The sequence below is a fragment of the Equus quagga genome, chromosome 12 (genome assembly GCF_021613505.1).
Source record: "Equus quagga isolate Etosha38 chromosome 12, UCLA_HA_Equagga_1.0, whole genome shotgun sequence".
Classification (NCBI taxonomy): domain Eukaryota; kingdom Metazoa; phylum Chordata; class Mammalia; order Perissodactyla; family Equidae; genus Equus; species Equus quagga.
In genome coordinates, this window is record NC_060278.1 from 74,307,920 (window position 1) to 74,380,008 (window position 72,089).

Consider the following 72,089-nt stretch of genomic DNA (forward strand, 5'->3'; position numbering starts at 1 on the left):
GGGCTCAATAAAAGACAAGCATTGCCATAGTCAAGGAACAGAATAGAAAAACCAAGTGGTGAGCTGAGCAGAAGGAAAGACTTTGTCACACTTTGAATGTGAAGTAGGTGGTAGATACAAGAGGTTTTAGTTACTTCTAGGAAAAGAGGACTAAAAGTGTCGCATGGGAGCTGAGAGATGCTCGGGTGGACACCTCCACTTATGATAGGAAGGTGAAATTCTTCTGCCAATCCTTTCTTGGGGGTGGAGTTCCCAGTGAGCTGAAGCCTGGGAAAGGTGGGGACATAGACACATCTGTATGACCAGGAGCTGTGGCAACTGGGTCACTGATCTGAGACTCAGTCTGCCACGTTACCAATACAGCTGCTGGTCATAGAACCTAACTTCAGACCAGGACCTGGAGGGCCAGAGGAAACAACCGTGAAACTGAAAACAGACAAGCAAAACAATTTATCGCAATCAAATAAAAAAGGGAAAATAGAACATTTAACTAAACCAACAGAAGGCAGAGAAAGAGAATAACAGCAATAAAGAAAAACCATAATTATCTCAAACCAAAAATAAGGTTATAGAAACAAACCCCACTAGACTCACAGGAAATGTAAATGTAAATAGATTAAACTTTCCTATTAAAAGTCACAGTTTGTAAAACTGAATTTGGGGCTTTGGGGAGAAAAAGGAGAAAATAAAATCTTAAAAAAAAAAACAAAACTGAATTTGAAGTAGGCTGCTTCCATAAGACAAAAAAATACACCTAAAACAACGCCACGCAGAAAGATTCAAAAATAAAAGCATAAAAACAAAAGAAATACTAAGTAAAAGAGCAATGTAAGAAAAGTAATATTTGGCAAAATAAAATCTAAGACAGTAGGATAAAAAAGGACACCATATAATTATGAAAAAAGAACCAGCCAATGGGAAGCTCTGCTGATCATGAACTTGTAGGCACTCAACAACATAACCTTCATGCTAATCAGAGTAAAACTCTCAGAATTACAAGGAGAAGTTAACAAATGCAGAAACATTGGAGATTTCAATAAAACCTTATCAAAAATGGATAAATTAAGCCTAAAAAACCAAGAATGCATATAAACTATTTAAACAACAAAATTTATAACATTGATCTAATACATATAACTGTTTATTCACTGGTTGGTAATGTGACTTCTGACAGACATCTATTTTCCTTGTTCTATGTGTCTTTGTTTCACATTTTACATATAATATTTCTGGATGAAAAGAAAAATGTATTGAAATATTAAAAATTTTAGCAGGAATTATAAACACTGAATTTATGATTATGATATGCTGGAATTTGCAAGAGAGAGATGATTTTTAAGATATGAAGAAATGAAAACTTAGGAAAAGCCATGCTAGATGAACATCGCCTGGGTTGGGAGGTGTGGTATAAGATGGGGTTTGGTTTAGAGGAGGTTGGGGTCACAGTACTGACCCAAGGGAACCACAAGGAGTACTTGGAATCAGCATTAGGAGACAGCCATGCCCTGCTAGTGTCCAGCCCTGAGAGCTAAACCAAGCCACCACCTTGAGCTAACACTGTTTCCCAGGTAGAAGAACCATAATAGCTGCTCATCTCCTACCTCAACAATTGTCAGCATAGCACCCATGGATGTCCTAGTAGTGGAATGCCACTTGTGCACTTTGGGACTTCGCCTAACCCTATTTGAACTGCCTGGTGTGGACAATCCGCAATGCCAATATTTTCTGACACTTGTAAGCACAGCCACACTACCATGTGACTTCAAGAAACAATGGAGTCCTTAACAGCCAGAGGAACTATAGTGGTGTAGAGGGCAATGCCCAGATCTGGTCACTTGGGTAGTGAAAGCTCCCCTATTACCAATGGAGTGAGAGAGAATTTACTATTGTCAGGATGCTACTGTTTACTGGATATAGTTTCCTTCTAAGGCTGAAGTTAAATGGAACAGATTAACAGGAAGAACATTTTTTTTTTCCAGAGAAAAAGTAGCTTTCACCATCAACTCTTTTAAGAGAACACTCTATCTAGGCAGATGTTATCAACTGAAACCTGTTTCCATGGGACACACAACTGATGTCTATTTATTCAATAAAACTTAATCTAAAAGAGAGAGATGTTCATGGGGGATTAGAGAAAGATATTCTGTTTCGTCTTTTATTCCCTCTCTCTCCATGTTTCCTCAAACCCCTCCATCCATCTCTCTCTTCACTCTGCATAGCCATATGTAACTACTGACATCCCACACTCAGATGGGAATGAGACCTTATCTACAGACCTCTTGGGACCCCTCCTCAGATCCGTGCCCAGCAGTCTACCTGTTATGGACTGAATGTTTGTGTCCACCCAGAAATCCTCTGTTGAAACTCTACCCCACAATGTGATGATATTAGGAGGTGTGGCCTTTGGGAGGTAATTAGGGTTGGATGAGGTCAGGAGGTAGAGCCCTCATGAATGGAATTAGTGCTTCTATGAAGTCACTAGAGAGCTTGCTTCCACTGCTCCACTCTCCACCATGTGAGGCTACAATGGGAAGAGTGCAGTCTGCAGCCCGGAAGAGGGCTCTCATCAGAACCTGACCCCGCTGGCATCCTGAGCTTGGATTTCTGAGAAATGAATTTCCATTGTTTATAAGCCACCTAGTTTCTGGGATTCTGTTATAGCAGCCTGTGCTGACTGACTCTACTCTACTGCCTGTTACTGCTCTCTTCCTTTTTCCCTGGTTACCTGCCCCTCAGCAATTTTAGTAAGGTGCACAACTCCCTTCTCTTCCTTCCCTTCCCTTCCCACCATATTTACTGAGGATGTTCTACCAGACACTGTGCTATGCACTGTGCACACAGTGGTGAACAAAATAGAAACTGTGCCTGCCATCGAGAGTCTTATACCCTGATGTGGAAGGTTATTTAACAATGAACACAATTGAGAATGTAAATACAAATTGGGAAATGTGCTTTGAAAGAAAATGATTTTGTTCTGTGAAAGAGAATAACATGGCAACACACGTTAGTGTGAGGGCCCAGGGAAGGAACTGCCATTGAGCTGATTCTGAAGGAGGATGAGCACAAAGGAGTGGGCAGGTAAGGAGAGGTATAGGAGCTGAGGAAATAGGTTCTCTCAGTTGGCAAGTTGGCAGCACAACTTTTCCCCAACGGGAAGGGAGAAGAATATATTTCTTTGGTTTATATACATGACAGAAAACTTAGTTTATTTTAAATTTTCCACTCCAAAACTTCAGATGTTTCTCAGAGTGGTTCTGGCATCTAAATTTCATAAGAGAAATCAAAGGCCAGCCTAACTTTTTTGTTTACACATCTTTTTTTCTCACTTTTGCATCGTTTCTGTCAAGTGCTTGTGCTATTCCTACATTGCTTCTTTACATTTAAGATTTTCACCAGTATGTGTTAGAACTGTATCTTTAACTACTGTTTTCCAGGTCGGATCTTTATTTTTTCAGTGTTTGGTTAGTTTGATTGGATATCAACTGTTGGTGGTGTGCTACTTTTTTCTTTTTTTAAGAAATGTTGATTATTTGCATCTTTACTCTCCATTTGCTACTATAAAATTATGTTATAGTCTCTCCAATCATTTTTAGCTTGGCTCCTTTCCCTCCAAATTCTGGCAGAAATTTCCAAGCCTTTAATTCAGGATCAATTCTCCTCTTTAAGGAATAGCTACCTTTTTCCCTCTGAGAATTGTTGGCGCCACATAGAGCAATTGATCTCCAGAGTCCTTTTCATTCTTTGTACTCACTCTGTCACCATCGTTGATTAGGCGGTGAATGGCATCTGTCCTAAGCCATGCTCAATACATTTTTCTATCTCTTGAGAATTTATAATTGGGATTTAGAGTGACTTTTGGGCTCTAACACAGTATAGGTAGTTTCTGACATCTGCTTCCAGACCCTTCTCAGATCTGACCGGGCACAGAGTCCACAAAAACCCCTGCATCTTATTAAGAAATTCCCTTTTTGTGTTTATGTTTGTACAATTGTGTTTTTGTTACTTGTGGTCAAAATAGTTTGCCTAAGTCCAGATATCAGGAGGAATTATTTTAATCTTCTAAATGGCTGCTCCCTCTAACCTACATGTAGAGGATTAGGAAATATTTAAAGAATTTAAAATTGGTGAAAGCCATTTTTCTGCGTGAACAGCAGAAATTTGAATGCAAGTTGCATATGAATACTTACACATTGCGGGTTTGAAAAAGAAAGATAAAGGATTTAAAAGGCATTATGAGACTTTTCTTCAGCTCTGTATAGCCTTTGATGTTCATGAGGCCTGTGAAATCCCTGTCAGGCAGACCTAGCAAAGGGGGAGGGGGCCTGGTGTTCCCTATGATGATGGTCACTTCTACTTGGTCCAGAAGACACTATTTTTTAATCAAAAGTTCAGGAATAAAATAAATGTTCTTTTTTATGTGTGGAGACAGAATCCACAGACTTGTAGGTCAAAGCATACTGATAGTAGAATGAAGTGAGATAGAATGGTCAAGGTAAGATCAGCACTTTCTTAGTCCAGTAATTGGTAGCTGTGAAGTGTATTTACTGAAGTTCAGGTGGTCACTAAGCTTAGAAAAAATATAATCATCAACCAATGATAAATTATTCTTGTGTGGCCAAAAGGCCAAGCAGAGATTTCTTTAGTGAATTGGGAGCCTTGAGATCCATCATTAGTCTCATATGGAAGGTAAAGTCTTGAAACAGAAGTAAAGCACAGCATTAAAAAAAAGGAGAAAATGAGATAACTCTATTTTGGGGGTTCATATGTTTGCATAGACTCAGAGAAGCAGTAAAAGACTTTATTTTTATTTAGTAACTTGTTAGTATTAAATAATAATAAAACTACTACTCATTAAAATTTGTGTGACACAGGTAATGGTTTTTAGAGGGAAAATAGTAGCCTCAAAGTCTTATGCTAGAAAAGAAGGAAGACTGAAAATTAATGAGCTAAGATTTCAACTTAAGAAAAAGCAACAACAACAACAACAAAATAAAACTAATCAAATCAAAATAAAGCAGTATAAACCTAAAAGGAGGTAAATAACAAAGGGCAGGAATTTATAAAAAGAAAATAAATGTACCATAGATAACATCAGTAGTGCCAACCCTTATTTCTTTAAAAAGATGATAAAAATTGACAACCCTCTAAAAGATATGTGAAGAATAAAGAGCACAAATAAACACTGTTAGGAATGCAAGTTTTGCATTCCTAAAGATGAAGATAATAAAATGATAATAGAGATTATTGTGGAGAAATGTGTGCCAATATATTGAAAAACTTAGTGAAATTGAAACAAAATTCCTAGAGATGTGATAACTTCAGAAAATGGAAAATTTGAGTCCCTCATTCTCATCCTACTTACATTTTAAAGAAAGTTATACCAAATATTGAAGGATAAATTCTAAATTTAAGAAAATTCTTTCAGAGACTGGGAAGAGAGGATACTTTGAAATTCATGTCTTGAAGCTAATGAAATTTTGATACCAAAGTCAGGGTAAGATAGCAGGATAAATGGAAATTATAATTCAATCACTCACAGACGTGAAGGCAAAATTCCCTCTCAAAAATCAACAACAGAAAGAATTCAGCACTGTAAAACAAAGCACAAAGCATACTACATCATGACCAAGTTGGATTTATTACTCATATATAAAGTTATTATCTGGTATAATTCTCCATATTATCACAATGCAAAGGAAAAACATAACAGCTTTATGATAATTGCAATAGATTAAGAAAAACATTTGATAAAATTTAACAACCATTCATGACAAAATCAAATAGAAAACCTCCTAACAAAATAAGAATAGAGGATAACCTCCTTCTTAACTGATAACAGATTTCTGTTTAAAAAAGAAACAAATACAAAATCTTTTAAATGATTATATTAGCCAGAGTTCTCCAGGAAAACAGAACAAATACAATGTTCGGATAGATATAGATATAGATTTAGATCTCAAGAGATTTACTTTAAGAAATTGGCTCACTCAATTTTGGAGGCTGGCAATTCCCAAATCTGCAGAGTGGCTAGCAGGCTGGAGATCTACAGAAGAGCCAATATTGCAGTTCAAGTCTGAAGGCTGTCTCCTGAAAGAATTACTTCTTGCTTAGGGGAAGTCAGTCTTTTTTCCTATTCAAGCTTTCAACTGACTGGTTGAGGCCCACCCACATTATGGAGGGCAATCTGCTTCACTCAGAGTCCAGTGATTTAAAACTTATCTTATCCAAAAATGCCTGCACCAAAACATCTAGGATAATGTTTGACCAAATATCTGGGCACTATAGTCCAGCCAAATTGAAACACAAAATTAACCAACATAATGATGAAACATTTAAAAGCATTTTCTTTAAAATCAGGAACATTCCAAAGATGCCTGCTACTAACATTTCTGTCCATCATGTGCCACAGATCCTGGCCATTGTAATAAGACAAGAAAAAGAAGTCAAAGGTAGAAAGATTAGAAAGGATGAAACCAAATTTTCATGATCTCCCCATGATGTATTGCATCATGTCTCAGAGAAAAATTTCTACTGGAAAATGATTAGATTTAATGAGAATTTAGTAAATTTTCTGGATACAAGGCTACTATGCAAAAAGTCAATTTGATTTCCATCGTTATCTATAAACACTTAGAAAAATGTAATTTAAAAAGATACCATATACAATAGCAATAAATGTATTCGGTACATAGGAAAAATATTTCACAAAAGGTATAGGAGATCTTTATGTATATAATTATAAAACTTTAATAAGTGACATCAAAGAATAATTAAATATACAGACATATTTCTTCCATGAATAGAAAAATTTGCTGTTTCATGGATGCCATTTTTTCACATTGATTTACAGATTCAATATAATGGAAATCAAATATCATTTTTTAAGTGAAATGTGATAAGCTCATTCTAAAATGTATATGGAAGAGCAAACGGCCCAAAGTAGCATAAATACAATTTGCACTGTAGATAGGTAAGTAGGTATATGTATATATCATAGTCTGGTACTGTCACATAAATAGACAAACATCTATCATAAGCACAGAACAGAGACCCAAAAACAGACTCATGAGTCTAAAAGCTGATATGGTTCAAACTGGCTCAGCAGATTAGTGGGGAAATGATTGACCATTCCTGTGAATCAGTAAGAAAAAGACACCTGAAGAAGCATTTCACAGGAGAATACAAATGGCACATAAACATGGAAAGACGCTCATTGTCATTAATAATTCGGAGAAGTGCAAATTAAAATCTGCAATTAAATATTATTTCATAGTCATTAGTCTGACAAAAACTTAAGTCCTACCAATACCATGTTTTGGGAAGGATGTGAAGCAAAGGAAGTTCCCTTGATTGCTGGCAGAAGTATAAATTGAAATTATGTTGGGGGGCTGGTCCTGTGGCCAAGTGGTTAAGTTCATGCTCTTAGCTTCAGCAGCCCAGGATTTCGCTGGTTCAGAACTGAGGCATGGACATGGCACCACTCATCAAGTCATGCTAAGGCGGTGCCCCACATAGCACAACCAGAAGGACCTACAACCAGAATATACAACTATGTACTAGGAGGCTTTGGGGAGGAGAAGGAGAAGGAGGAGGAGGAGGAGGAGGAGGAGGAAGAAGAAGGAGGAGGAGAAGGAGCAGGAGAAGAAGAAGAAGAAGAAGGAGAAGAAGAAAAAAGATCGGCAACAGATGTTAGCTCAGGTGTCAATCTTTAAAAAAGAGAAAAAAGAAATTATGTTGGAAAATAATTTCACATTATCTAGTAATGTGCATATCATATAACATTTCCAATCTATTCTATTCCTAAGTATGTGTCTTAAACTCCTATACTTATGGACCAGGGAACATGCACAAAAGTGTTCAGAGCAGCATTGACTGTAAGAGCACAATTCTGCAAATAACTTGCCTTAGTTTTCCATTGCTGCATAGCACGTGACCACAGACTACATGGCTTAAAACAACACCCACTTATTATCTCAGGGTTTCTGTAGGTCAGAAACCTGTGCTTGGCCTACCTGAATTCTCTGCCTAGGACCTCATAAGACTAGAGTCAAGGGGGTGGCTGGGCTCTGTTTGCTCCCTTCTAGAACTCAGGGTTCTCTTTCAAGCTTATGTGATTGTTGGCCAAATTCAGGTCCTTGCCCTATGGGACTAAGGACTGAATTTCTTGTTGGCTATTGGCTGGGGGCCATTCTCAGCACTAGAACTTGCCAGCAGTTCCTTGCTACGTGGCCCTCTCATGTTTTGCATCTCTCTGATTTCTTTTAAGGGCTCTCCTGAATAGATCAGGCCAACTGATAAATATCTCCCTAACTTAAAGTCAACTGATTAGGGAGTTTAATTACATCTGCAAAGTCCTGTCAGAGCAGCAACCAAATTACTGTTTGACTGAATAAATAGGAGAAAGTGTGTGTACACCAGGGGTTGGGAATCTTGGGGGGCTATCCTAGAAATCTGCCTGCTACACAGTCCAAATGTTCAACATCATTGTTGTCAGTGCCATCCAGTTGATTCCAACTCCTAGCAACCCTGTGTACAGCAGAGTGGAACCCTGCCTGGTGATTTTTGCGTCACCTTCTCCCTTTCCAATGCCATATCAGACAATGCTCTGCTGCCATTCATAGGGCTTTCATGGCTAATTTTTTTTGGAAGTGAGTGGCCAGTTCCTTCTTCCTAGTCTGTCTTAGTGTGGAAGCTCCACTGAAAACTGTCCACCATGGGTGACCCTGCTGGTATTTGAAATACCAGTGGCATAGCTTTCAGCATCACAGCAACATGCAGCCACCAACAGATGGGTGGTGTAGTTCCCTGACTGGGAAACAAACCTGGACTGCAGTGTTGAAAGCGCTGAATCTTAACCTTCTAGACTACCAGGGCTGGTGTCAACATCATTAGAGTAGATAATTATGTTTTTTATAATAGAGTCATCTGACAGGATAACATAGAGCAGTGAAATCAAATGAAGGTGAATTACACACATATGCTTGGATGAATATCAAAAATATGTTGATAGGAAAAATTAAATTATAGAAAATATCACAGTATGATTCCACTTATATAAATGCCCCAAATGTGCAAAATTACCCAAGATTTAAGTTTATACACACACGGTGGTGGTGGGGGGGGGAACTCTAAACATAATGAAGAAAATTATTAGCACAGATTTGGGAGAAGCTATTTCTGGAGTAGAAGGAGAAAGGAGGTGTAATTAGGAAGGGGAACACGGGAATTTAAAATTACTATTAATGTTCTATTTCTTTTTCTATTTTTTAAAATTAATGTTCTATTTCTTGCTACTTGTTAAGTATTATATATTTTCTTAAAACGCTACATACACATATCTGTACCTTTTTGTATGGTAGATTTCACGTTAAAATATTTTAAGATAAAATTAAAAACATTGAAAGAAAAGATTCTATTTACAAAAGCAATGAAAGTATGAAATTCATAATAAGAAATATGCAAGTTTAATATAAAAAATATGTTGAGTAGTATAAATCATGACTTGGATGAATAGAAATGTCTCTTTTTAAAAATAGGATCCAATATTACAAAGATGTCAAAGACACAGTTTAAAACACCAAATTTGCCAGCATTTTCTATTAAATTTATAGTGTATGTATGACTTCCAGCTTAATACAAACAGGGAAAAGATCAGTCTGAAGTCCTTTCATTATTTCCATGAAATGCCTCCTTTCATTTTCTAATCTTTCCTTGAAAAATGAAATTAACTTCAGTAATTTGATATTTTACTGCCCACCTGGAGCAAATGTGCAAACAGCTCAGTGCTCTCCATGGCGCTTTCCTATGGGTGCATACGTGGCACCACTTTCCGCTGTAACCAATGCATTTAAGGAGCGTGAAGAGGAACTGGCCCCCATCTTCTCTACTCTAATTTCCCAAATAATGTCTGTGAATATAGAGTCTTCGCAACCTGACTTCCTAATTAAGAAAGTGACATGTTTGGAAAGGATTTTAAATGACAGCGTTTGTCAAGCTGTTTGTTTAGTGAACTCTCTGGGTGTGCTGTTACACAAGAACTGTCTTAATTAAGGTTAATTGGTGCATAATTAAAGGCACTGCTGACTTAAAAGATTCCACTGGCGGTAAAGCAATGAGAACCCTTAATGTCTAGACAAGGACAAAGCAATCACAATAAGCCAAATTTCAAGACACACTCTATTTCCAACACAAGGGCCCTACCCCTGGTCTGACCTGTTTAGAAGGGCACATCTCACCAAGTGTTTGGGAACCCCTTGTGAGCTTTGGATAAAGAAAATCTGATTCCAGCCTCGTGGTATTTAGAAAAAAACAAAGAAAAGTAAATGCAATGGTGGGCTGGTTATTATTCTAAACTGTTAAAATTTAGCTCAGGTAAAAATCAATCAACTTCACTTTCTCTCTGTCCTTATTTTCTTCCCTTGCATAAAGGGAGAAGCGGGTTGGGTAGGCAGATGGGCATAGAGAATAGAGGCAGTATCGTTCTCAATATTGGAAAATGACTAGAAACAACGTGGTAGCCTGTTTCCCATGTCTACCACGGGCACCACTGGTGCATCACAGTGCAGCCCCCGACTTATGTTAGCTACAAGCCCGGGTTTCCCAAGAGGGAGGGCACCAGACACCAAAATGAACTCCAAGTGAGGTCATAAAATTGCTTTCCCTAGCGTCTTTAAAAACAAGATAAAAGCATGCAGCACTGGCTGGCGTTAGCAAGAACTTATTTGGAAGCTGGAGATTGACTAGAACTTCTGTAAGGAACCACCTATTTTTGTTCTTGTTGGCTATTTTCTTTTAATTTCCAATCCATTGTGGACCAATATTTTTGTAAAATACAATATAAGTGAGTTACTAAATAAATTTAAAAAGACAAAGTGCAAGTCCAAATATGTTAATATTAGATTCAACAGACACAAAATGATTCAGTTATTATAAAAGTTTGTAATATTCCTTTGCAATTTCTATACTCATCTCTTTGCAGAGCTCTAAGAAACAGCTTGGATTGGGGCCCCAAGGTACTGTGCCAGAGGCCCGTGGGGTCGCCTTGGCCCTTCAGGCTCCTGGAATGCTGCAGCTTTGCGTTCTGAGCATGCGCAGCCCACTCCCCACATCTGACCTCAGGCGGTCCGTCCCTTGCACATGTGATGAGGTCCTATCCTCACACCTGGCTCGGCCTTTGGGGCGAGGCTCAGCTGCATGGTGACTCTGAGGGGCTGGGGGCCAAAGAGTCCACGAGCATTGAGATTTGCGTGACGGATGGTGTGAGCCAGTGTCCTTATGGAGGAGTCTGGGAGGAGGGGCCTCCGGCACCCCAGGCACTCAGATGTTTCTTATCCCAGGATTCCCCGGCGCGGCCTGTAAAACTCTGGAGAAAACGCGAGATGGGGCTTCCTCTGGGAAGAGTGATGGCGCTGCAGGGGCGGCAGGATGATTCCGCCGCTCTGAGCCTTTCCTGAGGCTCAGGTCACGCCAGCCCATCCTCTCCCTGCCCCTCCATCAGGACTCGCACTTGCCCCTAAGTCACCAAGCGCACCCTGTGGTCTCCAACTGCGCCCTGTTTGAAGAAAGTAGCGCTAATCTGTGAACTCCACTTTGAATACAGCTGGCCCAGGTAATGTGTCAAAGTATTTCCTCCTTGGAAGTTTTGAGCAAATTTCCCATCAGTTTGCTCTTTCTCCAGTTGATTGTTGCTTAATAATTGTTTAAATATATCTTGTATCTTCATCATGGAGATTTGAAATGTCCGTAAATTCGTAAAAACTTTTTTCCGTTCAAATCCACGTACCCTTCAGACAAATTGAGATATTCTTTCAAGAATATGTTACGGCTTCAGAGATACAATTTACTGCTCACTAAAGAAAGAATAGTAGGTGCTAATAGGCACTTTGCTTGCTTTGTGTTCAGTTTGAATAGGTTGGATTTTGGGCAGAGAAACCTTTGATAAATTCAGTTTACTATTATTTTTCTCTACAAGCGATAGTGTTATGTTTAGATGAAGTAGTGAGCTGGGGATCGGTTTCTACTAAGTGGCTGGGCCGTGCCTGTTTGTGTTGTTCATCGAGAAATTGAGCTTCTATCCAGAACACTCATGGGAGGGCTTTCCTTATGTGATAATGGTCACTGAGCATGAGAAAACTTTTCCCCCCACTGCAGGGAGGGCTAAAAGATGCCATCTTTTTAGCTATAATTAGAGTGAGGAGCTTCACAGGCTCCCCCTGGGTCTGGCGGGTGAGTCACTGTACTTTCTAATCTTGCATCCTAATTTGTGAGACCGATCATAGACACGTGCTCTGGATTTAATTTATCACCTGAAATAGGTGGGGTATTACCAGCCTCCTTTCAAAAGAATTTTTTGTTATTCAGAACAGAGTTATATAGAGACTTTTGGTTAGCCCACATCAAAGTTAATTCTGTATACTATCATTTGGTAAGAATCAGCAATTTACAAGTTTTCAGGAAATTGAGAAGCAATGAAATACATAAACGTCAAATGCTCTGCTGAACATGACTGAATCTCCTTAATGGCTTTGAAGGCAGGTCAGGCTTTTCCAATTCCTCTGTGTAATCATTAAAAACAACACTTCTCACAGTGCTGGACAGTGAGTGTAGAAGGATGGATGCCTGGGCTCATTCTGTTTTCTTCTGTGACACACTCCAGCTGTTTATTGAGCAAAATTTTGATAACTTTGTTCATCATTGAACCATTAAAGCTAGAGTTGTAGAGTTAGGGACATGAGCTTTTGCATTATAACTGATCCACATATAAGACTTTCTGGTTAAAGCGTTTACTTGAAGGAACATTTTTTTAAGCCACTGTATTGTTAAATTTTTCTAAATGAAGATTTTAGAAGAACCACCCTAGTTTCTTCTTTTCTTCTTCTCTAATTATAAGGGAGTGCTCAACCTCATGGCTGCTGACATGCCTACAAAAAATTAATCGGAGCAGTATAAGAGTGGTCGACATACCAGGTGGTTTATATATGTAGAATCAGCAATTTCTAATTTATGTGACTCAAGAATTGTCAGAAAACAGCTTAGGTCCTTGGCCATTTAAAAATATATTTCCCTATATAATTATATATAATTACAGATGGTAATTGGTCTTTGGGTGGTGAACATACATAGAAACTGAAATATAATAGAGTATGCCTGAAATTTATAAAAAGTTATAAACCACTGTTACCCCAATAAAAAAGATAAATAAGACCTAAGTGTACAATATAATACTGTAAAAGTTCTAGAATAAAACAGAGGAAAAAATATTTTCCTAAGTGACATTACGATAAATAGAAAATGCATACATGAAGTGTCTCTTTAAGTGTGGAGAGAGGAAACTATTAGGTTGAACCATATGAAATTATCATTATTGTGGGTCAGGAATTGTCAAATATTGGCAGTTTCATGTGGTTCAACCTAACAGGTGATATGGCATCTGTTTTTAGACTATTTTTAATGTTTGAATCTAAAATGATTCTAAAAAGAGCAACTTGGATACTTTTGGTAGATGCTTGAGAGATTTTCCAGAGAGAGATTCATATTTTCTTAAGAGCAATTTGAAATTAAAATGGATCTGCTTATAAAAAAGAAAAACAAGACTTAGCTCTCATATCTTGTTAGTATAGGGAAGGAAATCTAGGGATAATCGATGAAGTGGTTTAATGAACTCTAGGTGTGGCATTTGAAAGCAACGTGATTCCTTTTCTCTGTATTCAAAATGACATTTGAGAAGATCCATTAAAGTGGGTGATCTTTTGGGGGAATTTTCCCCTTTATTATTGATTTCCAGATACAAAAATGTCTTTGTATAAATCTTTGTGTTGATTTAAAGATATACAAAGCTTTGTATAAATCTGTATTGATTTTTTTATGCACTGAAGTGGATAATCATGCTGAGTATTGTTGATTTCAAGATACACAAAACCTGATTCTGTGGGCAATTAATATCGCTCAAGGGTGATCCCGGTTTGAAGGAAGACCTACCTTTCTCTAGCCACATAAATGGGGTTCCAAGGAAACATTAAACTCCAGATGCTTTTACTTAATCTAACTCTCCATTGAGTTTGGATGTTTAGAAAGTAGCTTCCACTCAAAATCTTACCATTGTCAGCGATAAGTTGACTCTTTAAACATCTATATTCTGTACTGGAATGAAATGCTATATTTGTGTTCACAAAGTAGCCATGTGAATTTTTGGACAGTGGTAAAGCACGTGTCTCTGATTTTACATCTCTAGCACTAGTCAAGGTTTGGTAATATTAATTTTCAAAAGATAGGCATTTATATACTTTTTGAGTAACAAAACGTCATTTCATTCCAAGCTAATAAGCAAACTCTTAAGAATTATACATATATTGCTCTGTGCTTATAAAGTACTCATACTGACCCTGATATCAGTTCCCCTCCATTAAACCCAGCACATCAAGGGTTAAAGCCAAAAGCACGCATCCCCTTTCCCTGCTTACTCCTCAGCTTCCTGGCACCAGAATCCACCATCGACCATGGAGTCAGACAGCCAACAACATCCACCTGCAGATTCCCTTATCTTGCCATCCCCTTTCCTGCAAGCAGCCTCACAAGGGCAAGCACAGGCTGGTGGGAAAATGCCAACCAGCACGGCCACATGCTCCCCCTTCTCACATTCCTCAAAACCTTTAAAACCCCTTGCCTCCCATCTTTCGGGGAGATGAGACGAATTTGAGGGCTCACTCTCATCCCCTGGCTGACATCACCCAAAATAAAAATGCTTTGCTTGCCGTAAGTCTGGCATTCCAGTTTTATTTGGCCCCTCTTGTGTGGCAGGTAAAGAACCTGTGTTTGTGGCCGGTAACAGTACTACTTATCAATGTCCACCTCTCTTGTCACATTTTATTCTTAAGTTCTTCTTAAGTTCTTTATCTTTCATTAAACCAAACAAATTATTCCATACCACCAGTGTGCTATACACTGAGCAAAATGTTTTTGTATGTCTTAACTGATTTCATTGTCATTGACAACTCTATAAGTAGATATAATCCCCATTATCTATCTTCAGACATAAACGATCATTCACCTAATGACTGGCAGAAGTAGTTTGAAGCCAGGCCTTTTCTCTAACATAGTGTAAGAGTTGTCCTGAAATGAACACTGCAAGAATAGCTAAATGTTTTGAAATTTCTACATTACCATGTCTCATTTTGATAAAAGTCACCTGGGAATCTTGCTAAAATGCTTATTCTAATTCAGTATATTGAGGTGGAGCTGGAGGTTCCGCAGGTCTAACAAGCTCCCAGGTGATGCTGATGCTGCTGATCCATGGATCCTACTGGAGTGTTGAGGGTGTACCCTATTAAATGCATGGCCAGGTAGAGAGTTAATGCCTGCACTTTAAAATGGAGTAACTGCTTCGAGGAGAAGCAGGTGTCAGTAATCAACCACACCCTAACAGAGCTGCCAAGAAACATAGTACTATAGGTGATGGGGCTCCTGGAACTCACAAAATTATATAAGAGTTGGGAAAATTGGCCAATGGTATTTTAATTAGGAGGGGCTATGCAAGGCAGGAACAAAGAAATAAGAGATGTTCACAAATAGGACAGTCGGATGAAATAAGTAAGGGACAGGGGAAATTCTGGAATTCATGGGGAACCACTGAGCACCCTGTTATCAGTGACCTCTGGCAAGTGAGTCCTTAAAAGATGCTGTACCTGAGAATACATCCTTATTGGAGTACTCGTGACGCAGAACCATCAAAGCTAGTCTGCTCCTTTGTCTCTTCCTGGAGGGCAGAGGCTATGATTTGCTCACCTGGCTATGAATGATTGCGAGCAGGAAGATTTTAACTGAGATCTGGCACTCTGTAACTCAGGCTATCCATCAACCAGCCTTTGGTTAGTAGAGATTAGTTCATTTGTCATGTAGTAATTTAGGATTCAAAGTGTTATACTGGGAGCAGTGTATCTGCATCACTTGGGAACTTCTTAGAAATGCACATTCTTGGTTCCCTCGCCCCCAACCTACTGAATCAGAATCTACAGATTAGCAAGATCCCCAGGTGATTCCTATGTACATTCACGTTTGAGATGCATTGACGTAGAAGAAAGCAGGAGTCGGGGAGAAAGGTTCAGTTGGCTCCTAGGTTTTGAAGGGAACACAGAGAAGTTTGGGAAAGACAGACTTTTATTTATTGGCTGCAAATCCAAAGTTACTGTTTGGAGCAGAAAAGAGCTCTTGGATAACACTGTTAACTTGGACACATCAGGCAATTCACAGTAGGCTCAGTTTGCCTCTCAGGGCCACATGGCTACACAGTTACTTCCTTGGCAGCATCAATCACCACCCATTACCAGATCCAAAGCCAAGAGGATTTGTAGTTCAACAGCAGTCACCTCTGTCACTTGGGTAACCTTGCATCTTATTCCAGGGAAGGTACACATGGGGAGTTAACACTGTTTAAGGAAGAAAACCACTGAACTTTCTCCTTTCTCAGAATGTTTTCACTCCTTTGCAGAAAACTCCCTCTTAAGGACATAACACTCATTACTCTAAACTATAGTGTCAACAAGATCAAACCCAGCTGAGGAAGAAAGAGAAGCCAACTGCTTACTGATCCCTGCCCCCTTCTTCATTATAATACTAAGCTCAATGCTGCAACTGGTTTACAGGCTGTGTTAATTAGCATCTCCTGTGTTACAAACCGTCCCAGACATTTATTTAGCTCAAGATTCTGGCCTTCGTTGGCATGTGTTTGTGGTTACCTGCTGGCTTAGCTGTGGGCTGGCTGTTCCAGGTGATGTCTGTAGGCCGCTTCATCTCTCCTCTGTGTGGTGTCTCTTACTCCATATGTCCGTAGCAGCATTCCAAGAGAGCAAACAAGGTGCACAAAGTCCCTCAGTCCCAGACTGGAACCAGCACATAGTCACTTATGGTGATTGGCCAGAGCAAGTCACCTGACCAGCCCAGACTCAAGGGGTAGGGAACAGAGAGAAAGTGCTTTGATATCACACTACTATTGCTGTAAACACAGGGAGAGGAAGAACTGCACACATTGTTGCAATCAGTCTACCACACAGGCCAAGTGAAGGATCAGGAGACTTACACAGGCAGGGAGCGTGTTCCTTCATTCATCTTGGTTTCTCTAGCACCATCTTGGTGTTCTCAGCACCAGACGCATTTGGGCATTTAACAGATGTCTTAGAAACAGCTTAATTCATTTTGTTTTGCTCTCTAAATAGGCTTTGAAATCTCTGACCAGAATTGAAATTCTGTTAAAATGTGATGATTACCATATTCACAAAGATTACCTGATTACCCTGACTAGGAGAAACTTTTTTTCAATTGCATGTTTAACAATTTATAGACAGAGTCATGGTAAGAAAATGAGAAAACGTAACATTTGAATGACTTTGTTGGAAATAGGCCTTGCTTCAATTTATTATAATTTTTTTGCCTAAAGATATTTATTATAATATTATTTATAATGAAAAATATTGTGAGAACAATAAAAGTATAATTCTAACTTTAAAGGATGGTTATGGTATATCCACATGACAGAATATTAAACATCCATTATAAAAACATCAGTGGAAATATTTTATAATAAAGATATAATAAATATAAATATTCATTATATATTATATAATAGATTCAATATATATCATATGAATATATTTATATACTTATATTATCTCATAAAATACTTAAATATATTTATAAATACTATAAAATATAGATTTATATACTTATATATTATATATTTATAAATACTATAAAAATATATGTAATGCATTTACTGTTTATATTTATAAATATTTATTTATAAATTTAATATTCATATTATATATAAATGTATTTTATATTTATATATAATCAAATATATTTATATAATTAAAATATATTATATATTTATGTATAATATATAATTATAATGTATAATACATAAATATATAATTATATAATTATAAAAATATTTTAAAATATTTTATATATATTTATAAAAATATTTTATATATAAATATATAAATAAATATAAATGTATTCTATTTATAAATACTATAAAAATATGTTATGTAATATATTTATGCGATGTTATCTCATATAATGTAAACATAAATATATATAAATAAATATAAGACAGGGACTATGACTAAATGCAAGGTGTGGATGTATCTTGGCAGATGAACTATAGTTATTATATTTTTGCTTTTATATGTTTTCTATTTTCCAGATATCCTGTAATATAAATATATATTATGCTTAAAATAAAAAATTAACAGAAAGACAAAAGAAAAGAAGGAAGGAGGGATGGAAGGAAGACAATTCCTTATCTCTTCTGTAAGGATTCTTTCTGTAACATCACAGGTTGCTATATAAATCATTTAATTCACTCCCCAAGCTTCCAGTATTATCACAGTAAAGTTATCCAGAAAGTTCCATCCAAGGAACAAGCTAAGTGGTTCAACAACATTCACAGTCATGGCAATCCACTCTCCTGAACATATTCCTTGGGAAGCGCATATAGGTCTCAGCCATCAGAACAGCAGACATATGGGGACAAAGCCCTAATGTTGTGACTTTACTGGAAAAGCTGAAGGTATGGACAGTCTTGAAGAAGAAATTAAAAATCACACAGGAAATGTGTGGAAGGCTACAGGACCAGTGTGTCCTGAGTATCTTGGTGGAAGTAGAGGATGAGGGTGAGAAGGAGCATAGGATGCCAGCCTTATTTCAGGAAGCCATGTGATGAATGCAAAAGGATGCAGATAACCTAGGCTGGGAGGGAGAACGAAATATGCTCACTCAGGTCCACATGTCAACCAATAATGGAGGGGGGATTTGGTGATGACTATTGGTGAGGACAGAATCAGAAGGTGGTTTCAATTTGGAGTCATTGTTGTGATATAATTGCTCCTTGGGCTGACTTTCAATGGAGAAATGCCAGTTTTATCAGCAGCATTATTTTTAGTCTCAGAGATCTCCTTTTCCTTTCTCTTCTTTTTCTTCTCCCTTTTCCTCTTTTTCTTCCTCTAAGTTTTTCTTTTCTTCTTCCTCTTCCTCTTTCTCTTGCTTCCCCATGTCTCACCTCCCGAGTCACTGCCAGTCCCCAGCACAAAGAAGAATCTCCAAATTGATGGATGTGTAAACCCCCAGTCAGGGTTTTTATCATCCTTGAGCGTAGCTGCCCTCTTCTAATAGTCAACAGTCATTCCTCTTAACTTCCGCCTCAGTGTCCTCTTCTAAATCATTTTGAATCTCTCCACTTCAGACTTCTTTCCTCTCTGATTTATAAACATGGGATGTCAGAGACTTTCTCCAGGCTGGTTTATTTAAATATTAAAGCATTTCAGCAGTGTGCAACTCCCTTTAAATTTCAGCTTTCATGGCTTGTGCTTTTACTAAATTAATAGTCAGCACTTCCATAGCATTTGTGATTTTCAAAGCGGCCCACAAACATTAATTAATGCTAATGCTACCCTAAGAGGATGCTATAACTAGCTAACTGACTGAACTTTATCTCGAATTATTTTTAAATCGTTTACAACTTGGGAGGAAGTTGGAGAGAATGTGCAAGACTGTGTAGTGTTTGCTATCATTTGCTGCCTCCTAAAAGTAATGATGCAGCAAATTGAAGTGAATCATCCTCAAAAAGATATTAAGGTTTGATCCACCTGGAATTAATCTCTAAGAATTACCTGTTGCCTAAACTTCATCGACCACAAGAGTGCTTTGAATAAACATCTAAAGACAAAAATGGTTCATAATCTGGGCATCTTTTCTCTCTTTACTTACGTTAATTGCAATCCTAGGGTTCCAATCATTCTGCTGTCTTTGCTGCTTACCATTATTTGCAAAACAAAACAAAAAGATGAACAGAAGCAAAATATAGTTTGCTCTGCAGTCTGTCAATAAGCATTCATTTAATACCTGCTCTGTGTACATATACTGTTTAGTTCCAGGGGGAAGGGAGAAAAACAGTAAAAACAAAACAAAATAACGACACACTGTTCTTGTCTTAGAGTAGCCTTCAATTTAGTCATGAAATCAAGCTAACATGTAAAAGTGATAAATAGGCTTTGGGTCTACAAATGCAGTAGGAAAAAAGGAGAAATCCTTGTGGACTAGAGGAGTGAGTGGGGCTTCAAGGAAGAGTCAGACATGGAGTTGGCATTATTAGATGGTACGGTGGGTTTTGAACCACCTGGAAATGTTAAGGGAGCCACTGCAAGTTCTTGAGCAGTATGTGGGAAGGTGAAAGAAGTGTTTTTGCTGAGAGTCATAAGCAGGATGTTTTGGAGGTTGGACAGATGAGATATCAGCTTGAGGACTTGGTGGGAGGTAGGTAGGATAGGGTGATTCGAAAACAGCAGTGTGATTAGAAGTGAGCGTTGGACTCAGATGAATGTGGGTTCAAATCCTAGTCCTTTGTAGATGTGTGACCTTGAGAAAATTCCAAGGCTCTCAAGCTCCCATTTCCTCATTTGTAAAGGGGGATGGTGATTATTATCCCTAATATGTGGTGATGTGAAATTTAAATGAAGTAGCACATGAAAAGCACTATACTTGACCCGAGATAAAGGTGTGATAGAAACTTGTATTAGATGATAGGAATCATTTTTTTTTCTTTATTTATCAAATGAAGCATTTTTCCATCCCACCCTAGGTTTGCATTCTCCTTCATGGTGAAAATAAAAGTCCTAAGGCTGGGATTTCTGTGTCTTGGAGTAGGTGAGACTACTCTAAATAACAGCCCTGATAAAACAAAAAGAAATACACTATACTCAAGAGTATTTAAAAACAGAACCTTTTCAAATTTATTACCGAGCTGACAAGAAAGCAAAGAGTCTTTGAAAACTAAAAACTCAGTGAAGACGAGAATCAGAGGAGGCAGAGAGTGTTTCCAGAAAGCATGTGTTGAACCACTGTGACATGGACCCTGGGTTTTCATAGCCTCTTGGGTATGCAAGAGTTAGGAGAGAAAGCCTTCAGCCCATATCCCACCAGTTGGCAGTGTATTAGGATGTTCCCCTCTGCTCCCAAAATTGGCTGTCCCTTTGCTGTAAGGGTGAGCCGGTAGTCACTGCCCATTGCCTGCTTCCTAAGGGAACTGCAAGGAAATTTGCCTCTCTTGAACCTTGGCTCTGGGTGGAAGGGAAAAAAGTCTTTTTTGAGCATTTATAACCAGCTCACACATGAGTTTGCATCTTGAATTAATACGACTTGTGTGATCCAAAAAAGCCTCCCATTGAGAGTTTTATATAAAGTGCAATGAGACCCCCAGGTCTCAAAAATACAAATAGTCCCTAGTCTAGCCCTTCTCACATTCTTATATGCATGGGGGGGTTATGATTAAAAGGTGGATTCTGATTCAGTGCGGCTGGGGCTTCAGATTCCGTACGTCGCACAATTTCTCAGGAGAAGCAGATGCTATTGGTCCATGGATCACACTTCGAGTAAACTAAGAAACTCACCTTCAACTCAAGTCTCAAAGAAGTTCCATTGAAAACATCCTGAGGATATGAAATCACAGTCCATAAGTTTAAAAGACAAAGAAAGCAAAAGTCAGCAGGAGCAAGAGAGAGAATTATACCAGCAAAGACTTCAGATATTAGAATTATCCAACTCAGAATATGAAATGGTTTTTCAATGCGTTTTAATAATTTATACATGAGATTGAAAATAGGAGCCAGGAGAAAGTATATAAATATCTGATAAGGTTTAGTAAAACCAAATAGAACTTCTAGACATGAAAAAAAATGTACATATAATTATAAAGTTTTATAAGTTAATGGAAGGATTCAATAGCAGATTAAATTCAGCTGAAGAGAAAATGATTATTTTTAACTGCAGTATAGATTTAAAGAATATATTTAGAATAAAGCATAGAAAGATAATGGAGAAGAGAAAATAGTTGAAGAAATATTACCAGAGAATTCTGTTTTTACTAAAATAAGACAAAAATCTTCAGGTTCAGGGCGCCCAACAAATTTGAAACAGAATAATATAAAATAAATCCATGCCAAGAGAAGATTTTCAAAGTTATTTAGTAAATAAGACAAATTAAACCCTCCACCCCCAAAATGACAATTTAAGTAACTGCCAACTTCACAGCAATAACACTGGAAGCCAGAAGATAGTAAAACCACACTTTCAATGATCTGGGAGAAAAGAATAGTTGGCCTAGAATTTTCTATCCAAAACAATTTTTTATAATGAAAACAAAATAAAGCTCTTTGAAAAGTATAAAAGTTTATTGCCAATAGATTCTCACTAAAGGAAATTCTAGCTGGTGTATTTCAGACAGAAGGAAAATGATTCCAGATAGAAAATTTATGAATCAAGGGGGAATAATAATTAGGAATAACTTTTTACAAAGACATAAAACATGATAATAACAAAAAGAGAGGAGGTAATAGTTGAATGTATTCTGTTTAATGTCCTTGTATTGTCTGGATGATGTGCAAAGATATTGGTGAACTTTTGAGTTTGATAAGTTCTCATTTTCAATTTCTAGAGAACCTACAGAAGGAGGGAGGCAGAATGTATAACTTCTAAGCTAGTGAAAAACCAAAGAAAAAAATTAGTGTAAACAAAGTAAGAAAGATGAAGTAACATAGAAAGGTTGGCCTACATTTAAAAAAAAAACACAAAACAATATAAATAAAGCCAAACATAATAGTGGAAATAGATACAGACATAATAGTAATTATAGTGGATGAAAATTGATTAAATGTTTCAAAGATTGTCAGGTAAGAGAAAAAATAAAAAAGGAAACACCCAGCTGAGTGGTTCCTATAGTATAGTCCTTGGACCAGCAACATCATCATCACCCAGGAACTTGTCAGAGAGAGAGATTCTTCAACCCACCCCAGACCTACTGAATCAGAATCTGGTGGTGCGTCCCAAAGACCTGTGCTTTAACAATCCCTCCAGGTGATTCATGCTAAAGTTTGATAACCACTGCTCTAGCTGTATGTTATCTACAAAAGACATGACTAAAATGTGAATAGAACAGTCTGAAAGGCAGATAATAGATAAATATACAGCAGGGAAGTACTAACAACAACTAAAACAGTTTGTGTTGCTGTAGTAATATTGGATAAAGTAGACCTAAGATTAAAAAAAAAATTCTGACAGTTAAGTTTCCTCATTAGTTGGCTTGGCTTAGGTAACAGCTAATCCCCCAAATCTTAGTGCCTTCCAACAATAAGTATTCCTTACTTGCTGGCAGATACAGTTGGCAATTTTTATAAAACTACATTTATTCTGTTTCTAAATTCTGAGATGATTCCTTCGATTTCTGGTAACCACATTTCTCTTTTTTAAATTAGGGTAGTAGAAAATGATTTTTCGTTTGCTGTGGTTTGTTTTTTGCTTTTGTGTATCTTACTGGCAAGCCCCTGTCAGTCATTGTAGTTTAAAATTTATTTTCCTGGTCCATGAAGTACACCCAGCTTGCCCCGCCTCTGTTCCCCATGTTTTCTCATTCTTGGACCCGGGTTAGAAAAGTAGCCCCTATTATAAGTGTGTGTTCTATGGCAGAGGGAAAGATCAAGACAGATGGAGGAAGCACATGACGGTTTTTAAGGTTTCTACTCCTTTGTGGCAAACGTTACATCTGCCCATGTAGTGTTGGCCAAAACAGGTCACTTGATCCAGCCTCTAGAGGGGCAGAGATGCATACCTACCCTTCTCACAGAGACATTGTTATAGACCAGGGGTGGGAATATAGGAATGATAATACAATCTTTATACTCTGTCCTCTTGGTCACAAATATCCTCCCATCTCTTTTGTGCCTACAAACTACTCTCAAAGGCCATAAGAAAGAGGATACCCCAAAGTCCCGTCCAACCATGACATCAGGCTCAAAGCCCATGACCTTATGGTAGTCTTCACATTGGGACACCCAACTTATGATGATGGAATTGGGACAGGAAAGTCAAAATAATCACTCCCATTCAGAAAGGAGAAGGATGGGAGGCACAGAGCAGACACTGGCTCATAGCAGTTCTGAAATCTTGCTGAACAAATGTTCAAAGTCTCCCTTCCTTGAGGTAAGAAATGTCCCTTGAATATACCCCAGTTCTGCTCTCTGGGGGTAACTCCTTTATCCATTGTCCTGCAAGGCCCTTGACCCAGCACTCTGAAGATCCTTCCTCCTCCATTGTCCTCCCTGGTCATATTTGTAGCCAACACTATAGAGTATGCCCTCCTCAGGGGCTGAGCAACTTTCTCAACTTGCTACCCGCCCATGGACTACTGGGGGACAAGAGGTCATTTTAAGTCTCAGATAGTCAGTTTTTCACTTGTCTGTTTAATTTAGACTACTGTCTCTTTGGAGAGTATAATTCCCTCAAAAAAATTTTTTGTAACTATTTTAAGTCATGTCATCTCCATGTGATGGTGGGCGCACTCAGTTCTTTTCAAGAAGTACTTTTCTTCAGACTTAATTTCAGGTACCTTGAGTTTTTCAGACTTACTTGGCTTCATGGCCACCAACCACTCTTTCCAGAATTGTTTTCATACCTTTCCTGATATCTCTCAGATGGCATGAGTGTGCTCCAACACTGCCAAATCCTTCCCTCTCTGTGATGTTTGGGTCTTACGAGAAACCTCCTCTATGTGCTCCCACCTAGATTGATTGCTGATTTTTTTCTTCCCTTTTTTATTGTAAAATATACATAAAATTTACCATTTTAACCAATTTTGAGTGTACAATTCAGTACATTCACAATGTTGTGCAATTATCACCATGACTGCTGATTTTTAAACATCTTTTGTAGACCTGATATGGCATCTAGGGTAAAATTTAAGTTTCTCCATGATGCAGTGTCAGGCCCACCTTTCTAACATCAGCTTCTATTACACCTATAGTTCACACCCACTGAATTTACTCTCCATTGTAAGAATGTTCTGTGGAATCCTTCCTTCAGGCTTTAGCTTGTGTATCCCCGTTGGCCTGCAATGCTCCCAACCTCCCATTATCTGCTGTCTGCTGAAGCATTCCTTTTTCAGCCTCCTTATTTACCAAGAGAGAATTAATTTCTCTCTCTCTTGTCCTTTCACTGCACTTCACTATTTATTATAGCAGTAAACAGGCGTTGCTCTGTGTTGTGGGCGGACACACCATTTATTGCCTCTCCCAGAGTACTCTGAAAACTTGGAAATCAAGAATGCCCTCTAACTTATCCCTGCTCTTCCCAAGGAACCTATAAGCTTCCTGGAAAATAACAGGTTGTCTCCTCAATGAGATAGGCTCTTGAAAGATGTGTTTCTATACTGTGGGAGAGGAGGATAGCATTGCTGTCTGTAACTTCATCTTCTTTATGAAAGGAGTGGATCATGTTAAATGGAAAGGCACTTTTGTTTGGCTGAATAAAAGTGGGCATGGATCTGAGTTAAGGAGTGAGAAGTGGTCAAAACCAAAGTTGTCTACATCTTTGTTCAAATTGTGTTCTGTTGCAAAACAAGCATCGAATATATTTGTCAAAAGTGCAGATTCCAGGGCTCCACTCTATATCTGATTGCCAGTCTTTGATTGGCCCTAAGAATGGTCACTTTAAATATTTCATATGTACCCCAGGGCGTAAGAGCCACTATTATACTCAAGTGAAGAAGAAAATCTTTGAATTCCTAGGTTGCATAGGGGTCTGGAGTCAATGAGAAATGATAAAAGAAAGAGGAAGAGAAGAGCCAGGAATATAATTTGAAGCAGGATGAACGTGTGAACTGAAGTGGCTAGTGATCAATTACTGGCAGTGCAGAATGAACAATGATACCCAATGTTGCATATGAGTTGTTTCCATGGCTGCAATATAACCCCAAAACTTGTCAGTCTGAGTCCCAAATGAAATTGGCTGCACACAGACATGCATTATGGGTGCTTTTTGTTTTTATATTTGTTTTTTGAATTTTGCTGAGAATGGCTTCCACAAGTAGGCTGTGTGGGGGAGCATGTAAGTTAACAAGTGCTAAATATATACAGTGGTAACCCAATTTTCTTTGATACGTGTGGGAGCTCTGAGAGGGTACGTTAAGAATGCAAGCATCCCTGGACTCCTCCGATGTCTTGGGGGGAAACTGATAATCCACTGAGGATAGTCTGGGAACATGAGCAAACTTACCAAGCTCTGAAGAGTTAGGGACACCCCAGATGACATCTGGTTCCACAATTCTTGTGCCAATTCTGGTAACACAAAGCAAGTATTCAATACATGCTCTTTAATGTGTCTTTACCAAGTCTTGTTCTTCATTTTTGAAAAGAATATTAGATTTTAGATCTAGGCATGTGAACTCTCTGACAGCAATGAGAATTGTGCACACTTTCTGTGGATAACCAAGTTTGAGGACCTGATCTCACCCTTAAACTGTATACCTTATCTCATATTACTGAGGTTGTGTTTCTTGCAGCCATCTCAGAACCAACTGTGTCTTTACTGCTATCCATCTTCAGGTTATTCAAGGATTCAAGCACAAAGAAAGACTTATACTGTGTCCTAAATCTGTCAGCAGCAAGTGTTAAGCAATACAAAGTACCAGATAAACAACTTAGAGTAATAACTTGGATTTAAGATGCTGTTGGAAAAAGTTATGATGTAGTCAGGACGTATTCAGCCTGTTTGCTGAGTAAACTTTTTTTTTTTCTGTGTGGAAAGAAAATGAAGTCAGTCTTTCTCCTTCCTAGGATCCAGCCTGTAAACAGAAATATAAAAATAAATAGAATTTGAATTTCATATTTCAGATTTCCTACTTGAAGGGTCTCAAGTCCTTGGCAAAGCTGTGTGTTACTAGGTGACATCATAGGAAGAAAATACAAATAATAGAGGCACCAGTTACTGTTTAATATTTAGGATGAACTCATAGCCAATGTTGGCCTTGAGCATACAGCATATTGTATTGAGAACCAATCCAAATCCAGAATGTATACTTTACTATGGCCCAAAATTAGAACAAATCATAATCATGAAAATTCAGATATGGACAGATGTGACTTTGTGCTTATTTTACTTAATTTAAGTTAGATATTGTCTGGAGGGCTAGTAGATCTTGAAAATGTAGAAAAAACAGTATCCCACCAATTCCACATTCTCAACCATTATAAATCCAGTGAAATCTCAAAGTTTACCCCATGATATTTGGGAGTCCTAAAAAGCTTACAGTGTCTTCTGTTTCTGAGCTTGTGTTGTCATCTAAACCATTTACACCCCACGCCATGCGGACCCAAACGTAAAAGTCTCCTCTTGCTTTCCACAAGACACTGTAATAAAAAAGAAAACCGTACAAAAATCTACTTACACAAAGCATGTAAATAGTTTTACTCATGATTTGGGATCCTTGGAGAGGTTACAATTCATACTGCACATCATGAAAGCTGTGACTCATTACCTAACCTTTATTGGCTTTTCTTCCTTTCCTGTCTCATTGCAAACATCCCGTGCCTCCTAGGATCACCTTCCAAGAAAACAACTTGCTCCTAAATTCTGTGATGGGTTCTGCCTTTGGAGAACTCCAGCTTAAGACAATATTCTGTCTCATAGATAGATATCACAGGTCAAGTGGTTGTGAGAACTAAATGAGGTAATTTATGTGAAACACATGGAACAGTGTCTGGCACTTTGTAAGCCCTCAGTGAAATAGTTGGGACTCATGAAATCACTAAAGTAACTCGGTTCCTTCACTTTCCATTCTGTCAATCGCATGCAGGATTCAAATTTCAGCAAGACAATGTGATTGGATTAGAATATGTCACTTGTCCCTCTATGGGCAGGGTTATGGCCTATGACTGGTACACCTGTGAGGGTAACGTGGGGTAGGAACAGATTAGTGTCACTAAGGAAGGGTCAGCTGGGAAGACAAATGACGTCCCCACTGAACTTTGAAGCCCTATTCTATGTGTGAGGGAATGAAGGCTCAGAAAGGTTCTGGGATTTGCCAAAGTCACACAAGTGGTGGAGCAGACATTGTATCCATCTCCTTTGATTTTAGATCCGGAATTCCTTCTTCTACAATGTTATTGGAAACAAAGAGAACTGGTCATGATTTGGCACTATCTGCACATATAAGCCTGGAAATGCACTTAATGTACCTATCCCTGAATTGCTGGCATCAGTGAAATGGTTTCTTATTTGTGCTATTTTGCTTTAAATGAGTTGGAGAGAAAATAAGCTATTGATTTTCCAAATCTTCTGCAAGTTATTGGTGAAAAATAAGTACTAAGATTTCCAACTGGGCTCTAAAATGTTGACAATCAACAAACATTACAATGACACTTACCGCTAAAGAATTCCTTTGAGCATGGAGAATGAGTGTTGAAAGTTTACTTAAGTCTCTATGAAGGCAAATTGACTGGACTGGAATCAAAAAGGGAAAGAGATGCACTGTGAGGGCAAAGAAAGCTAATACAGCATTATAATGAAATGTGTTTAAATTCAAGCTGGGGGAAGAAAAGTCTGGCATCCAGCAATCAATCGTAGTCCACTTTGTTGTTATTATTTGGGATGGGAAACCACGGGCTACTTAAGACAGAGAAATAGTCCCAATGAGCGATGGGAATCAGACCAGCAGGCCCAATTATAATGTAAAGACATAGTTTGACAGTTATGTGCTATGGAAAAAGACTTTTGGGCCTCCATAAATCATCCCAAATATTGCCATTCTCGACAGCCCCACCAGCCAGGGGGTTATCTTTGAGTTCAACGATAGCATTTCTAATATGTAAAAGGCTTTAGCTTACTTGGGGAATAGGCACTATATATAAATCTAAAATAATGCAGTTCCTGAGAAATAATCCAACTTTTAGCACATAAAAACTTTCAGGATTCCCAGAACAAATGTCACTAGCTGAGGTGAAATTACATATTTCTGTAGCTCGCTTCAGTGTAGGAAAGTTTTTAAAATAAACTATGGGGTCATGACCCCATTTCACAACCTCCCCACAATAAATCCACCTTATCAATTCCCCAAATAACAACAGCTACTAAAACCCCTCAGAAACACAGATAAAGTGACCTTCTTTGGTAATCAGATGCTGGTGTTTTTAGGACATGTTTTACAGAACAATTTTCTGTGTTTTTGCAATAAAGAAAATTATTTTGACCTTTGTTCGCTCAGGTTTGTAAATAAAAAACCAACAACATAAAAAACCCAAACCTTCCTATTTCTAGCTGTGAACCAGACTTTGAAGGAACTTTTGGCTGTGGTTCTTACTTTGTACTGACTTGAGAGTGAATAGATTATTTTGATCCATGTTGAATCTGGGCAGTCAGGATTTCTATACACTCAGATGTCAGATAATTGTGCATGCCGGAAATGCAAAGGATAGCTAAAGCGTCTGTCTTGCTTTGGCGACCAGGAAGAGAACTACAAAAGCAGTGTAGTAACACCTTAGTTAACTCTCTTGTCAGAGGCATCGAGAGGTTTAGATTTAGATTTGGGGCTAAGCAAAAGTCAATCAGAAACTCCATTTTTCCCCCCAAATTTTTATATTAAAAAATGTTCCAAAATCTATTAATTTATATTGTGGTGACACACTAGACTCATTCCTTTTAATCTAGTGCAGGATTGTCAGGTAAAAGCATGTGGGTTTGGCTTAATTTATACTTACCTAAAATCATGCCTCGGAAGATTCAGAAAAATCTTAGCAATACGCAGCTCACACTTACATCGTACTTTCCATGTCCAAGTTACTTTTCTCAGTTTTCTATGAGTAGCTATATGTATATGTATATGTGTGTATGTATTAATACATTTAATCCTTATACCACCCTGGGAAGCAGGTACTATTAGTAACATCCCCAGTTTACAGATGAGGAAACTGAGGTACTGAGAAGCTAAGCAATCTGCCTAGGACGGCACTGCGTGGAAGAACCGAGGTGGGAACCAGAGTACTCTGGAGCCAGAGCGCATGCTCTTAGCCACTACGGGATATTGACCTGAGGTCAGGTTGGTCTGCTCTCATTCAGCTTTTTCTCCTAAGGGGAAAATACTTAAAACAGTCACTTCTGGATAATTGAAGTGCTGTGGTTTGCTGATGTGGGGCTGAATGGGCACAGATTAAATCCCCTTTTCTTCTGTAACCAGTTTCATGACCTTGAGCAAGTCACTTTGGGCCTTGGGATTCTGGTTATTTTTTTTCTTGCCATGAATTAAAGCAAGTAGTCTAGCCCTAAGCCATCCATTCTTCTAGCCTTATATGGCTGCTAAGCGCTTGAAACACCGCCAAATCGAGATTGCCCTAAGTATAAAACACACACTGGTTTTTCAAAGCCTTATTGTGAAAACAAGAGTTTAAAATGTCTAGTGTTTTTTATATTGGCTATGTGTTGAAATGATGATATTTTTGTATATACTGGGTAAAGTAAAATACATGATTAAAATTAATTACACCTGCTTTTTTTTTTTTTTGAGGAAGGTTAGTTCTGAGCTAACATCCGCCCACTGATCTGCCTCTTTCTGCTGAGGAAGATTGGCCCTGAGCTAACATCCATGCCCATCTTCCTCTGTTTTATATGTGGGATGTTTGCCACAGCATGGCCTGATAAGCGGTGCGTAGGTCCATACCCAGGATTTGCTGAATCCTAGTCAGCTGAAGCTGAGCGCAGGAACTTTACCGCTATGCCACCAGGCTGGCCCCTTTCTTTCCTTCTTTTAATGTAACTGCTAGAAACCTTAAAATTCCATATTTGATTTAACTTTGTGGTTCACATGGTATTTCTCTTTTAAAAAATTATTTTATTGAGGTCTCATTGGTTTATGCCACGGTATAAATTTCAGGTGTACATTATTATATTTCAGTACTGTATAGACGGCATCATATTCACCACCAATAGTCTAGTTTTTATTTGTCACTATACATATCATGTTTCTATTGGATTATGGCAGTAGGACCAACAATCCTTCGTTCACATGCCCATCGATATTTCTAAATGATACACCTCTATAGGCATACCTAGAGAGATGCACAATTCCAAAAACATTAGGTTTTGTATCAAGAAATGTTCTTACTTGGGGCTGGTGCCGTGGCCGAGTGGTTAAGTTTGCGCACTTTGCTGCAGGCAGCCCAGTGTTTCGTCGGTTCGAATCCTGGGTGCGGACATGGTACCACTCATCGAGCTACGCTGAGGTCGCATCCCACATGCCACAACTAGAAGGACCCACAGCTAAGAATATACAACTATGTACCGGGGGCCTTTGGGGAGAAAAAGGAAAAAAATGAAATCTTTAAAAAGCAACAAAAAAAGAAACCTTCTTACTTGCTCAAGAAAATTTTAGAATGCAGGTATATGACACTGACATTATAAAAATAAGTCCACTTCAAATCATTTAAAACAAGTTATTTGCAAATGTTGCTGTTTGTTATTAGGAACAAATTATTTGGTCACACTTCAGACTTGAGGTGTCATTCTAGTGTGTCATCCTATCACAAGTGTCCTAGATAGTTCTAATAATGCTCCCAGTTCTGAAATTCTGCAGTCCTATTCTTATAGAAACCCAACCATGGTCTTTCTACTAGATGAAAATGGAGAAATAAAGATGCAAAGGTAGAATGCACACAAATTTACAAGTTGGAGGATGTCAGGAGTACTGTCATCTTTTTCTTTTAAAGAGGGGCTAATGATCTTGGGAGGCTGCCGACAGCGGGTTCACTGGAGGAAAGCAAATTCAAGGTGATGGGACTGAATGGCCCGACCAGAGCACAGCCCTGGTATTCTGGTGGTTTTGCAGCTCTGCTGCTGGGTGTGCTCGCCTTCACAAACAGCTCTGTTTGCACCTGCACCGAGGTGTGGCAAGAGCAGCTGTCCTCGCAGTTTCCACTGTCAGTGCTTGTTAGTGGTGCGATGCCTCCTGCAGCTGTCCCAGCAAGCCCTGGGGATAACTGGATAGTTTCCTTTTTGCCCCTGCATCATGCAAGTTGGATGATAAAGATCAGCTTCAGGTTAAAAGTTGTAGTTCTTGATAATTTACCGCCTTAAAGGTGTTGGGGGGTGATTCCTGGAATTTAGAAGTATCAGCAATCAGAAGGAGGATGATAGCAACTCAAAACAGAGTTAAATTCTTAAATTTTCTTTAAATAAATATTGTGAATCATTTCACTAAATCCATGCCGTATACTGCAAATAAACCTCAGATAAAAGATTTATCAAGCCAGCCCTGATGGCCTGGTGGTTAAAGTTCAGCGCTTACCACTTTGGCAGCCCAGGTTTGCTTCCCAGTTGAGGAACCACACCACCCGTCTGTCAGTTGTCATGCTGTGGCGGCAGCTCCCACAGAAGAACTAGAACTACTTACAACTAGGATGTACAACCATTTACTGGGGTTTTGGGGAGAAAAAAAAGAAAGGAGGAAGACTGGCAACAGATGTTAGCTGAGGGCAAACCTTTCCCTGCGGAAAAAGAAAATCCAAATTCCTTAACTTAAAAAAAAAAAAAAAAAGATTTGTCAACTAAGGGGAAGTTGGGGCCAAAGAGAATAAAAACTATTTGAAAAAGCCCTTTCTGCCCCTATGCTTCCCCTCCCATCCTTCAGATCTTAATACAGAGCCATAATAATACTGTTGGATCATTCAAACTTTCTGCATTCAAGGGATTAATATTGTAATATAGTGATTCTCAAAGTGTGTTCCCTGGACTAGTATCATTAGCATCACCTGGGAACTTAGAAATGCACATTCTTCCATCTCAATGCAGATTTTCCGAAACGGAAACTCTGGAGGTGAAGCCCAGCAATTGATGTTTTAATGTCTTCCAGGGGATTGTTACACATGTTAAAGTTTGAGAACCCATGCTGTAGTGGACACTGCTGGTACCAGGCTACATTCCCTTTACCAGCTGGTGCAGTCATCTGTATTTGTGGGCAGCTAACAGCCTAGAGCTAGAACCTTCTCCAAATAGTTGTCCTTGGTTGTACTGCCTTGCTCAGATGTGGAGACGCCTCTGAGGTTATGCCACAACCACCACTCTGGAGCCTGGCCAATAACCAACTGATGTGGGAATATAAAATCCCAACCTCTTTACTTCAAGGCAGGACAACTCTGTGGTCTGGTTTATGTTCCAGAGCTCCTCTGTGGGATCAGGCCAAGAGTAGACTCCACCTGATGCCACATCCTTGCTCATCTCCTTGCCCTTCCCTGTCTTGCTCCCCAACTCCCTTATAAAGAGTCCTCCTTCGATACAGCACTTACACCTGAATCCTTGTCTCAGGCTCTGTTTCCAGGGATCTGCTCACCTACAATCACAGGTTGGAAAAGTACGGCCTGCAGTTTGTGCAAATGAAGGTTTATTGGAAAATAACTATGCCAGCCCATTTATATATTGCCTATGGCTCCTTTTGCACTACAAAAGTAGACCTAAATAGTTGCAACAGAGACTGTGTAGTTCACAAAGTCTAAAATATTTACTGTCTAGCTCTTTAATGGAAAGTTTGCTGATGTCTACCTAAGACATTAACCAAAGTCAACTGGACAAAAGCTAGAAGGGAACAAAAGACTCTACTATGTATTAAGCATGTGGTATAAGCAGAGGTATGCTGGATCCAGTTGTGCATAGGACATCATGTTGGTAGCTTGAAATCAGCCATGTTGGGAATGGTTCCACTATGGATATTGGCAAATTCTACAAATCGGATATTTTTTTTTCCTGGAGAGCCAAGTGCTAAGTATTTACCAGAATACCACTGGTTATAAGCCAGTTGCCTCACACCCTTGAGCATGGTACACAGAGTCAAGACTCTTTAATGGAAGGCAAGAGAAGATGGATTGAGATCCCCCAAGTATATGCAAAAGCACTCTTAAAACAGTGCTTAAAAATATTTTTTTTTACAGAAAATCTTTCTCTTGTGGGAACACATGGTCTCTGGGATCTGTCTGCATATGTGTGTGTGCGTATCTTTTTATACTGGTCTGTTCTATTTACTGAATTTCCTCTGAGGTAGGTACTCCTTCAGCTAATTCTCATGGGTTGCTTTATTGTCTTCTTGTGGTCAACTTAGGTACTCATAGCTTTCCTACCAGATTCTCTTGGGCATCACTCTGGCCTCAGCACTTCCAGAATCTATACAAATTTGAAATTTTGTTACCCCTCAGTAGTCCTAGTCTGCTTGGTCTTCCTCATAGCAGTGGTTAATGGACTCTATCTGCTTAGCACTTTAAGTTTGAGGGTGTTAGGGAGTTTTGTATTCTTCTAAAATAGAAGAGGGGTAAGAGTGGAGTGTGGTCCCCAAAAATTGCTTTGGGGTAAATGTGTGAGCCAGCCTATAATAACCCTGAGTGGTCTCCACTTTCTGATTTTTATGCCCTGTGTAATTCCCTCCCATGTGATAGAGATGCCCAGTGTAACCAGTGAGACATTGCAGCAATGGCAGTGTGTGACTGCCATTTAAGGTTAAGTCATAAAAGATATTGTGGCTTCTCCCTCGCTCCCCTGGATCCTTCCTTCAGCGGGAAGCCAGCTACCATGTTGTGAGGAAACTCAAGCAGGCCTGTGGAGACGCCCACAAGGAGAGGGACTGAGGCCTCTCAACAACAGCCAGCACCTTAGAAGTGGATCCTCCAGCCCCAGTCAAGCCTTCAAATGACTGTGACCCTGCCCAGCTAAGTCCCTCTTTAATCCCTGATCCATAGAAACCATGTGAGATAACACATATGTATTATTGTGTTAAGCTGCTGAGTTTTTGGGTAATTTGTTATGCAGCAATAGATAACTAATACATATAATGTTTATCTCCTTCACTGGTGGTTCAGTGGTTGGTTAATGGAATCTCTTCATACTCCAGGAATTATTGACCCCTTCCAACTGATCTCTGACTATTAATGTGGGCTTAAGCACAGAGGTCAGCTTCAAAGGACTTGCTTTCATTCTGGTCTTTCTTAAGTGTCCTTCCATCTGGGGCAGCCAGTGCCCAGCTCCAGGTCAAGGAAGAACCAACGAGGTGGGGAGAACCTGGCTTATATTCCCCCCTAGGATTTACTCTCTTCCTTCTCTCCACAACTTGGTTACCCCCATCCTCTCCACTGGCACCTCAACTCTTCTCACCCAGGACCATTAAGTCTCAGCTATGTGAAGGGCCACCTCAGTTGGCTTCCCTCTGTTATTCTATACAGTAGGTCATCCAGGTAAACTTAATACAAGAAACAGAGCTTCTGTGTGCACGCAAAGGCAATGCTTTCTCATCCTCTATTCAGACTTTACGGATAAAGATATACAGGATGTATATTTCAGCAGAAGTAATCTTAGAACCCCTCACCTTAGGACTGCCTATAAATGCCTGTAGGTAATGATAAACTGTAGATATCATCATTTGTGTTATTTCAGAGAACTCACAAAAAACATAATTGGAAGGGCATCCTGTCACAAAAATGACAACACTGATGCTTTCATCCAACACTCTTGACAGATATTGGCATCAAAAATTAGTGCTTGCCTCCCTTGAACACGTTTTAGCAATGTTTTGATGAGAGCTCCCACTCTTGTCATATTTATGCCACTGCCTTTGCATCATCAGCATAGGTAGTCTGACATGTAAGTGCCGAATTATATGATGGCAAGTTGAAAATGGACATAAACATTTAACAATATATTCCCCACCTGGATGTCGAGTCTTTTCCAGCATCAATCTTCCTGATAGTCATCTGCAAAAACACACTTCTCAAAAAATAAAACTGAGATGGCCAAAAGGGCGCTCCTCTTTGTGTTCAGATGAATTAAATTTAAAATGATCGCAAATTCATTGATGGAATGTGTTGGACAGAGGTTGGGCGTTCCCTGTTATCATGAGGCAAAGGTACTGAAAGCCTGTTGCTGTTTGTCCCTCCTCTCACTCACATGTAGTAACTCCTCTGAACGATGATACTGCAGTGTATTTTATTTTTAAAAATGTTAAATGTGTGTATAGTGTGTTATAGTGTATTTTAATCTTTGTGTCTAAACTTTGCATACATTTTTATATAAAGCTGGGCAGTTTTTATGCTGAAAGAGGCTGAAATCCTTATTTTTATACTGTATGTTTGCTTTAAATATGGCATTGTACCTTGGGAAGGGTTATAGGAGAAAATAGAAAAATTTCACCACATAAAACACATTGTCTTACAAAGGCAAAGCCAAATAGCTTATAACTATCCTTATGCTCTATTGTCTCCTGGAGACTCCTGAGAATTTTCCCTGCAAGACTTTCATGCTGCCACCATGGTGACCCCCTTTGGCTGAAAACCCATTACTAATCACATCGGCTAGTGTGTCATTTTCTCTTGTGCCTGCTCCATCTTTTCATTCTATCAACAAACTTCTTTTTGTTTTTTCTTTATTTAAGCTGTGGTCTATTTCTAGTTTCAAGAGTAATTTTATCACCTTCACCTGAAATATGATAACATTTATAAAGATAAATGATAGACCAAAACACTTGAAATTTGTAAAGGCTAAAACTCTGACATTATCATGGCAAAATGTGTTCTGTGTTTGCTTAGTGGGTAATTTCCTGTTCTGGGAACAGAAACTGGGCCATGCCTGGGCCTCTCTAGCATGTGATGCAACATGGTGAGCCCAGGCTACTGTTTGGAACTCACATATACAATTTTATAGGTGCAGACATGCTTACTCCTACAAAAAACTGTTAGGGCAGAATTTAAACTTCCTCTGTGAACCCTTTACAAGTTGAATATATGCAGAGGGATAGTAGGAAACTATTAGAAGTCAGCAGAAAATCTAGTTGAACTGGCAACATGGCTTATATTGGTGGTCTCCAATGTGTTAAAAATTTGGACTACAACACATTTGAGTATGTAAGTTATTAAATTAAAGCTTTAAAATATTTTAAATATAGAATCCAAATCAAACGTATGCTGGCTTGCTACAGCATATTTTGAATTCAGTTTGATAACCATTGCTTTATTGCCACTGAGCCCCCTTTAAATTCAATGTTGATGTATGAATGGCCAAAAATACATTGCTCTATTTAAAAAAGGATGCTTATTTAAAAAAGGACGTGTGTTAACCCAAATAAACTCAAATTAGTAGCATTGCAGGAAGTATAAATGATTGTAAGAAGAATTACCCAGTGAGTTGGCTAGAAATGCAGAGTCCTGGGCCCCACACTCATTGATTCAGATTTAGTAAATCTGGGTTGGATCCCAATATTATATATTTTCGAAAGCACCACTGAGGGTTCTGACGTAAGTTGTACGTGCATCATACTTTGAAAAACACTGCTCTAGAAGCTTCAATTATCTGAAAGAAAGCCAGTGATGGCCATTTTCCCCAGAGAGCTGTTTGAGTATTGTTTCTACAAGTGCCATATGTTCGCTTCAGACTGCTGTGAAATAGGAAAGAGGAGTTACTATTGCAGAGCTCTTTCATTTGTTGCAACAAGATATCTGGCAGTGGCCTTTGAAAAAGACAGGTATTGTAAAATCCAGAGAAACCTGGTAAAGTTAATTAATTTTATCACCACAATTTTTCCAAGCTGTCAATTAGCAGTGTTTCCACAAGGAGAAATTCTTCCCACATAGTGGTAATTCTTTTAATCAAAGTAACGACAATATAAATTTAACATGTCATTCTCTTTTGTTAAGCAAATCTTACAGCCACCTAGGGTGTTGTCACTGAACAACACAAATGAGAACACCCTTGTGAAGACTTTGTCAGTATCGGGGTGCAATACTGATGGCTAGACAGGAGCTTGCTGCCCACTCCAGTGCCAGTTATGTTGAGAATCTTCATTCCTCTTTCTGTGGCTTCGCTAGACCATATCTGGGCAAGACTGCTGCTGGGACTCCCTGTCTCCACTCCATTACCCACCATCGTTTGGACGTCTTTCTCTCTTCATTTGAGTTTCCCTAGGAGCAGGGCTTAAGAGCTTGAGTGCAAATTGTTTAATTGGGAGATACAGGAAATACTAGGGATGTAGGGATGTGAGATAGGACAGGGGAAAAAAGTTAGTATGGGGTAGAGGCTGTATTATCAAGCACGCTAGCACTGTGGGCAACTGGAACTCCATCTGAAACCCTAAGACACTATGAAGTACAAGCCCCAGAGTTAACCTGCACAGCGCAGATGGAACTGGGGTAGATAACCACCAGCTTCCTGTACCACATGGTTAATGGCTGCCTCTGAGAGCTCTTTTGGGTTTCCTTTTATGCCAGTGGAGCAGGCTCATTGATCAGAAAAAGTCACCCAAAGCAGAAAATTAAATTCACTCTAGAATCTTTCTCTGAAGCACCTCTAAAGGTAAACTCAAGTATGGTTGAAAGTGGCCGAGTGGTTAAGTTCGCGCGCTCCGCTGCAGGCGGCCCAGTGTTTCGTTAGTTCGAATCCTGGGCGCGGACATGGCACTGCTCATCAGACCACGCTGAGGCAGCGTCCCACATGCCACAACTAGAAGAACCCACAACGAAGAATACACAACTATGTACCGGGGGGGCTTTGGGGAGAAAAGGAAAAAAATAAAATAAAAAAAAAATAAATAAATAAAAAATAAAGGTAAACTCAAGTATGGTTGAAAGTGGCTTATTATGAAAACAAAAGGCATTACTCTCATCCCTATCATTGAGGAAATTACAAGGGTTGTAGGAGTTCTGTGCTGGGAACTAGGGACAAAGACCAAATGCATATTTCTTATTATATCATAATACCACAACCTCTATTATATTGGTAATGCAGATTAATTCCCCCAAGTATCTTTGGAATCCACCCTTTTATTTCTATTCTTCCATCACCATGTTGTTTTGCGTTCTCAGTGTCTTTCACCTAGGTCATTGCAGTAGCCATGTTACTTTTACAGCACTTATACTTGCCCCCTTCTGAATTTTCCTTCATATTTCACCCAGTGATATTTTTCTTGTAAAACTATAAAATTCTTCACACATACAAAGTATATAAAAATAACAAGTACTCATGTACTCATCATTTACTTTAAAAAATATACTAATGGAGCTGAGTCCCTCTGTATACTCCAACTCTCTCTCTGCTTTTCTATGTGAAACTGTTATCCTGATTTTGGTGTTAAGCACTCCCATGAATTTCTTTATAATTTTACTATGTATAATTGTACCACTACAGAGTATGTAGATTTTTGTATGTTTATAAACCTTATATTTATATTGTTCTGAGTTTCTTCTGTTGCTTGACTTTTTCACTTAATATATTCTGAGATTCTTTTACATTGATGAGCGTATCTCTAGTTTGTCAGCCTTAAAAATAATAGTCAGTTATTTTGCCAGTGAGACGAATTTATTTGGGAATGGCCAAAGAATTGCAATTGAGGATATGCGTGCTATGGCAGACCATAGGCAAATCCAACAATCAAAGTAGAGGGACATTATTTTATAGGGAGAAAGGAGGAAATTGGGAGGAGGTGTCTTGAACAAAAGTCCATTGGAGAAAAGCAAGAGTCCAGGATGGTGATGGTTTCTTATTGGCTGGGTTGCTGAGGTGGTTGATTTCTGTTTGAGATGCAATGTACATTTCTTCCTATAATTGCTAATTTTTTCCTGTTGAACTTCTTTCTGTTGGAATTTGACTTTTTTTTTTGTAATTGACTATCTTTCTGTTGAGGACTTCTTTCTATTAGGGTCTGTAATTGATCATTTTTCCTGTAATTCACCTTGAGTGGTACTGCCTGGGAGCTCCCCCTTCTGGCCTCCTGATCCATTTTAAATGAGGTTTCCCTTTATTAATTTTCACATTGTCCCCTTTTGACCAAGATCTTTCTCTGAAAGCATTGCTGATCAAGAGTCAGGTTCTCTGTGCATTGTGGTTTTGTCCCTTGGTGCCAGGAAGGGCCTTTCTTGGTTGTCTTGTCCCACATTGCAGAGAAAGTGTGTAGTGGTTGGAAACTATTTGGGCCACATTTGAGTAACAGGGAAGGTTAAGGGGGAGACCTCTCGGGCATTTCTTATTCAAAGTCTATAGTTGTTTGATTTCATAAGTGTTGGAAATCATTTCAAATTGTTGAGCTGTCATCACATTAGGTATGTCATGTTTGCAAAGGTTCAACAGGCAATAGGTACAGAGTTTAGCAACAAATACAAGTTTGTATGATAGTTTGAAACCAGAAGTCCGCACCTGAGGGTAACCAGCTGAATAAATCAAAAGACATTGGGTTATTGGGTGGAATTTGTTGCAGCCAATGTGCTTGTTCTCTAATTCTATATAATTGAATCTCTACTTCCCTGGAGGTATTTATCCATGTGCAACAGGGGGTGTTTATTATTGCAAGGAGGAGCAAGACACCTCCTTGCTCAGCAAGTAGGGAATCAAGAACTATGTGGTTATCTAGAACTACCCTGGCCAATGAGTTAAGCAACCATTGTTGGGTCACGATTGCTTTGGCTGTAGAATTGGCCAACTCTTCTAGTGTTAGGGAGAAAGTCCCAATCATTTGTTCATTGGCAGTTACTCCAATCCATGGAAAGAAGCTCTCCCTGCAGAGGGAAGCCCAGAACAACACATTCCTCCTGGAAGTTCTCATTTGAGGCAATTATAGAAATTTAGCAGAACTGACCAGTGAGGCTCCTGATTGGTTATGCAGGGAGGACAGGGTGGTGAATATGGCAAGGGCACACTGTCCTTGTATTCTCCAGGCAATCAGATACCTAAGCATAAAAGCTATTGTCAGAGCCTCTGCATATGAAAACATAGCCAGGGAGTATACATAAGTCTCTTGCATAAGTAACCGTATCTGTGGACACACTTACTGGCATAGAGTCATTACCACCACTTGACCAAGGATCAGACATTGTGTTGTTACATATTAAAAGCTTGCCTAAATATATGGGTATATCAACAAGTGGAGAAATGATCCAATTTACAGTGGCCATCCTACAGAATTTATCATACAAATATTCATAAGATTTTGTCTTTCCCTCTAAAGCTTCGGTTAAATTAAAGAAAAGAACAAAATTAGGCAGGCTTAGTACCCTGACTTTATAAAATGGGCCCGCAGAACAACTTAAACATGCAATGTATCTGGAATTCCAGATTATTATTATTATCCTGAACAAATCAAGATTTCTGATGGAAAATCCAGCAGAGTTTCCCCCCTTTTGTGAGGGATTGGGAAATACAGACAAGGGTGTTTTCCTTTCATAGAAGGGAGGGAGGAAACAAAGTGAGAGAGAGCAGTGAAAGAAAAGTATACAGGGTTGGCCTGGACTTCTTGGGAAAGCTGTCTGCCTCAGATGTCAACTGCTTCTGTTCCTAGTAAATTTGGTTTGGAGGTCCCCAGCATTTGTACAGGACTAGATGTCAGGAGCCTTCTTTACCTCTGAGATGTGTACTCAAGGCTTGAATCCCTGAAGTTTGGTTGCCATCTGGGTAGTGAGGAGGTAGTATAGTCCCTTCCAAAGAGATTTCAAGGACAGTAAAAATGGGAAATGTTAGTTTGGAATATCATGGCCAGACGTTTAAGGAAACTAGAATAATTTTGGATCCAATCCAGTTTACAGCTTTAAGATAATTAATAAGAGTAGAATTTAATATCTGCAAAGGTGAAAACATTATTTCTCTCTCCACAATTACCCCCATTTTTATTAAAGATAATCATGGTAAAACTAATTTGTTTGTATTAAACTTGGCCTGGATTATTTATTTAAATGCAGCAAAAATAGTGATTGACCATATAAGCTTTTTAAAAATTGCTTTGCTGAAACCTTGTGAGCAAGGTTCCAGGCTGATTTTTCCAAGCAGTTCCCTAAAGCTGTCTGGTCATTTCTGAGTCTATATACATCTTTCTTGATTATGACCTTCCAGTCAATGCCTTGGTAATGTAGCCAATATTTTCAATTATGTCCTGTTATAAGAAGAACAGATTCTCACTGAATTTATGCAAATATGTATTGTCATGAAAAGAATACTTAAGAGTTTCCAAATTCTGAAAGGATCAGGTAAGGAGAGAAAGACAAATGCTTTAACTCTTGTAGTAAAGATACATTTTCTCAAAGGAGAGGAGAAAAGAGGTCCTTTAAATCCAGTTCAGTGTGATGATCTTAAAGTTATCAAACACCTGCATTCTAGAATATTTGTCAAGATCTTTTCCATGAATTTCTCTGAAGATAAAATATATTTGCAAAAGCACTAGAGTGAAACAATAACTGTCTTTAAATGAGAAAAGACTTAAAAATAGCAATGGTTAAAGATCTGATGAAAGTTCATATAACATAATTGACAAGTAAATTTGGTCATTTTTGTGACATACATTTTAAAATTATGACTGATAATATTATATAGCGGGATATATCAGAATTTTAGGAATTTTCATACAACCTCTAGAACATTTATTTTAATAGCATTCACCTATATAATATAACCGTAGAAGGTTTATCGTCATTTATTTGACAATGCTTCCCATGTAATTTGACGTATCAAATAAGCCTAATTAGTTTAATATCTCCCTTTTTATAAGAAGAACAAATCCTTTGAGAAGTCCCAGGGACCCTGTGGAAATTCCCAAAGTTACTTCCAGGTCAAAAAGACTATTTAGAATTTGGTTTGGGGGAAGTTTGTCAAAAAAATCAAAAGTTTTTGGCTATTTAACCTAATAGGATCACAGACATTGATGAAACCATACTTTATCCATTTAATCAAAGTGACAAAAGATTTCAAAGACAAACATAGCAGGTTACATAGCCATAAAAAGTCTTAGCTCCTCTTAAAAGAAAAGACAGCTTTTAACAGAAAGCACAGGAAATAATTTTGATAAAACCAAATCTGTTTTCTAGGCACATTACTTAAAGGTAAAGAAACTTTCACAATCTGTTATTAAAAGAAGACCAAGAGCCCAAGAAAATCTTGTCTTTTCAAAAGAAAAGAAAGCCAAATTTTAATTTTGCGTCAACTTATTTTGCTATTAAAACTCATTTTAATAAATTCGTTTTAATCTTAGCCGGCTTGACCACACATTAGAATTCCTTTCCCAAGATTCCTTCCCACAGACCTTCTACACTTTTTTACATTTAGATTTTGTCCTATGTTTTCCTCTTTCCCATTGCAAAATAACCAGCCTCTCTTTAGGACAAAATTACTTTCTTTTGAATTTCCATTCCTCATACCTTCTTTTATTGAAACACACATCCCACTTTCCTTGAATATGGAAGTGTTTCTATTATTATTTCCTAGATTGATTAGACTCCTTAACCCTTAATTCCTAGCAAAAAACTAATGAGTAAGCAATTGTGAACTATATGAACATTTTGTGGTTTGAAGAACTTATAAATACATTTTTATTTCATTTCTAGAAACGTATGCCTTTTTTCATAGAAAATTTCTTGGCATGGCGTAAAACATGTTTACTAATAGATTCATATACCTTTATTTCCTCTGCAATAGAAAGCCAAAAGTAGATAAAACTATGTTCAGTAATTAATGTTCATCCTATTTGGAAATTATTTAGAGATTCAATGAATATCCATTATTTTGTTTAACTTACTATACACTTTGATCTTATTTACATTTATTTAAATTACTTGCTTTTAACAGTCATTCTTGGATTTGATATTAAGTAGCCAACCAATATCTTAAGTTACTTTCTTGCTGACAAATTTTGTAACAGATATAGTGAGCTTAATAAACTCATGAATGAAAGTTATATGTCTGCATCATATTCAGCATTGATTCAGCCACTCTAAAGACATGCTTGTTTCATTTAAGCCAAGAACCTTAAGCTAGCTTTTATCTACTAAAGATTAATCCTAGATCACATAAACTTGAAAACAGTTGGGTTAGTTTTCATTGTATTTCTGAGATTTAGGAACACTTAGTTTATAAGTGCTAATTTCAAGCCAATTAAACAGAACTTGTTTACAAATCAATCTTAGCAATACCATCCTGAGGTGGAAAAATATCACATGTGCAGATAGGCATACGTAACATATAGACAGATACAGACCTATAGCTTTTATTAAAAAAATTTCAGTCATGTCTCAGGTACAAAGTTCAAAGGAATATGTGGATCCAAATTGTGTTCTGGACTAAGTTAAGGTTATTTGCTCAGATGGCCGAAGTTTCAGCACCAAAGAAGGTGCAGAAGGGAAGGAAGAAGATGGCACCAGAGGTAGGGTCTGAGCATAAGACAAATCAGGGGAAGGGAAAGAGAAGCCTTAGAAGCCATTTTGTTTCCCTCAGTTTTTTTGTCCTTTCGGATATGGTATAGTATTTAGTTATATTATTGTGTAATGAGGCAATTTTAGAGTTTTGTGCACATTTGGAAGCCTCTGTGTACCAATTAAAATAAACATACCGTTCACTTTGCTTAACTTTGCAGCTGCAATCTTCCAATTTGATTTTAAGAAAAGTGAGTTTGGGGAGATCTAAAGTTCTCCATAATGACCTTTCCAGACTACTCTTGGTCAGTTTGGCCCACTTAGTTAAAAATGTAGGGGGCCCAAGGTACTCAGACATAAGCTTGGCTTGTGTCGCTGAAGAAGGGTTCCCCTCAAAACATTTAGATGACTGTGATCCCACTTCTGAAATTTCCTCTGAAAACACTTGCTAGAGTCCCAGCCCTGATTCAAAAAGGAATTTCAAAAGCAAAGAAAATAGCTGGATTTTCAAGAAACCCAAGCCCCGAAAGGAACTGTGCTACCTTCAGAAAACAACTGAGTACTCACCAAGGACGACGGCTTGAGCCCAAGGACAGAGCGTTGAATTGGGAGGACAAAGTCCCTCCCCTGAGAGGACAAAGCCTCTCCCAATCTCAAATAAAGTCAAGAGTTCAGAACACAAAGGGAAGAGAGCTCAAAATCCAAGATACTCACCAAACCGAAAGTAGGCAGTGACTCATGAAAGCAATGAGCGCAAGGGGCCCAGTGTAGGTACCTTGCTGGATTCCAGGGGACATGGTCTCTCAGGGGTCGCCTCCTTCAGATTCCATTTCTGATGCCATGTGTGTCAATTTTAAAACTAAAACCAGCCAGTTATTTTACCAGGCAAAAATTTTATTTGGGAATAGCCAAAGAATTGTAATTCAGGATAAGCATGCTAAGGCAGACCATAGGCAAATCCAACAATCTTAGGAGAGGGATGTTATTTTGTGGGGAAAAAGGAGGAAATTGGGAGGGGTTGTTTTGAATGAAAGTCCATTGGAAAAAAGCAAGAGTTCGGGTAGTGGTGGTTTCTTACTGGCTGAGTTGCTGGGGTAGTCGATTTCTGTTTGGAATGCAATGTACATGTCTTCTTGTGATTGATGATTTTTTCCTGTTGATGACTTCTTTCTGTTGGGGTCTGTAATTGTCTTTCTTGTAATTGGCCTCAAATGGTACTGCACGGGAGCTCCCCCTTCTGGTCTCTCAACTCCCATTTTAAATGAGGTTTCCCTTTATTAATTTTCAGAAATTCTTATATTTTCACTACTGTGTAAAGTTACATTGTATGAATGAAACAAAATATCCATTCTCTTCTTGGTGAACATTTACTTCTCTTATTTATAACTCTTATTTTGGAACTGTGATGACAGTCTTTGTGTCTGTGTCTTTTTGTCTGTGCAAGAGTTTCTCAAGGATGCTTACATAGAAGTGAAGTTGCTGGATTGAGGGATAAGGATCTTTAACTTGACCAGTATTGCCAAATTGCTCCCTAAGTGGTTTCCTACACTTAATGTTCTATCAGTAGAATATGACAGTTTCCACTGTTTCACTTTTTTACCAATAGTAGGTGTTGCCAGATAAAATGATATATAATTTTAATGTTTATTTCCACCATTTGCTAGTGATATGAAGAATATTTTTGTATTTATTGTCAATTTGATCTTTAAATTTCTTGCTCATATCACTCATCCACTTTTTACTAGGTGATATGTATTTCTATGATTGATTTGTGAGATATGCATATAAATAAAGATATAGATAGACCCATGGAGAAAATAATGACCCCCAAAGATGTCTATATTCTAATGTGTGTGAATAAGTTACATGGAAAAAAGTGACTTTGCTGATGTGATTATATTCAGATCCTTTAGATGGGGAGATTATCCTGGATTATCTGGGTGGGAGCAATGTAATCTCATGAATCCTTAAAAGCAAAAGATAGAGGCAGAGGTAGGTCAGAGAGATGAGATGGAAGAAGGAAAGATTCAAAGCATGCGAGAAATTCAACCCACCATTGTTGGCTTAGAAGATGGAGGAGAAATGTGGATGACACCTAGAAGCTGACAACAGCCCTGAGCTGACGGCTAGCGGGAAATGATGACCTCAGTCCTACAAATGCATTGAACTAAATACTGTCAATAACTTTAACGAGAAAAGAAACAGATCTCCTCTCGAGTCTCTAGAAAGGGACACAGCCCTGCCAGCCCCGTGATGTGATTTCCACCTAGTGAGACCTGTATCATGCTTCTGACTACAGAACTATAGGATAATTTGTGTTGTTTAAGCCACTAAGGTTGTGGTAATTTGTGGTGACAACAATAGAGAACTATTACATGCATACAGAGAGTACTACTCCTTTGTTGTATATATACCTTGCATGTATTTTCTTCCAGTTTGTGGAGTGCAACTTTTAAAATGTCTTTTAATGCACAGAAGTTTTTAAATACTACAGTGTAAGGTTAGGTTCATCATTTCTTTTTTCTCTATTGTTTGTGCATTATAAAAATAAATCTTTCCTATATATACAGGTCATTTTCTGCCCTCAACATTGAGATGTTTAATCCAATTGGACATTTTTTTCATATGGTTTGTGTTAGGAATGCAATTTGTTTCTGGATACAGTAAGCTGCACTTCATCATAGATCAAGATGACCTGTCTATGGTTTTTTTTCTGAGAGCTCTATTTGGTTTCATTTGGTCTCTTTATCTCTTTGTTCCTAAGCTGGTACTACACTATCTTAATTACAATACTTTTATTTTAAGAACTATTATTTCGTAGGCTGAGATCCCCTACCATGTTCTTCAATTATCTTGACAATTCTTGGTCCTTTACTCTTCCATATGCATTTTAAAATTAGTGTTCAAGTTCCCTAAAAACCCTGTTGGTATTTTGATTGGATTGCATTGAATTTATTGATTAATTTTGGGAGAACTGACATGTTTACCATATTGAGTTTTCCCGTCCATGAACTCGGTTTATCTCTCAATTACTGAAGTCTTCTTCTATGTCTTTGAATACTACATTATAATTTTATCTCTTGTATGAGATTTATGAACATTTTACACAATGCTTTTAAAAAAGTATGTTCTGGTACCTGGAGATGGAATTTTTTAATAAATATTTTGTACCTAGTAATATTCCTAAACTCTTCAATTAATTCTATTAACTAATTCTATTAATTTAATTAATTCTACTAACTTATGTTGACAGTTATAACAATTGTGGCAACTATAAGCAATGAGTATTTTGTTGATTTATAGTATTTATATTTTAAATTCCCTTTTCTCATGTTAATAGGCTCCCTTTAGGACCTCTTGTACCATATTAAAAAGAACATTGACAGTGACTGTTTTTATCTTGTTGCAAGGTTTTAAAGGAAATGTTCCCATCATTTACCTATAAGAATTTATTTGCTCGATCAGGTTTTAACAAGTTTCTTTCTATTCTTAGTTGTCGACTATTTATTTTTTAATGAACGGATGTTGGTTTTATTAAATGATTTTTCTGCATCTGTTGAACATTTTTTCTTTTAATCAGCTTATATTAAATTACCTTAATAGATTTTTTAATGAAAAAGATCTTTGTAGTCCTATAATAAACCCAAGCTTCCCTAATGGTGTTTTTATATGTTTGTGTAAGTGTCTGTGTATGAAAAAGTTGGATTTACTTTGCTTATATTTTATTTGGATTTTTTTGTTCACATGGCCATAAGTGATACTGGTCTGAATTTTATTTCTTTGTACTATCATCTTTAGATTTCTCTATCAAGGTTATAACAGCCTTAAAAATAAAAGAGGAAAAGAAGGAGGGAATGGAAGGAAGGAGAGAAAAATAAAGAGAAAAATGAGAAAGAAAGAATGAGAGAGGGAGTGAAGAGAGAACAAAATGAAGCAAGAATGACAAAATATTGATAATTGTGAATGTGGATGATGGGCAGATGGGACTTCATTGTAGTATTCTCTCCACTTTTGGAGAAATAAAAACAAATAAATTTTCAATTGAAAGATTTGTAGAATAATTTAACTATAGGGTTGCCATAGAGTACAATTTCTAAAGAATTCCTTAAGGATATTTCATTTCCTGAATACTTCTTTTAAACTTTCATAAATGCTCAACTCTTCCATGTAAATTGACTCAAATCTACTAACTATTGGAAGGTATTTGTTGTTGGATCACAGATTTACACAAAATAATACTAAGCTGTGCAAATAAAATAAACCTTATTAATTTCTATAAAAGTCCTAATATTCCATCTGAGGGGCTCATTCTGCTAGTTGCCAACTCTTACTTCTGACTTAAACTCTCGGTTTTGTATGATTAATCTCTTGTTTTCCAACTTCCCTTTGCTCCTCCTCAAATGGTGCATCAAGGGAAGAGTTTTGTGGAGTATTGGCAGAATCCTTAGAGACACTATCCTTGAATCATCTAGGGTCTTTGCTATGGGTGACTTATCTCTCCTGGTTCCTGGACTGGTACCTACTGAGGTGCAACTGGTCCTGCCTTGCCTTCTGAATTGTGTTTTAAGGTATCCACTCCTGACTGGGTGCACCCTTTTGCCTCTTCTGTAACACACACTCTGGCTTCTTTATCACCAACTCAGGCTATTGCCTCTCTCTGAGGCACAGGGAATTTCTGGGTTTTCTAAATCCCTCCTGAAGACCATGAGGAAACAGAAGATCTTCAGATTTACCCTGTTGCAAATGCTATTTTTCCAATGCACGTTTGATAAGACATCGTGGAGTACATGGGGCTTCTTCTGGAGAAGTGCCCTCCCCTCTTAAGGCTGCACCTAGGAAAGGGGTCCATTAATTCTTCTCCTGATGTAATCATGTTCTCCTATAAAACTTTAGGAGTTGTTGTATTTAGTGGGTTCCTTTCCCTACTTCCAACCTTGAGGACCTGTGTTCTGCCCTAGGAAGGAGAGCACAAACAGACAGGTGCTTTTAACCTCTTCATCTTCCTTCTTCTTTCTCATCCTAGAAATCCCATCAGTGCCCCAGAAATCTCTCTATGCCCAGATGGAAAGGCTACACATCATATCCTTACATCACATCTCTACTAGGGTTCATCATGGAATTGTCATGCTCTAGTTCTTTACTTGATCTGGCTGTCATGTAAATTGGAAACTTAGAATTGATAAGTTCTTTTAATCATCCCCAAGTAAGCTTTTAAACATGAAGTAAACGCATTCTTTTACAGGTGTTGAAAACTTGAATAGCCAAGAAGGTTAACAAATATTCTGCTTCTTTTAAAAGCATATTAAGATTATACTTAGCAAAACCTCCAAAATTTAGTGCGGCCTACATTTGGTTGAGAAATTGTGAGCAGAAGTACCTGTGTCACCTCTTGCAGAAGTTTTAAGGTAGAATGCACAATATGCCATGTTTCATTTTCCTGCCGTAGCAATTATGGGAGTATGTTTCAAGGAAAAGTATCCATCATCTTGGGTTCCTGACTACAATGAAAAATCCCCCTGCCCAACCACATAAGCTTGTACTATGAACAAAAAATGAATATTTGTTATATTAAATCACTGAGATCTTGGGGTTATTTGTTACAGCAGAATAATAATCTAGACCATCCTGACTGATAAACAGACCTACAATTATTAAAATGGAAAAATAATCATCACATGTGTTTGTGTAACAAAAGCCAGTATGATCTCAATTATGTAAATCTGAGTGTGCTAATTGGGATTAATATGTCAGAGTGAATTCTTCCTTTGAGAAGTTTTGAGAAGCCAGAAATTTTGAGAGCAGTAATTATATTTACAACTGCATTCTATCTTTTGAATAGCCTTTCTGTGTTTGGGAAAATTTCCTTGTGAGGAGTTCCTATCTTCCCAAAGTCAATCAGAACTGAGTTCCTAGCTTCTCTTGTAGCTAGAATGTAGGTGTCTGGCTTACCTATACCTGTGGGAGATGTTAGTTTGGAAGTGGGGAAAAGGAGGAAATTGTTTTGAGTAGGATTCTGTTTTGCTCACAGGAAGCCTCTGGATTTGGGGGATGGTAGTAGTTTCAAACTCAGATTCTTAGAGTGGTGTAGCAGTCAGGATTCTTTTTTTTTTTTTTTTTTTTGCATCTTGTATAATTGACATTAATTGTATTAGTTTCAGGTATACAACATAGTGATTTGACATTTGTGTTTACATTAGAAAAGGATCATTCTGATAAGACAAGTTACCATCTGTTATCATACAAAATTATTTCAATATTGTTGATGATATTCCCTATGCTGTGCTTCTATTTCTATATCTATACCTATCCATATAGCTGTTTAGTTATCTAGCGATATTTGTTACAAGGAGTTGGCTTCTACAGTTGTGTGAGTTGAATGAGCAAGTTTGAAATCTGTAGGACAAACAGAAGGGAAGACAAGATCATGAGCAAGATGGCGCTCCATGGGCACATGTCAAAATTTGTCTGCAAGCAGAATTTCTCCTCACTTTTTCAGGAAAGCCTCATCCAGCTTTTTAGGTCTTCTAACTGATTTGGTAATGCCTACTCAAGTTATCTAAGATAATCTCCTTTGCTTAAAGTCAACTGATTAGGGACTTTAATTACAACCCCCATATCCCTTCATAGCAACACCTAGATTAGTGTTTAATCAAATAACTGGGATCTATGGCCTAACCAAGTTGACATATTTTTGAAAAGCCATCACAAGTAGCAGAAATGGTTGCAGAAAAGTCAAGTTTCTTGCCTTCAGTGTGTAATGTGACAGTGGCATTGATTTTTTTTTTTTAAAGATTGGCACCTGGGCTAACAACTGTTGCCAATCTTTTTTTTTTCTCTGCTTTATCTCCCCAAACCCCCCCATACACAGTTGTATATCTTAGTTGCACGTCCTTCTAGTTGTGGGATGTGGGACGCCGCCTCAACGTGGCCTGATGAGCAGTGCCATGTCCGCGCCCAGGATCCGAACCCTGGGCCGTGGCAGTGGAGCGCGTGAACTTAACCACTCGGCCGCGGAGCCGGCCCTGATTTTTTTTTAATCTAGTCTTTTCTGCGGGATGGTTTGTGCTTTCTTCTGAAAGCTCAATCTTGTCTGTTCCTTCAGCTAACCACTAATTTTGATAGCTACCAATATCTTTTAATAAGTAAATCCCTTACTGATTAATCTAGACAAGTGGATTTTGTTTACCTGGAGTACCAGACCAATACCAAAGTTAATCTTCATGGGGAGAAAAATCACCTTCCTGTAAGACTAGAGTCTGTGATCGAAATGACATTACAGAGATTTCTGGGTTCTGATTACAGGCTAGCTTTTTCTGTAGGTCGTGTTCTTTTGCTTTTAGGTTAGTAAATTCTGGAAGTCGAACCCTCCCCGTGGAATGATACTTACCTGCTCTGCTCCTCTATTTTTCTCTGTGGGTGCCTTTGCAACAGAAAAGCTAGTGTAGTTTTTGGAGATTTTCAAACCTTTTAGTCCATGGAAATGTCAATATCTCCCTTTCGCTGCTTGGCGTGCTCACAGCAGAGGCTGAACTATAGATTGTGTGGAAAATGGAAGAGGAAGAAGGAGAAGAAGAATATAATTGAATAGAAAAGATCAAAGTGGACTAGGGAATGAAGTTTCTATTTTAATTGAGAAAAGATTGATGGATTATGACTTTTTTCTCCCCAAATATATGTATACTGTATTTTCTCTTGGCTAGGTTCTTATTAAAGGTTGCTTTATGAAATATCATAAGACAATCAAACTCCAATGCTCTCCTCCTAACTTTAAGTTAATGGTACTTTATATATCTATATATCTGTGTATATTCATACACGTATATGTTGGCTAAAGCATTCCCTTATCGTTACTTAGGACAAAATGGTGAAAAGCACAGCTTATGGAGACAAACTGCCTAGTTTTGTTTTGTTGTTGTTGTTAAAAGCTTTTTTATTTTGGTAAAATGTATGTGATATAACATTTACCATTTGAACCATTTTTAAGTGCACAGTTCTGTGGCATTAAGTACATTCACATTGTTGTGGCCCCATCACTACTGTCCATCTCCAGAAATTTTTCATCATCCCTAGTGAAACCCTGTGCCAATTAAACAATAACTCCCCATTTTCCCCTTTCCCCAGCCCCTGGCGACCATCATTCTACTTTCTGTCTCTATAAATTTGACTACTCTAAGTACTTCATATAAATGGAATTATACAATATTTATCTTGTTATGCCTGGCTTATTTCACTCAGCGTGATGTCTTCAAGGTCATCCATGTTGTAGCAGGAAGAGAATTTTATTCCTTTTAAAGGTTGAATAACACTGTGTTGTATGTATCTACCATGTTCGTTGATCCATTCATCTGTCATTGGGCGTTCAGGTCGTCCTCATCTTTTGGCTATCATGAATAATGCTGCTACTAATGTGGGTGTATAAATGTCTGTTTGAGTCTCTGTTTTCAGTTCTTTTCTATGTATACCCAGAAGTGGAATTCCTGAATCTTGCATTAATTCTGTGTTTAATTTGTTAAGGAACTCCATACTGCTTTCCATAGCAGCGGCACCATTTTACGGTCCCACCAGCAATGCACAAGGGTTCCCGTTTTTGTACATCCTCACCAGCACTTGTTTTCTGTTTTTTGGATAATAGCTATCTTAATGGGTGCAAAGTGTGTTGAGTATATTTTCCATGTTCTTTCGTATTTGTCATCTGATCCTGGAGAGACTGTCCATCTTAGGGCTAACTAATTCCTAGATATAGCAAATGAGTCCCCTGTGAGCACACCTTTGATATATAAACCAGCTAATCTAGAGCCAACATCTCCAACCATCTCCTTTAGCAAAACTCTCACATACCAAGCCAATATTCTTCCTGCTCCAAATCACCCCAGGGCCAGGTACTGGACAACTGTGGACCACCCCTATAGGCTTGAGCCTGCTGAAATCATTCAAACTATTCAGTCTTAAGCTTATTCAGCATATCTATGCCACCTCACCCTTTCCTTCCCAGGAAAACCCCAATAAAGACTCTGGGCCATGCTCTCCCCTCCCCTCCTTCTGCCTCCTGACTCACCTCAGTGCTTCTCCATGTGGTCCTGAATGGCATAGTATAATTCCTGTCTCTAGAAATCTGTGAGTATAAACTTCTTTGTGATAATTATTTCCGTGTCTATGTATCTTATCATACTTGATTAAAATAAACATGAGGGGGTTGGCCTCGTGGCGGAGCGGTTAAGTTCTCATGTTCTGCTTCTTGGCAACCTGGGGTTCGCTGGTTCGGATCTGTTGTGTGGACATGGCATCGCTTGGCAAAAGCCATGCTGTGATAGGCATCCCATGTATAAAGTAGAGGAAGATGGGCATGGATGTTAGCTCAGGGCCAGTCTTCCTCAGCAAAAAAGAGGAGGATTGGCAGTAGTTAGTTCAGGGCTAATCTTCCTCAAAAAATAAGAAAAAGAAAAAGAAATATTAGGTACATTTTTAGAACAGAAGTGTTACCTCATTGTGGTTTTGATATGCTTTTCCCTAGTGATTAGTGTTATTGAGCATCTTTATATGTGCTTGTTGGTCATTGGATATCTTTGGAAAAATGTCTAGGTCCTTTGATTATTTTTGAATTGAGTTGGTTGGTTTTGTTTGTTTTTGAATCCTAGGAATTTTTTTATATATTTTGGATCTTACTGCCTCCTCAGATACGGAATTTACAAATATTTTGTCCTATTCTGTGTATTGCCTTTTTACCCTGTTGATAGTGTCCTCATTTGATGCAGACAACTTTCTAATTTTGATGAAGTTCAATTTGTCTATTTTTTTTGTTGCCTGGCTTTAGTGTCCTATCTAAGAAATCATTGCCAACTCCCATGTCATGAACCTTCCCCCTATGTGTTATTCTAAGAGTTTTACAGTTTTAGCGCTTTTTTTTTTTTTTTTTTTTTTTAGGAAGATTAGCCCTGAGCTAACATCTGTGCCCATCTTCCTCTACTTTATTGGGGGGACACCTATCACAGCATGGCTTGATAAGTGGTGCATAGGTCCACACCCAGAATCTGAACTGGTGAACCCCCGGCCGCTGAAGCAGAGTGTGCAAACTTAACCACTCCGCCACCATGCTGGCCCCAAGTTTTAGCTCTTATGTATAGATATTTGATCCATTTTGAGTTAATTTTTGTCTATGGTGTTATGTAAGGGTCCAACTTTATTCTTTTGCATTTGGCTATCCAGTTTTCCCAGCAATATTTATTGAAAAGATGGTTCTTTCCCCATTGAATGGTCTTGGCATGTTTGTCAAAAATCATTTGACCTTGTATGCAAGGGTTTATTTCTGGGGTCTCTATTTTATTCCCTTGGTCTAGATGTCTGTCTTTATGCCACTACCACACTGTTTTGATTACTGTAGATTTGTAGTAAGTTTTGAAACCATGAAGTGTTCCACCTCCAACTTTGTTCTTCCTTTAAAGATTGCTTTGGCTAGCCGAGGTTCCTTGAGATTCACTATGAATTTGGGATAGATTTTTCTATTTCTGAAAAAAGTATCATTGGAATTTTAATAAGGGTTGTATTGAATCTATAGCTTTCTTTGGGTGTTATTGGCATCTTAACAATATTAAGTCCCCCAATCCGTGTACACTGGATGTCTTTCCATTTTTTTGTGTCTTTAATTTCTTTCAGCAACATTTTGTAGTTTTCAGCGTATGGGTATTTTGTCTCCTTGGTTGAGTTTACTTCTGAAGTGTTTTATTCTTTTTAAGCTATTGTAAATGGAATTATTTTCTTAATTTCCTTTTTGCACATTTACCGTTCTTTTACAGAAATGTAACTGATTTTGGTATGTTGATTTTGTATGCTGCAACTCTGCTGATAGTTTTTTCTGTGTGGCATCTTTAAGTTTTCTGCACAAGCATCATGTCTTATGAGAAAAGAGATAATTTTGCTTTTTCCTTTCTAATTTAGATGCGTTTTTCTTACCTAGTTGCTTCAACTACAACTCACAGTACTATGTTAAATAGAAGTGGAAGAATCAGACATTGTTCTTCCTGATCTTAGAGGAAAGGGCTTCAGTCTTTCATGTTCAAGTGTGATGTTAGCTGTGGGTTTTTAATATATGGCCTTTATTAAGATGCGGCAATTTCTTTATATTTTTAGTTTGTTGAATATTTTTATCATGAAAGGGTATTGAATTTTGTCATTCTTTTTTTACATTAACTGAGATGATCATGTGAGGATTTTTTCCCCTACATTCTATTAGTGTGGTATAGTACACTGATTAATTTTTGTATCTTGAACCATCCTTGCATTCTAGTAATAAATCCCACTTTGTCTGGGTGTACAGTCCTTTTAATGTATTGTTGAATTCAGTTTGCTACTATTTTGTTGAGTTTTTTGCATCAATATTCATAAGGGATATTGGTCTTTAGTTTTTTTGTAGCATGTTTGTCTGACTTTGGTATCAGGATAATGCTGACCTCAGAGAATGAGTTCAGAAGTATTCTTTCCTCTTCAATTTTTTGTAAGAGTTTGAGGAGGATTGGTGTTAATTCTTACTTAAATATTTTGTAGAATTTGCCAGTGAAGCCACCAGGTCCTGGGCTTTTGCTTGTTGGGAGGTTTTTGATACTGATCCAGTCTCCTTACTAGTTATAGATCTGTTCATATTTTCAATTTCTTCATGATTTACTTTCGGTAGGTTGAGTGCTTCTAGAATGTGTCTGTTTCATCCAAGTTATCCATTCTGTTGGCAGGCAGTTGTTCATTGTTCTCTTTTTTCCTCCAGCTTTATTGAGGTATGATTGATAAATAAAAATTGTATATATTTAAGGTCTACAACATGATGTCTTGATATACATACACGTTGTGATCACATAGTTAGCATTCTTTTTGTAGTGAGAATACTTAAGATCTGTTTTCTTAGCAAATTTCAAATATACAATGCAGTATTATTAACCATAGTCATCATGCTGTGTATTAGATCTTCAGAACTTATTCATCCTGCATAATTGAAACCTTGTATCCTTTGACCAACATCTCTGCATTTCTCCCACCCTCAGCCCCTGGCAACCACCCTTCTAGTCTATGCTTCTTTGAGTTCAACTTTTTGAAATTGTACATTTAAGTGAGATCAGGCAGTATTTGTCTTCCTGGGTCTGGCTTATTTCACTTGTCCTCCAAGTTCATCCATCACAAATGATAGGATTTCCTTCGTTTTTAAGGCAGAATAATATTGCATTATATTTATAGAGTGGTGGTCTAGTGGTTAGATTTGGCACACTGACTGCCATGGCCCAAGTTTGTTTCCCAGTCAGGGAACCACACCATCAGTCTGTCAGTTGTCATACCGTGGCGGCTGCATGTTACTGTGATGCTGAAAGCTGCACCACTGGTATTTTTCAAATACCAGCGGGGTCACTCATGGTGGACAGATTCCAGCAGAACTTCTAGACTAAGACAGACTAGAAGAAGGACCTGGCCACTCACCTCTGGAAAAATTGGCCATGAAAACCCTGTGAATAGCAGCAGAGCATTGTGTGATGCATCACCAGAAGGTGAGAGGCTGGCACAAAAAGAACCAGGCAAGGTTCCACTCTGCTGTACACAGGGTTGCTAGCGGTTGGATCAACTTGATAGCACTAACAGCAAAAAATATTTATATATATAGATTTGAATAGGGATTGCATATATATGTGTATACATACATATATGTATAATATATTCATCTGTCAAGGGACACTTAGGTTATTTCCATTTCTTGGCTATTGTGAGTAATGCTGCAATGAACATGGGGGTGCAGATATCTCTTCAAGATACTGATTTCATTTCCTTTGGATATATATTTCCAGAAGGTGGGATTGCTGGATCATATGGTAGTTATATTTTTAATATTTTGAGGAGCCTCCATACTGTTTTCTGTAATGTCTGCACCAATTTACATTCCCACCAACAGTGTACAAGGGTTCACTTTTTTCGACATTCTTGCCAAAATTTGTTATTTCTTATCTTTTTGATAATAACAGGTGTAAAGTAATATCTCATTGTGGTTTTGATTTGTATTTCTCTGATACTTAGTGATGTTGAGCACCTTTTCATGTACCTATTGGCCATTGGTATGTCATCTTTGGAAAAAAGCCTATTCAGTTTCTCAGCCCAGTTTTCAATTGGTGTGTTTGTTTTGTTGCTATTGAGCTGTATGAGTTCCTTATATATTTTAGATAGTAAGCTCTTATCAGATATTTGGTTCACAAACATTTTCTGCTATTCCCTAGGTTGTCTTTTGGTTTTGTTGGTTGTTTCCTGTGCTGTGCGGAAGCTTTTGTTTAGTGTAGTCCCACTTGTTTATCTTTGTTCTTGTTGTTTGTGATTTTGGTGTCATATCCAAAACATCTTTGCCAAGATTAGTGTCAGGGAGCTTTTTCTCTATGTTTCCTTCTAGAGGCTTTTCAGTTTCAAGTCTTACGTTTAAGTTCTTAATCCATTTTGAGTTTTTGTGACTGGTGTAAGAAAGGGGTCTAGTTACATTCCTTTGCATTTGTTTGGTTTTTTTGTGTGTGAAGATATTGGCCCTGAGCTAACATCTCTTGCCAATCTTCCTCGTTTCTTTTTCTCCCCAAGCCCCAGTGCATAGTTGTGTATATCCTAGTTATAGCTTGTTCTAGTTCTTCTATGTGGGCCACTGACACAGCATGGCTACTGACAGACCAGTGGTGTGGTTCTGCCCCTGGGAACCAAACCCAGGCTGCCTAAGCATGGCACACCGAACTTTAAACACTAGGCCAATAGGGCTGGCTTGAATTTGCTTTTTAAGTTGACAACACTGATAACAAACTACCTGAAAGAGAAATTAAAAAAGCATTCCCATTTACAGCAGCATCAAAAACAATAAACTACTTAGGAATAAATTTGAGCAAGAAGTTGAAATACCTGTTTGCTGAAAACTATAAGACATTAATGAAAGAAATCAAAGAAGATGCAAATAAATAGAAATATATTCCATGTTTTTTCATTGGAAGAATTAATATTGTTAAACTGTCCGTGGTACACAACGTGATCTACAGATTCAATGCACTCTCCATCAAAATTCCTATGGCATTTTTCGCAGAAATGGAAAAGACAATTCTAAAATTTGTATGGAACCATAAAAGACTCTGAATAGCCCAAACAATCTTGAGAAAGAAGAACGAAGCTGAAGGCATCATGTTTCCTGATTTCACACTATATTGCAAAGCTATAGTCATCAAAACAGTATGGTACTGGCATAAAAAGACAAATAAACTAATAAAATAGAAGAAAGAGCCCAAAAATAAACCCACACATATACAGTCAACTGATTTTTGACAAGGATGCCAAGAACACGTAATGGTGAAAGGAAAGTCTCTTCAATAAATAGTGCTAGGAACACTGGATAGTCAAGTACAAAAGAATGTGGGGGGCTGGCCCTGTGGCCAAGTGGTTAAGTTTGCATGCTCTGCTTTGGTGGCCTGGGGTGTGCTGGTTTGGATCCTGGGTGCGGACCGATGCACCCCTCATCAAGCCATGGTGTGGTGGTGACCTACATAGAGGGTGTTTTAATAGAGAGAGAGCTGTTTTAACAGAGAAAAAGGGGAGTAGGGAGGGGCTATTGTAAAGAAAGTCCATTAGGGGAAAGTAACATTTCAGGGCAGCAATAGCTTCTCAGTGGCTGATCTGTGGCGTTTCTCCTTGGCTTGGCTATTGCCAGGTGGGGGAAAAAATCTTCCTTCAGTAGTAAAGTAGTTTTATCTCCTGTCCAAGATGCAAACTTACCTCTCTTCCTGTTTCGTGTAATTGATGATGTATGATACAGCGTGAGAGCTCCCCCTATAGACCTTCCCAGCTCCATTTAGTTCAAGTTTCTTTTGTTAATTTCCACAGTGTGTAGAAACATAACTGACTTTTGCGTGTTGATTTTGTATCCTACAGCTTTACTGAATTCATTTATTGGTTTTAACAGTCTTTTTTGGTAGAATCTTTAGTGTTTTCTTTATATAAGATTATGTCATCTGCAAACAAAGAAAATTTTTCTTTTTCCTTTCCAATTTGGATGCCTTTTATTTCTTTTTCTTGACTATTTACACCGGCTGATGCTTCCAGTACTATATTGAATAGAAGTGGCGAGAGTGGGCATCCTTTGTCTTGTTCCTGATCTTAGAGAAAAAGATGCTAGCTTTTCACTATTAGTATGATTTTAGCTGTGATCTTCTGATATGTCACCTTTATTATGTCAAAGAACGTTCCTTCTATGCCTAATTTGTTAAGTTTCTTTCTCATGAAAGGATGTTGTATTTTGTTAAATGCTTTTTCTCTGCCTATTGTGATGATCATAAGATTTTGATTCTTCATTCTGTTAATGTAATGTGTCTCAATTTTTGATTTGCAGACATTAAATTGTCCTTGCATCCCAGGGATAAATCTCACTTGATCATGGTGTGTGATCCTTTTAATGTGCTAGTGAATTCAGTTTATTGGTATTTTGTGGAGGACTTTTGCATTTATGTTCATCAGAGATATTGGCCTGTAATTTTCTTTTCTCAAAATGTCCTTGTCTGGCTATGGTATCTGGACAGTGCTGGCCTTGTAACATAACTTTGGAAGTGTTCTTTCCTCTTCAGTTTTTTGGAAGAGTTTGAGAAAGATTGGTTTTAATTATTCTTTAAATATTTGGTAGAGTTCACCAGTGAAGCCATCTGGTCCTGTGCTTCTGTCTGTTGGGAGGTTTTTTTTTTATTACTCATTCAATCTCCTTATCCATAATTAGTTTCTTCAGATTTTCTATTTCTTCATGATTCAGTCTTGGTAAATTGTATGTTTCTAGGAATTTGTTCATTTATCTAATCAGTCAGCATGTAATTGTTGCTGTGGTGGTGCCAGTGTCTAAGGGACAGGCATGTGCAGATCACCCAAGGAGCTGGAGTCTAGGTCTCTGGGGCTTGCCACAGTGACTCAGGCCTGGGGCTGGGTGGGGATGGTAGATGCAGCAGTGATGTGGGTCCAGGGATGACAGGGTGCAGCAGTAGCCTGGGCCAGTCCTGGCCCAGTGTTGTGGCCCCAAGGACAGGGCACAGTGGCAGTGCAGCCCCAGGAATGGCAGGCTGTAGCTGTGATTCAGGCCTCAGAGGGCAGGGCACTGAGCAGTGGCAACATGACCCCGGTGATGGGGGCGGTCAAAGCCATGACTTTGGACCCAGCAGGCAGTGTGCAGCATAGTGGCAGTTTCAGTCTTGTAGACAGCAGGGCACTACGGCGTCCTGATCATGGAGAGTGGGACACAACCATAATTCAGTCTCTGGGGGCAGGTCTCTGTGGAGCAATAGCTCCAGCCCTGGGGAGGAGACAAATTAGTGGGGGCTTGGACTCTGGGCAGCTATGTCAGTTGGATTCAGCATCAGAGAAGACTCTGGGGGATCCTTAGTAGCAAAGGCTGAAGATGTCCATGATGGTGATAGGATTGCTGAGGCCCTCTTGCTCTTTTTCCTCTGCAGGGTTAAATCCCACCAGGGAGATCCCTCTTGGCTCCAAGCTGCCCCGGATTAGGGGCTGAGGTAGTGTAGGTAAAATGCTTCCTATGCTCTTCTATGTGACCATCCTTAGTTTTTGTGCTAGCAGAGTTTCTGCTGCTTCATTGTAGTCTAGAGCTTTCCCAGAGCTATTTTCAAACAGATATAGTTGTTTATTCATTGTTTTTATTGTGTTTGTCAGGGAGAGAAACATTGGGACCTCCTAGTCTGGCATGTTGCTGATGTCACTGAGCTCCTTTTAATTTTTTACTGCCTTATTCCACTGGCTAGGATCTCCACTACAATGTTGAATACAAGTCATGAAAATGGACATCCTTTTCACATTAATGATCTTAGTCAGAAGAACACATTTTGTCTTTCATCATTGTGAGCTCTGGAGCTTTTTGTAGCTGTCCTTTATCAAGTTGAAAAAGTCTTCTATTCCTAGTTTTCTGAGAGTTATTAGCTTACTTATTTTGTCAAATGTTTCTGACTACTGAAATAATAGTATGTTTTGTTTTCTTTTTGAGTTTTTTTATATGGTGAGTTAAATTGATTAGTTTTTGAATATTAAACTAATCTTGCATTTTTGGTATAAATGTCGTTTGATCATGCTGTCTTATCCTTTTCACATATTGTTGGATTCAATTTCTTAAAATTTTATTTATTATTTTTGCATCTATGTTTATGAGAAATATTGGTCTATAGTTTTCTTTATTTCTTATAATATCTCATTCTGGTTTTGGTATCAGGGGCATGCTGACCTCATAGACTAATTTGTTTTTTCATAGAATGACTTTTGATGTATTCTTCCTCTCCAGTTTTCTGGAAGTTTCTGCAGAAGTGGTATAATTTCTTCTTGTGTGTGTAAGAATTCACTAGTGTAGAGCCATCTAGGATTGAAGTGTTCTAGTTGGGAAAATTTTTAGGTTTAAATTTCGTTTCAATAATAGATAGAAGGCTGTTCAGGTCATCTATTTCTTTACTGAATTTTGGTAGTTTATTTCTTTTAAGAATTTTTTCTGTTTATTCTAAGTTGTTTAACTTACTGGCATAACATTTTTCATAATATTCCCTTTATATCTTTTTATTATATATAGAAACTGTAATATCACTGCTCTTTTTCTTGGCTTCGTAAATTATGCCTTTCTTCTTTCTTTCCTCATCAGTGTGGCTAGGTTCATCACTCTTATTGGTGGTTTTAAAGAACTAGCTTTTAGTTTCATTGATTTATCTGTTTTTATTTCATTTATTTATGCTTTTATCATTATCATTCTCTTTCTCCTGCTTAATTTGCCTCTCTTTTTGCTCTTCTTTGCTCTAATTTTTTTATGTAGAAGTTGTCATTCATTTGAGATCCTTCATTTTTTCTAATATAGGAATTTCTATAAATTTACGCTTAATTACTGCATTAGTAGCATTACACAGATTTTGATATTTTGCTTTTCATTTTCATGTAGTTCAAAATACTTTATAATTTCCTTTTAAAATTCTCCTCTAACCTATGGGATTACTTAGAAATGTGTTATTTAGTTTCTGAATGTTTGAGGGATTTTTCGGAGTCTTCCTGTTATTAATTTATAATTTAATTTCATATTCATAAAAGAAAATACTTTGTGTGAGTTTGATTCTTTTAAATGCATTTAGACTTATTTTATGAGCCGTATATGATCTGTTTTGATATGTTCCATGTGCCCTTGAAAAGGCTATGCATTCTGCTGTTGTTGAGTAGAGTGTTTAATTAGGTTAAGATTGTTGACTGCTGTTTGAATATTCAATTTCCTTATTGCACCTACTTGTTCCATCATTATTGATAGAGGGGTATTGAAATCTCTGACTATAATTGTGGATTTGTCTGCTACAGAGTTCCATTTTAACATCCTATTACAAACAACAGCAATGTTCCCGTTCTCTATATGTGTGTAAAGGATTGTGTATTAGTTTTCTATTGATGCCAAAACAAAATTATCACAAATTTAGCAGTTAAAACAACACCCTTTTATTATCTCAGTTTCTCTAGGTCATAAATCTGGGCACGGCATTACTGTGTTCTTTGCTCAGCTTCTTACAAAGTGGAAATCACAGTGTCAGCTAGGTTCAGCTAAGGTCCTCTCCTAAGCTTCTTCAGGTTGTTATTAGAATTTAGTTCCTTGCAACTGTTGGACTGACGACCTTATTTTTTTTCCTGGCTATTAGCTAGAGGTTTCTCTCAGCTACTAAAGGGCACCCTCAGAAGCTAGCCATGTGGTCCTTTCACAACATGGCAATTTATTTCTTCAAAGCCAGCAGGAGAATTTCCCTCCTTTCAGAAAGGGCTCAGTAGCTCTTTTAAAGACTTTAATCATTAGGTCAGGCCCACACAGGATAATCTCCTTTTTGCTTAACTCGAAGTCAACTAGTCAAGGACTATACTTATGTCAGCAAAATCCCTTCAACTGGCCTTGTAATGGAATCACAAATGTGATATCACATCATATTCACAGGTCCCACCCATGCTCAAGGAGTGGGAATTATATAAGGGTGTGGTTCACTGAGGATCATTTTAGAATCTTGCCTACCACAGGTTGTATGACTAGAAAAAATCATCTGAAATGATACACACCAAGATGGTAATATTTATTACATTAGCAATGTGACGGGGTGGGTGGAGTAGATGGGAATGGGTGGGAGGGATTGAAAACACAAACAAAAACAAAAAAACAACTGTAGGAAAATGGGGGAGAAAAGCCACAGTATAAAATTAAGCAAACATGTAGACTACAAAATCCACTATAGGATGATAGTATAAAATTGTAACCTTTTGAATATGCCCATGGATTAAGACTGAAAGTTGTATGAGAAAAATAAAAATACTAACACTGATTTCAGGATGGAATTATCATTGATTTCTGCCTTGAATTTTACTTTAGTAGAAAATTTCCAATAAAGCAAAAAATAAAAAATAACACAAAACATTTTTATACCCAGCATCAATTCTGAAACGTCATTTCCTGTTAGAGAAAACAGCAGTTCATGGACAAAATTGGGGTTTTTTGTTTCAAGTGTTTTCCTTATCCAGAAGTTTTAAAGTTTATTAAGTCAGGTAAGGGACAGTTTCATGATGGCAGACAAACCATAAAGGATCCTTGTGAGAATGCCTTTGATTTTCCATAGGATGCTACAATTTGAGATAATCTAATTCATCTCATCCACTAATACTCAAGTGAACATGAATGCTGAAGTGCCCTAAGTTAGTTTAAGTGTTATTTGAAGATGCAGTTGTTCTTTATGGCTGTTGTTAGGCACACAGAAGCCCTGATTCTGAGCAAGAATTTCTCCCTTTTTTCTCCTCCACACACCTTATATTAAGCCGTCATTCACAGCCACAGCAGGAATACAAAACTGTCTTGGAATAACTTGGATGACAGCAGCTTTCTCACGGTATGTAGCTCTCAAGAAAATTGTCACATCACAATAGATCTTTCTTTTGAGGTGTTCAGTATTTCTCGATCCATCTCACGATGACAAATTAAGACATTTATACAATGAACTCTGACACTGGTGTAAACACAACTGTCTCTGGTCCTATATAGTTTTTCCTTTTTTCTGAGCTGCGTCTTTGATAATACTCTCAAAATGCCTTGAATCCCTTCAAAAGCAACTCACCAAAAACTGGTAGTTGAGAATAACCTCTACATTTCCTAGCTCAGTCAGTGTACCTCCTTATTGAAAGAGGCTTAGGTATGAAGCTGAACTCTGAAGAGTGCAGTTGTGAAAAATCAGATTCTGGAGTTACTACTTTGCAAAACTTACTTATTATACAATAGCCTTGAAACACCATACCATTCAAAATAAGTTGCAACTTACTAATAAACAATCAGCTATGAAGTTTTTGTCTATGACCACAAATATTTGTTCACCTATCTCATTTTATTGTATTTAGAAGCCCACTGTGATTTTTTTATAACAATGATATATGAACATGATGTTTAGCAAAACTTTTTCTCAAATTCAATTCATAATTGGGCGTAGATAATTTATGAATTGTACAGAACCCATCCAAAATGCAAATTAGCTACTATGTCCAAAAATTCTAAGTAAATTTTTCCTGTTGTTTTGAAATTCTCACTAGAATTTCTACATTTTCAAAATTATTTTTTCTTTCACTTAGTTATTTATTGAGTTTCTAATTTGTTGCAGGCATTTGCTTGGTATAAGGATGCAAAAGTGAACAATACAAGCAGGATCTTTGCCTTCACGGAGACATTTAGCAGTCACAGGGTATATGTGAGTTATGATTCAGATTTTCTACTAGCATTTGGTGAGTACCCACTGGTGCATTCATTGGTTAGGCAGTCAGCATTCACACCCTGAGATGTGCCAGGCACCATGCAGAAATTACAAAAATACAGAAGCAAATAAAAAAGCAGCAGGAAAGAGAACGCTTTAAATGTAATTATGCATCCACATGATAAATTCAGATATTGTAAAATGTAAAATGTAGAGAATCATTGAAGAAAGTAGAGTGCACTCTTGCTTGTTGTCTGTTTGTTTTTATGTATGTACCTACCTACGTCTCTATTTATTTGTATGTGGGAAAGGCAGACAAGATTGCACAAGGAATATTCCATGGAGGAGGTAACCCTCAAACTGTCTCCAGGGAGTGAAAATGGGACCTATTTTGTATATTGAAGGTTGGAAAAAAATCAATTCGTTTCTGAAAGAGGAAAATGTTTAGGTCAGGAATAGACTTATGCAAAGATTAATTACATGCCTAGCATATCCCAGGTGGAAGACACAATCTTGATGGCAGATGCTGTTGGTGCTGTGCTATTTCCCCTTGATCCTTACCATTCACAGCTCCACTTCCCACTGTCCACCCACACCCTTTGCCTGAGTGCTTTCTCTATTTACGAGAGCTTTCTCGGGCCATGCACGTGGCTGGAAGTACTGGGAAATAAACTCCCTTCAGGATCAACTTGGAACCAGTGAGAGATGTAGGTTGGTGGGATAAATACCCCAGCTCCTTACCCTTGGGGTAGGATAAATTTAAGGTGCGTATTCTGAACTGTTTTCCAGATTTCCCCAGCAGGATAAAAATCTAATTGTCCACAGTGATAACCTATTTGAAAATGTACCCTATGGCTGCCTTCCCTTTTCCGTGTCACTTCTCTATTCCCTAAGGGATCCTGGGTCACTTCCCAAATAAACTACTTGCACTTGAGTCTTTGCCCCAGGGTCTGCCTCTGAGAAATCCCAACCGAAGACACTGTCCACTCTTTATAAGTCGCAGTTTCTGCGCTTAAGGAGCTCCCAGTCAAGTAGAACCTCCCACTCACCTCATCCGTCTGGTAGTCCCCGGACCAAATTCACTATTTAGAACCAACAAGTCAACTGTGCGGCCATTACAAGATTAAACTATCCACAAATACACACACACGCACACATATACATATACATACATACAGTACTGCAAAGGTGATTTTTCTAAATCTTTCATTTTTATGGCATTACAAGAACTTGAATCCAAAGTTTTTAACTTCCAGGCTAAGGCTCTTACCACATAGTGAAGCTGCATCAGAAAGGAAGGTTAGCAGAAAATAAGTAGGTGGAGTTGAGATTTCTGACATGGCTGTAGCCATTGTTTCATAAGAAATCACTGAAACTTAGTGGCTTAAAAAATTATCATTTATTACTGCCAACAACTGTATGAATCATGTGGGTGGTTCTGTCTACCTGGGCAAGGTTCAGCTGATCTTGGCAATTCTTGCTTGTGTATCTTTGGTCAGCTGGTGGGTAGGCTAAGGGCTAGTAGCTGGCTGACTGGGACAATGGGAATGATTAATCCATGTAGCCTCTCATTTTCTAGCAGGTTACGAGCTCAAACTTGTTCACATGACATAGACAGGAGCCCAAGAAAGTGGAAATGTCCAAGGACTTTTGAGTTCTTGAGTTCAGAACTAGAAGAGAATCATTTATACTGCTTTCTATTAAATCAGGCCATAAGACCAAGCTACAATTCAACAGGCAGAGAAATAGCTCCCACCATTGATGGGAATTGTTGCAAAATCACACTGCATAAGGATGTGGCTACCTGGAAGGAAATAATTGCAACCATTTTTATTGCAAACAGCCTACCACTTTCTGACTAGTGTGGATCTAAATGCTTTCTGTGCTTATCAGATGACCAGGGAATTTTGTAAAGGGGAGGTGGCCAGTACCACATTAACCACAACATGACTTTATTCCATCACCCTGCAACCCATTTTTCTGTTATTCCTTCTCTTGGCCATTTCCTGTGATGGTTTTCTAATGTTTCAGAAATTCTAGTGTCTGATCCATTGATTTTTTTTTTTCTATTTTATTTAGTGTTCTCAAGCTGCAGATTAATCCCCTAAGTTAATTGAACTATGGAGTATTCATTAGAAATATTATAGCGTGTAAAATTGTATTCTCCAATTTTTATAATAGCTACTGATAGGGAAACCTGCACCTTGTGAAAGAGATTGCTGGGGAAAAAGGAAAAAGGCTGCAAAGACAGTCAAGAAATAGCATCCTTGCCACCCTGTGGAAGTTCCAGAAATTGCATTGTCTCAGAGCATCAAAAATATGGCTATTGTGCACTCCTTTCTGTAAATTTCTGTTCTGGCTCCCAGTGAGGGTGAAATGAACTGTGCTAGGCAAAGAGACATCTCCATGGGGCAGAACTGAACAGAGCCAGTCTATCCACCTAGTTTAGTCAAGTTTCCAATCCTGCCATCAGCCTCATCTCAATAGTGATGGGGAGGTGTCTGAGCTTCATCTCAGGCTCAGGATTTTAGAGCCAGAAGAAACCTTTGAATTCATTCACTCAATTCTTTTGTTGGGTAAACTTAAAAAAAATTACAATGTCCATGCAGAAAAGTACACAGATCATAATTTAATAGCTCAATGAGTGTACAAAAGTGAGCACACCATATAACCTACACTCAGAATATGAAATAGAAAATTACTAGCATCCCAGAAACCCACCTCACACTCCCTTCCTGGCACTATGCCTCCCCTTTATCATGACTTCTAACAGCATAGATAAGTTTTGCCTGTTTTGGAACTTTTTATAAGTGGAATTATACCATTCTCTTTTGCCTTGCCTACTTAATATCATGTCAGTGAAATTCATTCTTGTTATGTATTCTTGTAGATCATTCACTTTCATCAGTGTATAATATTCCAATACATGGATAACAATTTACTCAATTCTATAGTTTATGGTCACTTGAGTTGTGTGCAATTTTTGACTGTCCTGAATTGCCCTGCTATGAAAATTTTATTTTAGTTTGCATTTTTGGGTTCACATAAGCTCGTATTTCTATTGTATTTCCACCCATGAGTAGAATTCTCAGGTCACATATATGGATTGTACCAAATACAGTCACAGTGGGGTTGTGAACTTTGGGGGGACAATTCAATCCATAACATTATGGACTCTTGTTTTTTTAACTTTTATTTTCAAATAGGTGTAGATTTATAAGAAGTTGCAAAGACATGTACAGGGAGGTCCTGTGCACCCTTCATCCAGCTTCCCCTAACGTTAACATCTTGTGTAATCTGTTTTTTCAAAGGAGACAGATTGAAAGAGGCAAAGTGATCTGGTTGAGGCCTCACAGCTAATGAGTTACAAGGTTCTAAGTAAAGTACGGGCTTTCTGCTGGTTCATGAAAAGCTATACAAAGCTCTCTTTAATATGGTTTTACAATTTACAAAATTCCTTTATGTTTTTAAAATTATGTAGTCTATGTGACCTCTCAATAAAATGCAAAGAACATTTACCTACTTTCTAGGATTTGGGAGACATTAGCATCGAGGCTGGCATGGGATCCATGTTAAGTACATGGTAGTTATGTATTATCAATAGTAATAGCATCATCCCATATGGCAAGCATTTTCATCTCCATTTCTTAGAAGAAACATGTGATGCACAAAGAGATGATATGTGTTTTCAAGGGACCACATTGATAAGCCACAGAGCCTGGACCCAACACTGTAATTGCTGATAGTGATAACTTCCTTGAGAATAGACACTGTGTTGCTTTCCTTCCCTTCCCTGTCTCAATTCCCAACTCCCCTACCAGTATTTTCTGGCATCAAGTCTCAAATAAAGTACTTGCACAAAATTCTTGCTCAAGATCTGCCCTTGGGGAAAGCCAAACGAAAGCACTCATCTGCATTATTTTCCCCCTTTCATTCATCTCCTTAATTTCTGCTCTGGTGCAAAAAACAACTTCCAAAGAGTGGTTTCTATGTGACACTTTCAAGGCTTTGTTCCTGAAAAATCAGAATATGCATGATCAGTTCTTTTTGCAGGATTGATCTTTTCTGTGGCCACCATCTTCATATCATGGTTTGTACCCAAATTAATTTCTTGAAGGACTTTGGCTTAGAAAGTTTTAGTTTTTTACTTAACCTTCCTTTGAGGAATATTTGAATATTACAGGAAAGTCCTCTCCCATTCCTTGACCTCAAATACTCTAAGAGAAAGCCCTTCCGTGTTACAATAAAGGTCATGCCTTCTTCAATCGTAGCTAATCCTGAAGCATGAGATTTAACTAATGGTTAAATCCATATTAAGTTTAATTACAAATAGATGAGTATATAGCATTCCAATCCATGCCCCAATGATTTATGGAATACAAACATGCTGGAATATTGCTGTTTAAATCCAAAGCATGAGAAGAAGCTCAGCAATTACAAGGACAACCTTAGGACAAAAGCCATTGCTAAGCATTAGTCAGGCAGTTAAGATTAACATGGGATAGCACAACCCTCCATTAGTTACTCATCAGCAAACACAGAAAAAATGAGAGCTAGATTATAGCTCTTTGGTGTATTTTATAAAATTAGAAAATAGAAAAGCACAGAGGCTGAGCAAGGACCCAGGGTCATGCAACCAGCTAAGTTGATGACCTGCCAAACACTAAGTCCTCTCAGTCTTAATCCATTGTACCAACAGGACCAACAGGCATCATAAGGAATGAGAAGACACAAGACACTAATTCCATCATGTCAAACTTGAACGTGCATCAGAATCACCGAGGGGGCTTGTTAAAACACAGATCGCTGTGCTCTATCGCCCAGAATTTCTGATTCAGCAGGGCTTGGATGTGGACCCTGAGAATTGCATTTCTAACAAGTTCCCAGGTGATGCTGATGTTGCTAGTCCAAGGACCACATTTTGAGAATAATTGCACTAATGGAATAGATTTATCCTAAAATGAATTTCAGATGGTACTCATGCAGGGAGCCTGGCCCACCCCACTGGCAGACACAAGGGAATGCTATTGCTGGAAGCACAAGGCTTAACCTTCAGGTCTGGGCAGAGAATGTTACAGGTGGAATGCCAAGGAATTAGGTCTCAAAACTAGGCTACCAGGAGGAATTCAGATTTGCAAAGATCGGCAAGAAGCAAGGGCAGAAAATAAGACTGAAGGTTAGAAATGCTGAGCCCAGAAAGCCCAAGGTTCAGAATCACAGCTCTTGCTCTTCCAACCAGTTTGCTTGCTCGCTGGCTTCTGACAACGGGCAGAGAGGAGAGTATGTCATCCTGAGTAAATGCTGGATTATGAGGAATAAAGGCACAACACTAAAATAACCTCATGATTTTTTCCTCCAACACCTATAACTGAATGTTCCTCATAACAGGTACTTCTGATCAATGCTTCGATATACCCCCACGCCAGAAATGCCTTTGACTGTACTCTTCTCCCTCATCATTTTCAGTCACTTCTTGCATCCTCTTCTTGTTTTCTGCTCCGGTCTTCTGTTGATTTAACTTAATTGTGAAAAGAAGCTCTTTTCCATCTCTTTTATTGAAATGTTAACACCTCCATTCACTGATATTAGCTGGGAGATTTAATTTAATGGAAGTGTCTTGGGCTTCAGAATTTTACGTAATTGATTTTCAAATTCATCCTCTGCAATTTACTGGTTTTTGAATCTTGATCAGATTACTAAACTGTTACCACACAAAAATAGAGTTCTCCTGCCTGATGTGCATAAACAAACCAATTAGTTATGACATCAGCTTTTAGGAAAAGATGTAAGCTTTATTCTGCGAGATTGATCTGCAGGGAGATGGGGGCATGTGCCCTCAGACCTGTCCCCCCGATTCAGGATTGAAGGTGAAATTTAAGAGGTCAGGGAGAACAGGCTGGCACATGGAAATGCTGGCAGGACAGGTTCTGATTGGTGGGCTTCAAGCATTTGTGATACGGTTCTAAACATTCATGATGAGGTGGGGAAGGAATTATAACACCAGATCTTCCTGAATGACACGGACCCCTCACTTCTGATGAGAGTCCGACTTTTAAGTTCCCGTCACGGCCCAGTTCTTTGGTTGTGTGGGGAGGAGAATCTTTGGTTCCGCAGTCATTTCAGGTCAAGAGTTCTTCTTCTGTGCATGCTCTGGCTATGTGACTTTGCAACTTTTCTGAAAGACATTTTCTTAATTATTCTGTTGATAAGATGGGGTCAGTTGAACTGATCCTGGAGGGCCTGTCGTCACCAAACCTTCTTGAGTTTGTTTTTCTCATCTGTCTTACTCAGCTTGGATGGCCATAACAGTATTACAGACTGGGTGGATTAAACAGCAGAAATTTATTTTTGCACAGTTCTGGAGACCTGAAGTCTAAGAAGAAGGTGCTGGCAAATTTGGTTTCTGTTAAGACTCTTTCTGGCTTACAGATGGCCATCTTCCCTCTGTGTCCTCACATGGCCTTTCCTCTGTGCATGAGTGGTGAAAGGGACTGAGCTTTGGTGTCTCTTCCTCTTCTTATAAGGGCGCCAGTTCTATCGGATTAGGACTCCATCCCTATGACCTCATTTAACTTTCATTAAATCCTCAAAGGCTTTATCTCCAAATACAGTCACTTTGGGGGGATACAGTTCAGTCCTTACCATTCTCTAGATCAAATGGGAATAATAAAATTGCACTCAAAAGTGTATTGTGGGGATTAATTAAGATGATGTAGGTCTTTGCTAAATGTGAGATCTTTTTTATTTTCATTTTACTGTCTTTATTCTTGTCTTATAAAATAAAATTTGTTCATTTATTTATTCATTCAACAAACTGAATACTTATTATGTGCCAGTTCCATTTCCCAGTGCTGGAAATATACTTAACTAGCCACACATGGGATTGCTCTTTGGTTGGGAAGACAAATTACGAAAAATAAATATGCCAGCTTTTATGGTTGTGATCAGTAATATGAAGAAAGATAAAGCAGGAAGTTATTTTATATATGATAGTCATGGATGGCCTCTCTGAAGAGGTAATATTTATCTGGTGGGAAGGGCTAAACAGCCAGTATAAAGGTCCAGATCCAGGAAGTGGCATTTTTCCTTCTGACAATGCTAACAGTCTTCTAAAGGGATTCCTATTTATGGCAGAAAGAAAAGAATGTGAGTTCTTAGATTCTGTTACATCATAGGCAATGAAATTTGGTGATTAGAAATGACTGGAGTTAAGTCCAGGTTCTTTCTTCACTAGCTTGGGACTGATCAATTATATCACCTCTTGGAGCCTTGGTTTCCTCACTAGGAAAAAATGGTTAAAATAGTATCTTCCTCATACAGCTGCTACAAGGATTAAGAGAAC